This window comes from Coffea eugenioides, chromosome 9 (assembly GCF_003713205.1).
Source record: "Coffea eugenioides isolate CCC68of chromosome 9, Ceug_1.0, whole genome shotgun sequence".
Lineage (NCBI taxonomy): Eukaryota > Viridiplantae > Streptophyta > Magnoliopsida > Gentianales > Rubiaceae > Coffea > Coffea eugenioides.
This window is the reverse complement of record NC_040043.1, coordinates 18,944,114-19,010,853: the sequence shown is the minus strand read 5'-3', so window position 1 is coordinate 19,010,853 and position 66,740 is coordinate 18,944,114. Positions and strand designations below refer to the sequence as shown.

At 36.8% G+C, this 66,740-nt stretch overlaps 5 protein-coding genes across 5 annotated transcripts; 1 reads left to right on the top strand and 4 right to left on the bottom strand.

Moving 5' to 3' along the window:
- Positions 1–16,059: 16,059 nt before the first annotated feature.
- Positions 16,060–19,626, bottom strand: LOC113783481 (cytochrome c oxidase assembly protein COX15-like). The gene is made up of 7 exons (XM_027329631.1): positions 19,348–19,626; positions 18,442–18,740; positions 17,896–18,121; positions 17,565–17,810; positions 17,334–17,444; positions 16,545–16,676; positions 16,060–16,403 (listed from the first exon to the last, which is right to left on the bottom strand). Exons 1-7 carry the CDS (start codon positions 19,588–19,590, stop codon positions 16,230–16,232), a joined length of 1,431 nt encoding a protein of 476 aa, XP_027185432.1. The 5' UTR covers positions 19,591–19,626; the 3' UTR covers positions 16,060–16,229.
- Positions 19,627–20,395: 769 nt separating this feature from the next.
- Positions 20,396–24,027, bottom strand: LOC113783485 (cytochrome c oxidase assembly protein COX15-like). The gene is made up of 7 exons (XM_027329634.1): positions 23,742–24,027; positions 22,836–23,134; positions 22,290–22,515; positions 21,959–22,204; positions 21,728–21,838; positions 20,939–21,070; positions 20,396–20,797 (listed from the first exon to the last, which is right to left on the bottom strand). The coding sequence occupies exons 1-7, from the start codon at positions 23,982–23,984 to the stop codon at positions 20,624–20,626; spliced, it is 1,431 nt and encodes a 476-aa protein (XP_027185435.1). The 5' UTR covers positions 23,985–24,027; the 3' UTR covers positions 20,396–20,623.
- A 1,408-nt stretch (positions 24,028–25,435) lies between these two features.
- On the top strand, positions 25,436–27,767 carry LOC113782946 (protein trichome birefringence-like 36). The gene is made up of 5 exons (XM_027328928.1): positions 25,436–25,876; positions 26,076–26,247; positions 26,374–26,555; positions 26,660–26,818; positions 27,204–27,767. The coding sequence occupies exons 1-5, from the start codon at positions 25,536–25,538 to the stop codon at positions 27,499–27,501; spliced, it is 1,152 nt and encodes a 383-aa protein (XP_027184729.1). The 5' UTR covers positions 25,436–25,535; the 3' UTR covers positions 27,502–27,767.
- Positions 27,768–29,096: 1,329 nt separating this feature from the next.
- Positions 29,097–30,255, bottom strand: LOC113782947 (germin-like protein subfamily 3 member 2). Its single transcript, XM_027328930.1, has one exon. The coding sequence runs from the start codon at positions 29,908–29,910 to the stop codon at positions 29,278–29,280; it is 633 nt and encodes a 210-aa protein (XP_027184731.1). The 5' UTR covers positions 29,911–30,255; the 3' UTR covers positions 29,097–29,277.
- A 27,987-nt stretch (positions 30,256–58,242) lies between these two features.
- LOC113782344 lies at positions 58,243–59,019 on the bottom strand. The gene has a single exon (XM_027328236.1). It carries the CDS (start codon positions 59,017–59,019, stop codon positions 58,243–58,245), a length of 777 nt encoding a protein of 258 aa, XP_027184037.1.
- Positions 59,020–66,740: the final 7,721 nt, after the last annotated feature.

Sequence of the window (66,740 nt, the reverse complement as noted above, 5' to 3'; positions counted from 1 at the left end):
AACACTCACCTAGTTATTGTGCACTTCTCAATCACCAATGAAACCTAAAATTCAATAAGATCACATTACAATTCATCGAGCATGATTTAGATGAAATCAAGAAATACCCGACTACTTGCGAGTAAACGTATACAAGACTTTCAAAGTATAAAGAGGCATTTGGATCTATGGACAAGAATAACCCTAATGCGACCCAAACCAAAAGGGTTATAAAATTTGTAACGGAAACACTTAACTCAAAACAATTCAAACCAGGAAATAAGCTAAGGCAATATTCTTTCGGAATTGTTTGTATGACTCAATAGCATATATATATTCAAGTGGTCAATAAATGACCGAAGCCAATAAAAATCATGTGAAAAGGAGGACAAAATACTTTAACTTCCACACTTAAAACCTTGCTTAGAAACAATGCACTTATGGCCGATAAAACCCGAACTCATACCTCTATAGGTTGGAAAGGCTTAAGGAACATTTGAAGGTTGAAACAGAAGAGGTATCATGTTTTCAAAAGATAAAATGGTTACATTATTTGCTAAAGGACAATGTACGAGTTCAAATAGAAACTTAGCCTTCGAACCCTTATTCAAAGACCCGAAGACACTTCCAAGGAAATACGGTCAATTTGATACAAAATACATTTCCAAAACCCACTTTAACTTATTCAATTTACAAGAAAATAAACGGACGGCATGTCCCTTGTGTTTACCTATTTTCCAGAAAACAGTCCCAACATCTCATATAGAATAATCTCATGTCCAAAAGCCGTTCACTAGGCTTCAAGTCATATAAATACAAAAATCAAGCTAGAAACATTTCCGGATAAAAATAGTTTGTGACACCATTTTACGGTTTTGGCACCATTGGCGCTACAATTATCGGATTAGGGTGTAAGACCCACCATTTCGAAGCTAAGAACCAGGGTTACAACAATGTAGAAGGTCACTCAGTCCAAATCCCAACACAACTAAGTCCAATATGCCAAATAACAAACCAGAACCGTAATTGCAGGTTTACAAATTACACTATGCTGTAATCAGTACAACTCAGTCTAAACAGGTCCAAATGCAGAAATTCCAAAGGCATATGGTAGCTAGGACATCAATATACATTTCATCAGAAGACCTCAACAACCAAATCCAAAGAAATTCCAGTCAAAACAGCCAATTGCAAACGCAGTTCGGCCATCCTGAAGAACCCAGAACAGCAACAGTAAAATTGACATTTCTCACTCTACACTACTCCAAATGACCTTAAATTTTACAGGCACTTCAAACACATCAATACCTACAACTTTCATGTTTTAAGCCAAGGCCAATTCGGCCTCTAACCATATGATACAAAACCGGACAGAAAAGGGGATATGAAACCCTAACTTTTCACATTTCCTTCCAAATCCAAAATTGGTTGCAATTATCTATCATATACACCTACTAGAGTCATTACCCTACATTTCCAACCATCATAGATAGTCACAACATCATGATCACATTAAACCAGAAAAATCATAATTAAATATAAAACTTCACCATAAATCAACCCAATTCAAGATATAACTCACTAAATGACATATCCAACCCTTACAATTCACAATTTAACCATTATCAATGCAAGAGAGAACTTTCTTAATCATCTTACCTCACAACTCAAGAAGTCTAGCAATTCAAAGCTTCCCTTTCAAAATCACTCCACCCAAAAGCTTTAACCTTCCAAGAAGCTCACTTGTACGGAGTGGTTAAAAAATCTATCGGTGAAATTCCAAGATTGAAGCAAAAATCAAAGATGAAGATTGAAGAGTTTTTCTCTCTTTGCTCTCAAAGCTCACGGCTGAACAAGAAGAGGAAATGAAGATATTTTGGCCCAAAAAGATGATAAGAAGGAAGGAAAAACGCTGGTCAAACCAACTGTCCTGTCACAATCCGGCCGGTTTCTGGCCGGATTCCCGGCCGGATTCATGGCCGGATATGAGGCAGAGACGAATCAAAATTTTTTTAAAACTGCACCACAATCCGCCCAACAATCCGGCCTAGAAATGGCCGGATTTCCGGCCGGATTCGGTCCTTCAGCATTTGCAAAATTTTTCCTCTTTTCCAAGTTTGAATGCCACGCTCAATCGTAGTTCTAACACATACACATACATACATATCTCATACATAATTGCACCTAACAAAAAGGCCTTCCCGTTTTTGAAACGATTAGTGGACAAAACTTCAATTAAACGGGAAACGGGAATAAACCAAAACACTTAGAAAGTATGAAAGGTTTAGGGTTCTCACACTCTCCCCCCCTTAGGAAATTTCGTCCTCGAAATTTTTCTCACCTTCATTAGCGCCAGGCGATTCTGGAACTGGTCGGTTGTCTAACGCATATGCTTTGGCCAGTACACTTGTTCGATTTCCTCTTTCTTTCACCGGTTGTGATTTAGTTCCATCCAGTGACTGAGTACTACCCTCACGTGGATGCCTCCTTGGACAATTGCTCACTTGATGCTCACTGCTTCCACATATCAAACATTTCCGCCCTTTCCGCCAACAAGCATCCTCGGTGTGATTTGCCTTTCCACAGTAACCGCAAATCAAGTGAGAGGTCATCTTTGGACTATCTTGAAAAATCTCCTTAGATCCGATTTGGCTTCCTTTCGTAGACCTCTCATCTATCGCCCCTATTGTCCAGGGCGGATAGGATAACTGGCTCACCTTTTTCACTTTAGAAGGCGCCATCGTTTCACTAAACTCTTCCAATCCACTACCCGATGCACCCCTTTTTCGCGTTTGGGAGGCCTTTATTTGTGCCTTGGCACTCTCAATTCGTTGAGCCTTCTCAAGGGCCTCCGTAAACGTATTCACTTGCGCTGCAGCTAACGCCTCCTGGATGTCCAAGTTCAATCCCTGTATGAACCGTCTTACTCTTCTTGGTTCCGTGGCCACTAATTCGGAAGCAAACTTGGATAGTTTGGTGAATTTCGTTTCATATTCAGCCACACTTAATGTCCCCTGGCGTAGTCCAATAAATTCGTCCTCCCTCCTTTCTTGGACTAAAGGGGGAAGGTACTTCTCATTAAATTCTCTGGTAAAGTTCGCCCAGGTCCATATGGTCCGTTCCCTTTCCCATTTTGCTCTAATTACGGTCCACCATGATCGGGCCGGTCCTTCAAATTGAAACACTGCGAAGTTCACTTGCCTTTGCTCGGTGTAATTTAAGGCTGTGAATATATTCACCATGGCCTCTAGCCATTGTTCAGCGGTATCCGGATCAGGCCCTCCAGCGAATTTTGGAGGTGCAAACTTCTGAAACCTCTCCAGAGCCTTATCTTCGCCCATTTCAGGGTTCTGGGTTTGATTTACAGGCATTTGGCCTTGTTGGTCCACCAATCTTGTCAAAATGTTTGCCATTTGTTGAATTGCCTTCGCCATTTGGTCCCCGGCCTCAACTCTAGGTTCTTGTTCTTGTTCGGCGGACGTTTCCCTTTCTGCTCTAGGTTCTGGGGTCCGTTTAGTTCCACGGCCTCGACCACGTCTCTGACTACGTCTCCCGTCCATATTTTTCCTTCCCTCTCTTTTTTTTTTCAAAAGTAGTTTAATGAATAAATGCATAAATGCAATAAGGTGACTCAAAAGTAACCACATTGAAGCACCAAGTACACAAGTAAACATATATGCACATAGCACTCCACATATCAAGAAAATAGATGATCAATTACACAAGTACGTATCAAGTCAGGCAAATCTTCATATGCTCAAATACACCAATAAACGTCATGTAATAAGAATATATAAGCGAATCAAATGAGGAGATGATGTGTCGTCCCAGTCTTAGCTAAGGTAACCCCGTCCGGTCCCTCACGTCACTTACTATTCACACCAGATATCCCTTAACCTCTTGTACTCATTCCAGTCGAACAAAGCCTGTTCATGTTCCCAAAAATACAAATCTCACATACTTAACATCGCCTCAACTCTGGAGTACTTAGGCACAAGAATCCGAAATAAGACAATTCACCTCTCGGGCTGGCCAGTCCAAAGAGTAAACCATCTACAATCAAATTCCTCCCTGACGTACCTATCTATGGTCCTCCGATACCATAAGAAAATGTAAGGCCTAGACATTCACAATTCATAGCTTATGCTCAAACGAGCACTTAGTCCATTATACCTATGCACCACTCAGTCCAGGCTCACTCCGCGCAGAGACCACGCGAAGCAGCTCTAATACCACTGTGACAGTTCTCAGGCTCCATCACGGGGTACCTTTTCAGCTTGCACCCGCACACTGGGCATCCCTACGGAGAGTTTCGCTCGTGACTCTTCACAACGAGAGGCTCGGGGCTTTTCCAGACGAAGGACGTAAGGTCCCAACTGTCGGCATATGGCTCTGATACCAACTGTAACGGCCCCACTTCCCCCTAAGGCGAACCAAAGGGTTCTGCGGACCGCCTGCCCAGCTCTCGCCGGGACTCAGTCAGTCACTATAAGAAAAAAAACCATAAAACCCACAAAACAATCGAAATAACAATAAACCCAAACTTAAACGTAAACCTATATACATAGCCATCCCAAAAGCAATACAACTTATGTACAAAGGTTCTCCATTCTCCATACAACCAGCCCACCAAACATTAGGGCGAGAACCATAACAAAAGAATCAAAAGTACTAGATCGGCTAGTCTATACGTAGCTTCCGTCCTTGCACGTCTTCCCCTGCTAAGGAAAATAAAAAAAACTAAAGGAATGAGCTGGAAAGCTCAGTGAGGTTCCGTACACATAGGTAACAAGAGAATCAATGCATTCAATACATATAAACAACATTTCAAGATACAAGTACAAATAAAGCGATAAACATATTCATGAAAAGGATACGGGCTCACAAGGAGCCATTCGTTCATTCGTTCGTTCATTCATTCTCCTTTCGTTCCCCTACCTTCAATCATTTAAAATGCATTTTGTATAAGTAAAACCCCTCATTCATTCATTCGTTCATTCACTTCATTCACCCCGTCCCTGGCTTTTGGCCAGGCTCCACCAACCTACAAGGTAATACTCGAGTATACCGAAACGTTCACCCAAGTCCCTAATCGCCCGACCGAGTCCGCTTCTGGCTCGAGACGACCGGTAACAAGGGGCAATGGCCAGTTCAGCCCAAAAGGCTTACATTCATGCACAATTAACATTTCAATCGCTCAATCATTAAAATTTCACAATCATTGAGGCTAAGTGCGATAAAGTACACACTCGCCTCGAAAACTCATTTAGCAATCATTGAAAGCATTTAACATGTTATTAATCATTCAAACAAGCCATATAATCACGAAACGTAACAAACAAGGAACACTCACCTAGTTATTGTGCACTTCTCAATCACCAATGAAACCTAAAATTCAATAAGATCACATTACAATTCATCGAGCATGATTTAGATGAAATCAAGAAATACCCGACTACTTGCGAGTAAACGTATACAAGACTTTCAAAGTATAAAGAGGCATTTGGATCCGTGGACAAGAATAACCCTAATGCGACCCAAACCAAAAGGGTTATAAAATTTGTAACGGAAACACTTAACTCAAAACAATTCAAATTTTCCAGGAAATAAGCTAAGGCAATATTCTTTCGGAATTGTTTGTATGACTCAATAGCATATATATATTCAAGTGGTCAATAAATGACCGAAGCCAATAAAAATCATGTGAAAAGGAGGACAAAATACTTTAACTTCCACACTTAAAACCTTGCTTAGAAACAATGCACTTATGGCCGATAAAACCCGAACTCATACCTCTATAGGTTGGAAAGGCTTAAGGAACATTTGAAGGTTGAAACAGAAGAGGTATCATGTTTTCAAAAGATAAAATGGTTACATTATTTGCTAAAGGACAATGTATGAGTTCAAATAGAAACTTAGCCTTCGAACCCTTATTCAAAGACCCGAAGACACTTCCAAGGAAATACGGTCAATTTGATACAAAATACATTTCCAAAACCCACTTTAACTTATTCAATTTACAAGAAAATAAACGGACGGCATGTCCCTTGTGTTTACCTATTTTCCAGAAAACAGTCCCAACATCTCATATAGAATAATCTCATGTCCAAAAGCCGTTCACTAGGCTTCAAGTCATATAAATACAAAAATCAAGCTAGAAACATTTCCGGATAAAAACAGTTTGTGACACCATTTTGCGGTTTTGGCACCATTGGCGATACAATTATCGGATTAGGGTGTAAGACCCACCATTTCGAAGCTAAGAACCAGGGCTACAACAATGTAGAAGGTCACTCAGTCCAAATCCCAACACAACTAAGTCAAATATGCCAAATAACAAACCAGAACCGTAATTGCAGGTTTACAAATTACACTATGCTGTAATCAGTACAACTCAGTCTAAACAGGTCCAAATGCAGAAATTCCAAAGGCATATGGTAGCTAGGACATCAAGTTACATTTCATCAGAAGACCTCAACCACCAAATCCAAAGCAATTCCAGTCAAAACAGCCAATTACAAACGCAGTTCGGCCATCCTGAAGAACCCAGAACAGCAACAGTAAAATCGACATTTCTCACTCTACACTACTCCAAATGACCTTAAATTTTACAGGAACTTCAAACACATCAATACCTACAACTTTCATGTTTTAAGGCAAGGCCAATTCGGCCTCTAACCATATGATACAAAACCGGACAGAAAAGGGGATATGAAACCCTAACTTTTCACATTTCCTTCCAAATCCAAAATTGGTTGCAATTATCTATCATATACACCTACTAGAGTCATTACCCTACATTTCCAACCATCATAGATAGTCACAACATCATGATCACATTAAACCAGAAAAATCATAATTAAATATAAAACTTCACCATAAATCAACCCAATTCAAGATATAACTCACTAAATGACATATCCAACCCTTACAATTCACAATTTAACCATTATCAATGCAAGAGAGAACTTTCTTAATCATCTTACCTCACAACTCAAGAAGACTAGCAATTCAAAGCTTCCCTTTCAAATCACTCCACCCAAAAGCTTTAACCTTCCAAGAAGCTCACTTGTACGGAGTGGTTTCAAAATCTATCGGTGAAATTCCAAGATTGAAGCAAAAATCAAAGATGAAGATTGAAGAGTTTTTCTCTCTTTGCTCTCAAAGCTCACGGCTGAACTAGAAGAGGAAATGAAGATATTTTGGCCCAAAAAGATGATAAGAAGGAAGGAAAAACGCTGGTCAAACCAGCTGTCCTGTCACAATCCGGCCGGTTTCTGGCCAGATTCCCGGCCGGATTCATGGCCGGATATGAGGCAGAGACGAATCAATTTTTTTTTAAAACTGCACCACAATCCGGCCTAGAAATGGCCGGATTTCCGGCCGGATTCGGTCCTTCAGCATTTTCGTAAAATTTTTCCTCTTTTCCATGTTTGAATGCCATGCTCAAACGTAGTTCTAACACATACACATACATACATATCTCATACATAATTGCACATAACAAAAAGGCCTTCCCGTTTTGAAACGATTAGTGGACAAAACTTCAATTAAACGGGAAACGGGAATAAACCAAAACACTTAGAAAGTATGAAAGGTTTAGGGTTCTCACACACTCGTAGTGGACGAGGCCGTGGGCGGGGAATTAGGCAACCCACGTCAGACAGGAGCGCTGGGGTAATCTCATCCGGACCTAACCTTGACCTTTGGGTTGACCCCAACGTTCAAATAGCCGCTGCCATGCAGCAAATGACCAACTTACTGGCACAAGTAGTGCTGCAACAGGGTCAAAACCCCAATCCTAACCCTGAAAACCCTGGCAACCTCGTGGAGAGCGACGACAGGGCTCTTGAGAGATTTCAGAAGTTTGCCCCACGGAAGTTTATTGGGGGGCCCGATCCGGATGTCGCCGAAAGGTGGCTCGAGAAAATGATGGATATTTTTACTGCTTTGCACTACACCGAGGAAAGACAGGTGACCTTCACCGTCTTCCAGCTAGAAGAGGCGGCCCGTTCCTGGTGGAACTTCATTCGACAGAAGTGGGAACGGGAGCAGACACCCCGGACCTGGGTGAACTTCATGCGAGAGTTCAACGCTAAATTCTTCCCTCCTCTAGTCCAGGAACGGAAGGAAGATGAGTGTATCCGACTTCGCCAAGGGGTCCAGTCTGTAGCGGAATACGAGAGTCAGTTCACCCGCCTGTCCAAATTTGATCCTGAGCTGATCATGACCGAGCAGCGGCGAATAAGACGTTTTATCCAGGGTTTGAACGTAGAAATTCAGAAGGACCTCGCAGTGCCCCAAATTAATACTTTTAGCGAGGCCGTAGAGAAGGCGCAATGAGTAGAGAATGCTAGGTTGTAGGTGAAAAAATTTCAAGCCAAGAAAAAGGGCTTTCCTGGGAGTAGCTCTGAGCAAAAATGTACAAGTACGCCCCATAAGATTGGAAAGGGAAAATGGGGAGTACGACAACTGGGGATGTCGCGTGATGTCTTTTAGACAATTGTACACGTGCATATGTATATGTGGGTCTGTGTTGCAATAGCATTTGAGTATACAGCATAAAACTGAAATACCGCATTCACCTAATAAGAAAATATATATATATATATATATATATATATACATGCATATACTAATGGAAAAAAAGCTGCATAACTTGTTGGAACCACAAATCAAGGTGTTCACAGCTTTCAGTTATGAACTTAATTTAACTCATCGGTTTACAGCCCAATTTTCTCTATTACTACAATCAACATGGAGTTAAACTCCTATTAAATTATAAGGGTTCTAAGTTTAGATGGGTTGTATTTTTGCTAATTTGAGAGTCCCTGACTCAGTTCCACACCATTTTGACTCATACTTTCTAAGTTTACATATCTCTAACTAAAATGCGTGCACCATGATACCATCTTGTTTTACATTGAAAAGATGATTAGTTTAAAAGCATATGATCAAGTATGACTAATGATTGAGGAGAAACGTAAATGTAGAATGTGCTCTAGAATATTTTACCATGCTGCTGGAAGCAAGGGCGGAGACCCGATTGACCCAGGCATCGACGGCCGACTTCCAGCCGTCGATGAGCTTTTGGTCGGTGGAAGATGGGGCCCATTCCCAGAGGAGACGATGAGTTTTAACGGCAGAGACGACGTGAGAGAGGTCCGAAGGGTTTCTGAAGGCGTGTTTTTCGTCCGGGATGTATTCCCTGAGAAGTGACCGCAGTAGCTGAGGCTTTAATGCGACGTCGTACATGCCCTGAATGTGATTACTTGCCGCCATTGAAGAGAGACTAGAGAGTTGAGGGTATAACTGATAAACCCTTAAGGCTTTAGTTTGGGAGTTTATGAAGGAAGAGAAAAGAAAAGATAACTTAGGAAAGAAAGGAAAAGAAGGGAGAGGACGGCTAATTGCTCAGATTATTGTCGAAAAAAAAAAGTTGGAATAATATTATTCTGACAATGCAACGATACAAAACTATGCGTCTATGCCTATGGGCTGAAAGCCTGAAACCCAGTAGGCAAAAGATTTTTTTTTTATATATAAAGTCAGCCCGGCAGCTACTGGAAATTTTGGACAAAAGCTGCAGGCTGGCTTTTAAAAAAAAAAAAAAAAAAAAACAGCAGGTTGTCGGCTTTACTTAATTTTTTTTTTAATTACAAACTTTTGCTGGCCGTAGTTGGGAATCATCTGCTCCATTAGCCGAAAAAAGCTGGCAGGGGAATATCTTTTCTTTTTTTTTTTTCGAAACGATAGATGTCCTATAACCTAATCTAGTCTAGTCTAAGGGGAAGGGGAGGGGGTTCGATGTGAGTACAGACTCCATCGATGAAGGTCAATTAAGACTGCCACAATTGTGTGGCAAATTTGTGGAAGGCAGGGATTGAACCCCTGACCTCCAGCATCACCTTTAATGGTGATGACCACCGGACCAAATGGCCAGTGGCTGCAGGGGAATATCTTTTCGATCAATGGGATTCACTTGCTCCTTTCCTTTCCTTTCCTTTTCTTTTCTTTTCTTTTATTTTCTTTTAAGAATTCATGCATAATAAATAGGGGTGCAATCGAACAGAACTGCTCGCGAGCAACTCGGCCAAAAACTTGCCTCGAACTCGGGTTAACCAAATTCGAGTCGAGTTCGAGCGGTTCGATAAAACAAGCGAGTCGAGTTCGAGTATTCCAAATCAATGCTCAAGAGTTCGTCGAGCTTAATCGAACTTTTTAATTTTAATTATTTAATATATTATTATTATAAAGTTATTTTTATATCCAAAAGAGTTGTTGAATTTACGAAATGTTTAAAGTTGTATAAAAATTTTAAAAGGGCAATAATATTTTTTTGCTCAAAAATTATTAAGAAAATGAAATTTTGTAACTCGACTTCGATCGAGCTCGATAAGACTCGCGTTGACTCGAGCCTATGCGAGTCGAACTCGAGTTCTGCGAACAAACTTCGAGCTCGAGCTCCAATAATACTAGGGGTGGGCACGGGTTGTTTACCCGCCCCTAATATGATTTAGCTAACCCGACCCTAATATATCGGATCAATCATTTTACGATCCTAACCCGCTCATAATATCTTTGAGTACCCGTTATTTGGGTACCCTGAAATAGGGGTGGCAATTCGGGTCCAAATCAGGTTGGCGGGTCGGGTCTGATCCGACCAGTCAGAAAATCTGCTGACCCGAACCCGACCCGTCAACCTGTGACGGGTCAGGTATGCTGACCCGAACCCGAAAATTTCAGGTTGGCGGGTCGACCCGAAATGACCCAAAACTTAATTTTAATTTATTAATTTATCACTGTAATTTCTAATAAAATCAATTTCTCACAAAACTAATTACATAATCAAGTAATAAAATTTAAATAAATAATTCCAAACCAAATCTAAAATAAATTAAACACCATAAAAGTGTTTTATCCAAAACAAAATATAAAATAAATTAAAACAGTATAAAAGTAAAAAATAATATAATATATTATTTGTCCAAATATAATAATTTCAATTTCACACATTAAATAAATTCATTTAGGATTAAGTAATTAATGCCTTTGAAAAAAAAGAATAACTTAGTTTAGTTAGATAAAATTATTTTTAATTCGTAAACGGGTCATATCAGGTCATCACGGGTTGATCCGAAATCGACCTATTTTCTTTTCGGGTTCAACCCGATTCTGACCCGAATTCCCGAAACCTCAACCCAAACCTATTAATTTCGTGTTAGGTTCATGTCGTATTTTCAGGTCGTGTTGAAAATTGCCACCCCTACCCGGAAATAAGGGGCGGGTCATACGGTACCCACCCCCAAAAAAAACTCTTTTTCAATAAAAAATTTATTTTCACTTAATATCAACATGTTTTTCAATAAAAAAACATGCTATTCCAATTAATATTGGTAGAGATATTGTAATTAAAATCCATACATCACCATTCTCACACATTTCATCCAACAATCAAATCGATCTCATAAATTTAGTACATATTAGAATTATAATATCTAACGGACAAAACGAATTTCATAATAATTTTGAGTATATCACTATTCTCACACATTTCATCATTCTACAACACAACAAACATAAGGATAATAAGTATTTCGTAACTTTCCCAATTTCCTTAAGGATGTTATGGTACAAGACTGCATCCCAATAAGTCGATTGTGAAATAAAGTTCGGAAAAGAATTGAATAGAACTAATTATTTTTGGAAAAAATATAACCAAAATAACCTTAAAAAATCTTTTCCAACTTCTTTACATCTTTGGAATAGACCTTATGGTATTAAAGGTGATGAAAAAATAAAAATAAATTTCTTACACTAAATAAAAGAGACACATTTAAGAGACATAATTGTAATAAAATAAATCAAATAAATAAATAAATGAAAGACACAAATGTTTTAATTATCTAGCTAACAGAAAATTGAAATTCCAAACGCAAATCTTTGATTGAATTGATGCAAAATTTGTAAGAAAGATCGATGGAAGTAGAATAAAAATAAAAATGATGAAAGGGATGAACAACTTTTATAACAAAGTTTCACAAATTTTTTTTTTTTCATTTTGTTCATTTGGTTCATGTTTCACCCAGAACATTCGCTTTCTTTAAACAAGATGAGGAGAGGTTGATCATATAGGATTAGAATATGAGGCTGTGAGTCACTTCACTTGCACTTAGAATTAAAAATTACAAAGTTATGAAATGATCCCTAATTTTTTAATATTTATAAAATATACCTTGCGAGTCGGGTACCCGCGAGTTTTTATTTTTCTAATCCGTATCCGTACCCGATTTTTGCGGGTACCCGACCCTCGTCTGGCCCGCTAAGAAAAATCGGATCGGATATCCTATTTTTCGGATCGGGTTCATCGGATTTTCGGACCGATGGATTTTTTTGTCCACCTCTAAATAATACTACTCGCTCGAGCTCGAGCATCTTCCTTCTATGTCGAGCTCGACTCGATTCGATTACATCCCTAATAATAAATGCATATGCAAATTATAGATTAGACACAAAATTTTATCAACGATTTATTTTATCCAAACACATATTGAAAACCTTGGGTTAAATCGTTCGAGTCAATTAAGAGTCTGGCTAGTAGATCATTTTGGCACAAAATGGTAGACTCTATTACTTTTACGACCAGAAAATGTGACAAATAAATAATTTGATAATTTACACTAGGGGTGGCAATTCGGGTTCAAATCAGGTTGGCGGGTCGGGTTCGGGTCAACCCGTCAGAAAACTGTTGACCCGAACCCGACCCGTCAACCCGTGACGGGTCAGGTATGCTGACCCGAACCCGAAAATTTCAGGTTGACGGGTTGGCGGGTCGACCCGAAATGATCCGAAACTTAATTTTAATTTATTAATTTATCACTGTAATTTCTAATAAAATCAATTTCTCACAAAACTAATTACATAATCAAGTAATAAAATTTTAAATAAATAATTCCAAACCAAATCTAAAATAAATTAAACACCGTAAAAGTGTTTTATCCCAAACAAAATATAAAATAAATTAAAACAGTATAAAAGTAAAAAATAATATAATATATTATTTGTCCAATTATAATAATTTCAACTTCACACAAATTAAATAAATTCATTTAAGATTAAGTAATTAATGCCTTTGAAAAAAAGAATAACTTAGTTTAGTTAGATAAAATTATTTTTATGTTTATTAAATTATTTTTAATTCGTAAACGGGTCATATCGGGTCATATCAGGTCACCACGGGTTGACCCGAAATCGACCTGTTTTCTTTTCGGGTTCATCGGGTCCAACCCGATTCTGACCCGAATTCCCGAAACCTCAACCCAAATCCATTAATTTCGTGTTAGGTTCGTGTCGTGTTTTCAGGTCGTGTCGAAAATTGCCACCCCTAATTTACACAACAAAGATACATCAAATAAGTTGATCCTCATACGACAAGATCAGTCAAAGCAAAACTTGCATTTTCATTCAAGGCAGCTGCCCCTTGAAATCGAGATTAGTGAAATTACTGCAGTACAAATATATTTCACCATTTCGTGTTATCAAATATTCTTCTTTTTTATTTTTTGCCTTTTCATTTTTATATTGCACAATAATTTTATATTTATAAAATTGTAGTTTACATTAAAAATTACTTTTTATACTTAACTACCCACTATCATATTTATTTTTACCTTTATTCTTATAACAATCCACTACCAAATAATAATTTATTTGTATATTTTATTTAGGTAAATATCAATTTTCTATATATTTTATAAAAATATAAAACCAAGTCTTATACATAATAATTTCAACGATTATTTTTCAAATATTTGGAAAATGCATCTTCTTGTAAATTGAATGAGTTTTTTTTTTTTATCTAAAAACTTTTTTTAGGATTTAACATAAAATAAAAATAATTGATTTAGCAAATCTATCTGAACCTTTTTCTTACGTTTCAACTTTAAAAAAAAATTTAACCAAAAAGGCTACTGGGCGTAATCAGCCCGACAGCATAAGTTTTTAAATATAATACCCTGGTTCACCAGTATGCTGATTTATTATTCAAATTTCTTGCCGTGATGATTTCATTGCTCTTTACATCCATATCAAACATTATTTTAACGATTGGAGACAGCCTGCAGCTTTGTAGGCAAATTTCCATTGGCTGCCGGGCTTAAAAGGCAAATTTCCACTGGTAAGCCCGGCAACCGACAACCTGCATCATTTTTTTCAAAATTTCCGGTAGCTATCGAGCAAGTCAGCCCGACAACCAAACTTAAAAAAAAAAAAATTCTTTTGCCTACCGGGCTGACTTAGTTTTATACTACTATATTGTCAGAACAACATTGTTCCGACTTTTTTTTTTTCGGCAATAATCAGCTCAATTAGCCAAAAAAGATGCATATTTCGGTTGGGAGTTCAGTGAAAGAAAAGAAAAGAAAAGAAAAGAAATATCTTTCTCTTATTTAAGAGTTAGAGAGATATGGAAAGAAAAGATTTTATGAGAATATAACTTTACGTATTTGCCTTTTCAATTTTTAAATTAAAGTCCAAATATTAGCTTTCTTGTTCCAATAAATAGAATATTTGGGCAAGACAAATTTCTAAAATAATTGCATGTGCATTCCCACAAGATGAATAATAATAAGTTGAGTTCCCAAATGGTGTAAGACACATTTTTTTATACGTTTCATGATTATTAGCCCTATCTACAAAAGGCTCATCGTCTGTGATCAGGTGATCAGATTTGGGGGCTGATCCCATGGATGATAAAACTCCTAGAGGCATCAGTTTTTGTGAAGCTGTTTGGATTGTTGATCTACAACATGGAAACTGGAATCCATGAGAAATGGAAGTTCTTGCTGGATCATTTTACAATTTGAAGCTTACATAGGCAAATAAACATACAGATTGTATGCATTCAAATTTCATATTCATGTATCACCACTGGAGCTTACATGTACCATAACCATGCAAGATATAATCACAAATCAATAATATAAAAATCAAGAGTTCATTGACAAGAATTTTATGATAGAAAATGAACAAAAAATTTAGAATACAAACAATAACAATCTACACAAAAAAAATGCTTTTTCCATAATTCTCTAGAGAAGATTGAGCAAAGAAAGAAAAAAGAGATTGAGTTAAAGAAATACCTTTTGTTATTGAATTGTGGGTGAAGAACAAAAGAAAGCCAAGTGAACTCAACTAGTTGGAAGTATAAAAAGTATAGAACTCAGAAAGCATTGTATCGGTGCTTTTACAAATTAACTTTAGGATATATCGGAAATAATGAAGTTTTGTATCAACTTTTGAAGGACAAAATTGTCATATTAAAAATATCTTTTGGCGCCCAACAAGTTTTCATCCTTTTCTTCCCAATTTTAGGCGGAAAAATTTTCACCAATTAGAGGAAGTCCCATCTGTTTATTTCGTTTATCTTTCGTCCTTGTTAAAACTCCAAAAGGAATGAAATGGTAAGACTTTCTCTCAGGATACTTTCTTTTCTGTCATTTTCTCTCGATCCTAATGAAGCCTAAATTTGAATCAACGGACGTATAATTTGAGGGCTGCAATGGTCATTAGGGGTCTCCGGGCCGGATCCGAGAATGTTAAATCTATTTTACCACCCAATTCAATGTTCATTTCTAACTATTAAAAAAAATTTTAATTATTATTTTATAACCTCTAAGGTTTCATATCACTCCGTAAGAATTAATCCACACAATTGATGAGAACTTATAATTTTTTTCACCCGAAATTTTTTTATCTTACTTTGAAGACAAACTTGTAAATTTCATTGGATATAAAACTTCGAGCTATTTCTAATTCCTGGCTTATTACCGACTATGCTACATTTTGATGCCAAAAATAAACATTTACGTAAGATCAAATGAAAATCACTGCAAGCCCCCTACGAGTGGTCCGACTAGTTCCGTAACCTGGTAATTACCAGCAAGTCTCGTGATTGATCCCTATGTGTTACTTTGATGTGTATCCTTGGAACAAAGCCGAAAGGTTGGAATACTTCTAAGTGGAAAAAAAAATGAAAAACATTGCACGAAGGACCACAATGGTTCTAAAATAATAAGCATTCCCACTGATGACAGAAATTGCAGATGCAAGAGAGACACCATTTTGCACCAAATCTTTCTTCCATACAACAGCTACATTCAGAACTCTCATTTGCAATTTCTTTTTAAGTAATCTAAATATCGGATGCCGAAAATAATCCGCCATCTAATACACATTATCCTGATGATCATCTAGGTGACTGTTTTTACAACAGGAGGCAGAGTCTTCAGAAGTGACATTGAAGGCCGACGTACGGTGTGATTGAGCAGAAGCATCAGACTTAGAAGCGTTAGAGCTCCAGCTTGATGAGCTGTGCCAAGTGACACAGGTACGTATGACAGAAGAGTTGATACCCCCAAAGTGACCTGCCGATGGAGCAAAATTTATTTAACAGATAAATTTAAATCATTCATGCGCGTCTGACAAAGGCAATCAAGCCAAGGAATTGGCCAGACAATTGTGATAAAGCTCGCCAACGAGGATTGCTAGAACTTAGCAGGACACACCTGGAGAGCAGCCATGCCTACTATACTTCCAATCAAGGAGCGTATGGCCGGATGCAGGTCCAGTTTCCGAGTTGAGAACCATAAGCCACCAATTGCTGCTAAAGTCGTAGTGGCAAGTATACGATGATCTAGCTATTAAAGAAATCGAGTCTTGTCATTAGAAAATTTTGCATACCAGCACAAAATATGGATTCTAACAGAGATGAGATTTCATATTTGCATCTGGTCAGAGAACTAAAGTTAGTTGCTTTCCATCTTTCAAGAACATAAACATTAGAGAGCCAAGTTTGTCATACAGTGAATTGAGACAAATATCACACACAGTAAATGCTTATGCAGCCAGGCCATAAAACTTCAAGATTTTTAAACCTACATTCCCTGAAAGTTTTCTCATAGCATCTTGACCACAGTAAATCCGACTTTGTATCTTCCATCTACAGTCATTATCAATGTCAATGTACCAGGTTGAGTACTTGATTCACACTTCTATTTCTGTCCTGATGATCCCAAAGGAGAAGGTCAACATTATCTGAGAACCATCTCTTCAATGTGCTAAATTTTGCTAGAAGAAAAAGAAAAAGAAAATAAATGTAACATCAAATGTCCAACCTTTTCTCGTGTCAGTGTCCACATCATTTCATTTCATAAGTAGATTCCTACAATAAAACTATTGATAATAAACAAAGACAGCACACTTCCTAATGATAATAAATAAAGTTCACCAATTCATCTGGAATCCAATAATATTTCAGCAAATGTGAAGTCTGACTAGAAACTAAGAGAGGTTACCTGCACAGTTGATGTATTCTCAAAGAAGTTCCGCAGAAGAGGCTTCATATTGAAAATATCTTCTGGAACCCATGTATCACCCATCTTTGGGAAAGTGTTAAAGGCACGACCCTATTGATTTTAGGTGCAGCCACAAGTTAAAATGAATATATTTCTGACTCATAAAATACAGAGCTTGTCCTTTGATTATTGGCAAACATATCAAGTTTCAAAGAAGCAATAGGTACATACAGCATCATTTCCTGCAACAAATGCTCCTGAGACAGCAGTGATTCCGACAAGAATGCTCACAGGGAGGGCAAGTCGCTTAACTTTTGCAGCACCCTTAACCCAAGCTACTGACTCAGCAGGAGGTTCAGGCATAACAACTGAAAGAGCAGTCCAGAAGAGCCCACTGTAAATTACAAATGCTGAAGTAAGATGGGCCGCTAGGCGGTAAGGGCTGACTCTTGGTTCAGCATATTCCGATTCAGGGGCCTATAAAGGAAAAGAAATTAGACCTTTTTGAATAGATATGTGTCAGATATTAATCATTGCAAGTAGAAAACCCAGTTCTTGATACCTCTAAACCACTTTTAACCATCCACCAACCTATTAGTCCCTGCCCGGCACCAAGAGCAAATAACCCAGATAATCTAAGTCCAAGTTGTAGAGTAATATAACCCTTGCGAAGAAAGTAAGAGAATGGCAGAGCAAACATGATACCCAGTGCTCTTCCCCACATTCGATGTGCATACTCCATCCAATAAATGAACTTGAAATCATCAATACTCATCCCTTTGTTTACACTGCAACAAAACAAAACTAAGAAATGCAGCGAAAAGTGCTCCCAAGTGAACATGACTAACAAATATTGTGACTGACATAAAAATTACTATCATGTTTAATGATCAGTAGAGACCTAATCAACAAACAAAGAGCACAGAAAATTCATCAAGACACGAAATACCCTATGAGAATATCATATGCAGCAAATAAATAAATAAATATCAGCACAAAATGCACCAGGAGTTCCAAAAAGTTAATATTGTAAACATGACTGATTCTTGCGAAAGTAAAACAGCAAATAATTTGAACTACAATTGCATAAAATGCTACCTCAACTGACCGTTTATATTCAGGTGACTGTTTATATTTCTCAAATTCAACCAGCCAATCTTCATCTGTTAGAGGAGGAAGCCTCCCAGTGAATTTCCAGTCAGTCATTGAAAGCCCCGATCTGGTTAATCGTGTCATACCGCCAAGCACCACCATACTGAAGACCCAAGCAGCAGATCCAAAAAGCCATATCCCAACCAACTTTTGGGCACGAGGCCCAGCAGTTACAAGGAGCCTCAAACCATCCTTCTTTTCTGTAGACGCAGCTGCTGCAGTGGATAAATTCCTAAAGGATCGTCTGCAGAAACCCTGAAACCAGAAAGCTGGGTTAGCAACCATGATCATTAGAACAAAATGCTAATAAAGTCCATTGCCTTGTCCATGAAACGAAAGTACAAGATCAAACCTAATTATAGCATCTAAGTTAAGATCTTCTACCCATTAATCAAGCCAAATTTCCCAGTTTTCAAACTTACAATTGAGATTTTAACAGCATCCTATCCCAGAGGTATTAAAGACCAAAGCAACAAACAGATCAAGATATGGCTAAAACCTGCAGTATTTCCATGTTGCTTCCTATCAATATGACTAAGAATTGAAACAGTTCATATCAAATTTGAAGAAAAAATGCCATCTTCTTTTTTTCACAAAAAATCCACTGCTTCTAGTTGTCTATTAACAATCTTAACATTAAGCCGCCACCAAATTGAACAAAGGGATGATCTTTAATCAAAAGCTAAACATGCTAAACCCATTATACCAAAAAAATATTCGGAATAGACATTTCTGTTTGTCTATAAAATACCAAAAAAAAAAGGAAGGAAAAGAAAACGAAAAAGGGCAATAAACATTTATGTTGGTCTATAAGATACAAAAATAAGCTGATTACACTTGAGAAGAGGAACAAGAAATGAACCTTATGATTAGGATAATGACGACGAAATGCTTTGAATCCCAAGTTACTCAAGCTTCTGATAATGCTGGTTTGGCTTGCAGGAATAAGATTAGAAGAAAAAGAAGAGTAAGTTTTTGAGTGGATCAGCAAGGAGGGCTCATTGGAAATGCAAAGCCCTGATGTTGATAATCTTGAATTTGAGGAAATTTGATTAACTATGTTTTTAGTTTTTCTGAAAGCTGAGATAAGTCTGCTCTCCATCATGTTTTCTCCACCCTGTTAGATTATATTTCTTTTTCTCACTTCGTTCTGTTTAGAGGATTTGAATGTAATGGGGTTTTAGAGTTTGGTGTTTTGAGTTACAGAAAAGTCCCGAGGCGAGGGTTTAAGCCTTTATGGCTTTTATTGTACATGACCGCTCTCTGAACCGCGACCGGGGAATTTCGAGCAATAGACAAGGTCCAGAAGGGCAAAGCATGAAGCAGGCTTGCTGATTATGGAGTAGTGGGGAATTGGGCCGACGACAGAATAAACTCCGAGAACCCAAAAAAATAGTCCAAAAAGCAGAATTAGACCATGACGCGGGCTGCAATGGTCATTAGGGGTCTCCGGGTCGGATCCGAGAACATGGTGCCCGAGAATGTTAAATCTATTTTACCATCCAATTCAATGTTCATTTCTAACTATTAAAAAAAAAATTTAATTATTATTTTATAACCTCTAAGGTTTCATATCACTCCGTAAGAATTAATCCACACAATTGATGAGAACATATAATTTTTTTCACTCGAAATTTTTTTATCTTACTTTGAAGACAAACTTGTAAATTTCATTGGATATAAAACTTCGAACTATTTCTAATTCCTGGCTTATTACCAACTATGCTACATTTTGATGCCAAAAATAAACATTTACGTATGATCAAATGAAAATCACTGCAAGGCCCTTACGAGTGGTCTGACTAGTTCCGTAACCTAGTAATTACCAGTAAGTCTCGTGATTGATCCCTATGTGTTACTTTGATGCGTATCCTTGGAACAAAGCCGAAAGGTTGGAATACTCCTAAGTGGAAAAAAAATGAAAAACATTGCACGAAGGACCACAATGGTTCTAAAATAATGAGCATTCCCACTGATGACAGAAATTGCAGATGCAAGAGAGACACCATTTTGCACCAAATCTTTCTTCCATACAACAGCTACATTCAGAACTCTCATTTGCAGTTTCTTTTTAAGTAATCTAAATATCGGAAGCCGAAAATAATCCGCCGTCTAATACACATTATCCTGATGATCATCTAGGTGACTGTTTTTACAACAGGAGGCAGAGTCTTCAGAAGTGACATTGAAGGCCGACGTACGGTGTGATTGAGCAGAAGCATCAGACTTAGAAGCGTTAGAGCTCCAGCTTGATGAGCTGTGCCAAGTGACACAGGTACGTATGACAAAAGAGTTGATACCCCCAAAGTGACCTGTCGATGGAGCAAAATTTATTTAACAGATAAATTTAAATCATTCATGCGCGTCTGACAAAGGCAATCAAGCCAAGGAATTGGCCAGACAATTGTGATAAAGCTCGCCAACGAGGATTGCTAGAACTTAGCAGGACACACCTGGAGAGCAGCCATGCCTACTATACTTCCGATCAAGGAGCGTATGGCCGGATGCAGGTCCAGGTTCCGAGTTGAGAACCATAAGCCACCAATTGCTGCTAAAGTCGTAGTGGCAAGTAAACGATGATCTAGCTGTTAAAGAAATCGAGTCTTGTTATTAGAAAATATTGCATACCAACACAAAATATGGATTCTAACAGAGATGAGATTTCATATTTGCATCTGGTCAGAGAACTAAAGTTAGTTGCTTTCCATCTTTCAAGAACATAAACATTAGAGAGCCAAGTTTGTCATACAGTGAATTGAGACAAATATCACACACAGTAAATGCTTATGCAGCCAGGCCATAAAACTTCAAGATTTTTAAACCTACATTCCCTGAAAGTTTTCTCATAGCATCTTGACCACAGTAAATCCGACTTTGTATCTTCCATCTACAGTCATTATCAATGTCAATGTACCAGGTTGAGTACTTGATTCACACTTCTATTTCTGTCCTGATGATCCCAAAGGAGAAGGTCAACATTATCTGAGAACCATCTCTTCAATGTGCTAAATTTTGCTAGAAGAAAAAGAAAAAGAAAATAAATGTAACATCAAATGTCCAACCTTTTCTCGTGTCAGTGTCCACATCATTTCATTTCATAAGTAGATTCCTACAATAAAACTATTGATAATAAACAAAGACAGCACACTTCCTAATGATAATAAATAAAGTTCACCAATTCATCTGGAATCCAATAATATTTCAGCAAATGTGAAGTCTGACTAGAAACTAAGAGAGGTTACCTGCACAGTTGATGTATTCTCAAAGAAGTTCCGCAGAAGAGGCTTCATATTGAAAATATCTTCTGGAACCCATGTATCACCCATCTTTGGGAAAGTGTTAAAGGCACGACCCTATTGATTTTAGGTGCAGCCACAAGTTAAAATGAATATATTTCTGACTCATAAAATACAGAGCTTGTCCTTTGATTATTGGCAAACATATCAAGTTTCAAAGAAGCAATAGGTACATACAGCATCATTTCCTGCAACAAATGCTCCTGAGACAGCAGTGATTCCGACAAGAATGCTCACAGGGAGGGCAAGTCGCTTAACTTTTGCAGCACCCTTAACCCAAGCTACTGACTCAGCAGGAGGTTCAGGCATAACAACTGAAAGAGCAGTCCAGAAGAGCCCACTGTAAATTACAAATGCTGAAGTAAGATGGGCCGCTAGGCGGTAAGGGCTGACTCTTGGTTCAGCATATTCCGATTCAGGGGCCTATAAAGGAAAAGAAATTAGACCTTTTTGAATAGATATGTGTCAGATATTAATCATTGCAAGTAGAAAACCCAGTTCTTGATACCTCTAAACCACTTTTAACCATCCACCAACCTATTAGTCCCTGCCCGGCACCAAGAGCAAATAACCCAGATAATCTAAGTCCAAGTTGTAGAGTAATATAACCCTTGCGAAGAAAGTAAGAGAATGGCAGAGCAAACATGATACCCAGTGCTCTTCCCCACATTCGATGTGCATACTCCATCCAATAAATGAACTTGAAATCATCAATACTCATCCCTTTGTTTACACTGCAACAAAACAAAACTAAGAAATGCAGCGAAAAGTGCTCCCAAGTGAACATGACTAACAAATATTGTGACTGACATAAAAATTACTATCATGTTTAATGATCAGTAGAGACCTAATCAACAAACAAAGAGCACAGAAAATTCATCAAGACACGAAATACCCTATGAGAATATCATATGCAGCAAATAAATAAATAAATATCAGCACAAAATGCACCAGGAGTTCCAAAAAGTTAATATTGTAAACATGACTGATTCTTGCGAAAGTAAAACAGCAAATAATTTGAACTACAATTGCATAAAATGCTACCTCAACTGACCGTTTATATTCAGGTGACTGTTTATATTTCTCAAATTCAACCAGCCAATCTTCATCTGTTAGAGGAGGAAGCCTCCCAGTGAATTTCCAGTCAGTCATTGAAAGCCCCGATCTGGTTAATCGTGTCATACCGCCAAGCACCACCATACTGAAGACCCAAGCAGCAGATCCAAAAAGCCATATCCCAACCAACTTTTGGGCACGAGGCCCAGCAGTTACAAGGAGCCTCAAACCATCCTTCTTTTCTGTAGACGCAGCTGCTGCAGTGGATAAATTCCTAAAGGATCGTCTGCAGAAACCCTGAAACCAGAAAGCTGGGTTAGCAACCATGATCATTAGAACAAAATGCTAATAAAGTCCATTGCCTTGTCCATGAAACGAAAGTACAAGATCAAACCTAATTATAGCATCTAAGTTAAGATCTTCTACCCATTAATCAAGCCAAATTTCCCAGTTTTCAAACTTACAATTGAGATTTTAACAGCATCCTATCCCAGAGGTATTAAAGACCAAAGCAACAAACAGATCAAGATATGGCTAAAACCTGCAGTATTTCCATGTTGCTTCCTATCAATATGACTAAGAATTGAAACAGTTCATATCAAATTTGAAGAAAAAATGCCATCTTCTTTTTTTCACAAAAAATCCACTGCTTCTAGTTGTCTATTAACAATCTTAACATTAAGCCGCCACCAAATTGAACAAAGGGATGATCTTTAATCAAAAGCTAAACATGCTAAACCCATTATACCAAAAAAATATTCGGAATAGACATTTCTGTTTGTCTATAAAATACCAAAAAAAAAAGGAAGGAAAAGAAAACGAAAAAGGGCAATAAACATTTATGTTGGTCTATAAGATACAAAAATAAGCTGATTACACTTGAGAAGAGGAACAAGAAATGAACCTTATGATTAGGATAATGACGACGAAATGCTTTGAATCCCAAGTTACTCAAGCTTCTGATAATGCTGGTTTGGCTTGCAGGAATAAGATTAGAAGAAAAAGAAGAGTAAGTTTTTGAGTGGATCAGCAAGGAGGGCTCATTGGAAATGCAAAGCCCTGATGTTGATAATCTTGAATTTGAGGAAATTTGATTAACTATGTTTTTAGTTTTTCTGAAAGCTGAGATAAGTCTGCTCTCCATCATGTTTTCTCCACCCTGTTAGATTATATTTCTTTTTCTCACTTCGTTCTGTTTAGAGGATTTGAATGTAATGGGGTTTTAGAGTTTGGTGTTTTGAGTTACAGAAAAGTCCCGAGGCGAGGGTTTAAGCCTTTATGGCTTTTATTGTACATGACCGCTCTCTGAACCGCGACCGGGGAATTTCGAGCAATAGACAAGGTCCAGAAGGGCAAAGCATGAAGCAGGCTTGCTGATTATGGAGTAGTGGGGAATTGGGCCGACGACAGAATAAACTCCGAGAACCCAAAAAAATAGTCCAAAAAGCAGAATTAGACCATGACGCAGGTCCAGTGTGAGTCCTTTCGCTTTTGAGAAAAATTGTAACAAGGTCTGAACCCAAAAAAAAAAGGAAGAAAAAAAGCAACCGAGTAAAACAGTCTATTATTACTAGGTATCGGGTGCGTTTGATAAAATTGAAATTTAAAATTTAAATTATAAAATCTGAATTTATTAAATTATTGAATTGTTAAATATTAAATCTAATACATTTAAGTGTATATTACATTCAATGACAAGCAAATAATTTATCACTTAATTTTGGGAATAAGTTTTGCCTAAAAAATCCGTGCCAGTTAATTAATTCAAATGTTCAATTTTTGATTATTAACTTATTTGAATATGTTAAAATTTTAACCCATTAAATTTAATTACTGAATTGAATTATCAAACAGAACCTTAATTATTTTATTTTTTAAAGAAAAATGTTTGAATGGGTTCGATCAGATATCCCCACAAATCAATGCATGCTTTTCGAGATCATGGACCCTTATAAGCGTTTTGACAAATCGTACACTAGCAACCAACAAAGCGCTCACATCTGACATCACAATCTTAGTTGTTACCCTTAGAAGAAAATGCTTACAATCAATACTCGTTAGTCCTAACTCCTAATCTCATATACTCGTACCATCATAAGCATCCCCCTATCCTTACAATATAGCTCTAAACCTTGCCTCAAAGTGACATTAAAGATCAATCTATCAGGTAAATAAGTGGCCTTAAGAGCCTGAAATTACGGAGTTACGGTTGCCAACAGCAAGTTCAGTTTCAAACTTCCGATCAACAATCCCCTAGATGAAGAACTTTTATTTTGCTTTGTTTTGATTCTTCTTCCTGGAATTAGGTAGTGCGGAAGCAATGATGATTGAACCATGCATTACAAACTTTTGTACTGAGTTTTGTCATAGTAGAAGCGAAAGAACCAACGTGGCCAGCCCTTTAAATGATTTGTACCCAAGGGAAAAAGGCAAAGTTATAGTAGTACCATCTTTAATTACCACTACAGAGACTTCTATCTAATGAGTAAAAAGTACATTTGCATGGTCCATTGCTCCATATCCCAGCGCAAGTCAAGGCGAGATGGAACTAACAGTACTCACTTTAGTCTACCCTAATTAAATTTAAAGGCCTCCCACTTGCAAATTTACTTCACAACACTGGAGCTCAGCTGATAGGGTAGCTTCCCAGTTGCTCTCCAAGGCTTAAACTTAACAAGTTCAGTTCCACTGGTTGCAGATGGGAGCCAAGGCTAAGATCAGTTGGCCATTAATGTGGCTTTTGTTCTTGTGCTTTTTCCTACTGAATTTGTCTGATGGTGAATCTTCAAGGTATGAACAAGAGGAGCTGTCGTGGCTGGCCGACAATGACGACGAAATTAACATGATTCAAGGCAGGCATGCCTCGCTCAGGAGATGTGATTTAACCTCTGGAAAATGGGTTTATGATCAAACTTATCCGCTTTATGATCCAAGCACTTGCCCCTACCTTAGCACTGCAGTTAAATGTCAGAAGAACGGACGCCCTGATTCTGATTATGAAAAGTGGAGGTGGAAGCCAGACGGTTGTACGATTCCAAGGTACCTCAATTACCTTCAAATAAGCGCATCATTTTTCAGTGCATTATTATTCTCCTTTGGGGATTATCTATTCTGGGAAATCTTCTTCTTCTTCTTCTTCTTCTTTTTTTTTTTAAAAAAAAAGGACATAAAATGCATGATTGCATGCCGTGATATGAGTATGTATGTCTTTGCTCCATTGAGTGGTCCGGTGATGCAGGTTTGATGCATTGGAATTTCTGGGGAGAATGAGAAGGAAGAGAATAATGCTTGTAGGTGATTCCATAATGAGGAACCAATGGGAGTCTCTTGTCTGTTTAGTCCAATCTGTTATTCCAACTGCTCGAAAAATGGTCACTTATCATGGTCCTGCCATGGCATTCCAAGCGTTGGTAAGGAGAGAAATTTAGAAAGCTTCTATATGGTTAGATGAAAGCCTCTGTTTTTAACAGTGGAATGGGAATGGTACTCTCAAATATTGTAGGTGCATGATCGGTTTAATTGTTGAATTTTGACAGGATTATGAGACATCGATTGAGTTTTGTTGGGCTCCATTTCTCGTGGAACTGAAGAAGGAAACAGCAGGCAAAAGAATACTACATCTAGACTTGATAGAAGAGAATGCGAAGTACTGGAGAGGAGTTGATGTTCTTGTTTTTGATTCAGCCCATTGGTGGACTCATTCTGATCAATATAGTTCGTAAGACAGAATCTTCTTGTCCCACTTCTACAAGATTAATAAAATGTTTGCATTCATAGCATCATTCCTTTGTTGTTATATCCTATAAAGTAACTAAATTGCAGGTGGGACTTCCTCGCGGATGGAAACAATGCATATACGAATATGAACCCAATGGTTGCATATGAGAAAGGACTCACTACATGGGCTAAGTGGATAGACTTGAATCTTGATCCTCGCAGAAGTCGAGTCTTTTTCAGGAGCATGTCTCCGAGGCATAACAGGTAATCAACCAGAATTTCATCCTTTGTAAAATGTAACACTCCAACTCTCCAACATTATTAACTTCAATATTACTCTTTCTGTATAACCAGACTAGAGATTGAATGGGTTCCATGGTAAGTCGACAGTTTATGAACCTCAAAAAAAAAAAAAAATGACACAGATTTAGTGTTTTATTAGTTCCTGACTAGGTTTGACCAATGTAGTTGCCTTCTAAGCTTTTGGATTGTCTCAAACTGAACCTTGAATCAGTCCTTAATCAGGCATGCCAAATTCCGTACCAGTTTAACAATGCTAATATTGCAATCTCTAACAGAGCTTTCCACATGCTGATTTAGATTGAAGTATATATAGGTTATTAATCATCAGGGATTCATTTATTGGCAGGGACAACGGCTGGAAATGTTATAATCAGAAGGAACCTCTTCAATACTTCAGTCACCCTCATGTCCCTCCACAATTACCTGTATTAAGAGGGGTGCTACGAAGGATGAGATTTCCAGTATATCTGCAGGATATTACTACATTGTCAGCACTTAGAAGAGACGGCCATCCATCTGTTTATGGTAGATCCATAGGCCAAGAAGAGAAACAGCACGTCAAAGGGTATACCTCTGATTGTAGCCATTGGTGCCTCCCTGGAGTTCCTGATACCTGGAATGAAATGTTAAATGTTCTACTATGAACATAAAATCTGAAGCAATTTATGTTCTAGAACTATGTAAAGGTGGATTGCTCAGATTATTAGTGTCAGTTGTGGTGGTACTTCATCATTTCTCAGTATCATGCAGTTTCTCGAGCAATTCCTATGTTATATAAGTATCCTATATAGATTGGAGTGTCTGACATCAGAGTTGTGACTTTGTGGTAGAAAAGTATGCTTATTCATTGGTCAGTTCTTCGTTTTGGTGCAACATCCTTAATCATTTTAGTTAATTTGCATTGGTTGAATATGCCCGTTGGTAACTAGTAACATCAGAAATTATGCAAGTTCGTCTGAAAAGCGATCAACTCCTGCAACATTTTGTTCTTTTGCGCAATATTTCTGCATCAAATGTCAAGAGATGCTCCTAAAAGGTGTAAGATTTCTGCACCAGCTAAAGGATTAGTGATTTGTTATTAGTTTAATCATGATAGACTACAAATGTTCCAAACATGGTCCAAAATTCCCCTCAATTAGGGAAAGAGAATTGATCATGAAGCTTTACAGCTCACCCTTCCAACAAATCATGGTGCCTTCTGTCTCCCAAGCAATATCATATGCGCGCCAAGCTTGTTCTTCTTTGCTTTAGTGAAATGATGATCTCTTATGTTTTAGCTGCAACAAAGGAATTCCAGAAAAAGTACAAACTCAACCCTTTAACTGCCTATAAATCAACTTCTTCACTGCTTTCGCTCGTTTTTGAGTATCAGGTACTGTCAAATCAGTTTCTCTTGACCTTCATCCGTGCAATACTGCAGCTTGTACAAGTAATACTAATCTAGGGAAGAGGGGCAGGAACGGTTTCCTGGCAGTTCACGGCCAAGATTTGGCCAAAAAAAATTGTAAGGTCCAGATTTCATCTTGTACCTCATTTTTAACAACATGCGTGGGACTCACAAAATTTTATTCTAGAGTTACACATTATTGAAAGTAAATTACACCGTATGCAAATAGAGTTACGCCATGTATAAAATACACATAACCTTGACGTTCCTGACCCGGTCCCTAATCTAGTATCAAAATTGTCGTGAAGATATGTATAAACTATAACCACTAAACTCTGATATTCTGCAAGCTGCAAAGAAATTCGTGATCCTGTACCTTTGAACATGGGTCATCATTCATGTAGCGCTGGACTTCTTTGTGGCTCGTTTTTCCAGGAGAACGTGTTCTTTTGCTTTATCAAAGTGTTAGTTGAGGTAGTTGAAGGTTGAAATCTTTTTTGACTGAGGAGTTCTATATTCATCATCATATTTAATCTTTTTGGAGACATTGTCTCTTCTAGAATCATAGTTTATCACTTTATCTACACTTGAAGGATGTGGACTATATCAAATCTATGTCAGATTGGTCAAATGACAAATCCAGACTGGAATCAAATAGACAACATTGGATTCCAATTCAGAACCACATTAACATCATACTGCAATTACAGTACTATAGCATAGCCAAATAGGTATGTGTATATAGCTCTACCACAGTACAGATTCTAGACTTCTAGTTCTGTGAATTAGTAGAAAACAAGAACTCGTAAAGTATAGCCAACAATAGTGAATGAGATGTGTTGCTATAAGAAGTTTAACTGAAAACTCCTGATACATTATTATTTTCATTGATACCATACATTTGATGCCTATAATCCACACAAGTTGCAGCTCAAGTTTCTGCTAAAACTGATTTAAAGAATTGTAACCTGATACAACAAAAGCCAGGAGATTAAGATGGAGTAGGAGAGAGGCCTCCACTCTACTTCAGATGCTAGGATTCAAAGTGCTTCCTCAATTTAGCGAGCTCCTTGGAATTGAATCCAAAAGCCTTCAGCAAAAGCTCATCTTTAATTTCAGATCCAAAAATTGCAGCTGGAATTTTCACCAACCCTGGATTCTGACTGTCAAAACTTCCTAGTATCGTAGCTGCTGAATCTCCAACATTCATCTGAAAGTGTACAAGACCCCTTGGAAAGACCATCACCTCACCCTTCTCAAGCACTCTAGCAAAAACTCTGTTTTTTGTGTCAATAAACCCGGAATAAATCTTTCCCTCCAGCACAAATCCAACCTCAGTAGCTCTTGGATGATAGTGCGGGACATTAACCCCACCAGCAGCAAAATCAGCACGTACAAATGACATCCCCAGTGTGTTTAATCCAGGAAAAACAGTTGAGCTAACTGGAGTGGCTGCAAAACCAGTTTTCTTGAAATCGCCAGGGCTTTTTATGCCTGCATATACAAAATCTTCAACTGTGACCAATGTTGAGTTTTTGCAAGAAAGGGCATCGGATGAAAGATTTGTTCTTGGTACGCAAAAATCATAGACTGGATCAGGATCTGAAGATGAAACTGCATGAATACGGATGAGAATTACTAAGAAAGCTGTCACCTTGGAAACCATGGTTAGTGTCTTTATCAATGAAAGAAATGGGCGAAGACTGGACTTTTAAAGAGCTGGCGGCTCTGAAACAAATTATTGCTTATATACTGCCAAACAGCCCAGCAATCAACAATATTTGACCAAATGACTACACCAGAAGAATTGTGATTAGCACCAGATGTTACCACTTCCTTTTCAATTTAATTTTTCACCAACCTTTGACTTAAAATGAAATTATTCTTCAACCTAAAATGAATGACACTCGTTCTCTCTACCAACTTAGCTATCACAACATCACAAAGTAGTATGTGTTGACTTCACCAAAATATATAATATATTCACATTGCATTAAGCATTCTGCTTCATGGAGTAGCTTGCTTTGGGATGAAGATAAAGAGGAGTAGTTTCTCCTCTCTTCTTTTTGTTGTTCAGTAATTAAAGGTGGAGTAGTTAGCTCCCACATGACTGCATTCGAAAGTATGGTCATGCTAATATTTCATTCTTTTCAATACACTTGATTGCTTTAAATTGCTTGCCTTCGTGGACCAAATACATAAAGTGTAAGGATCCTGTGTAGAAAACAATAATGCAGGGAATTGAATTATTACCCAGTTTTATTCTTATATTCAGACTTCAAAGACAAGTGAAGATAATAATGTCATCCAACATCTAAAGCTTAAGGACCACTAGGCAAAGCCCAAATCATGATTCTTATTTCTTGGCCACCTACACATGAATAGAGAGCGCTGAATGGTCACTTTTACAATTTCCTGGGGTACCATCTTTTTACTTTGGGAGCTACTTTGAAACGAGCTTTTTTTTCTTGTGGGATGACATTGGCAAAAGATTCAGCAAACTTCAACATGCACCAATCAGTACTCACCCGATTCTTATTGGCAATAACATGCAAACGAAAAGCAATCTCTGCGAAGATCAATCATCTAAATTCAGTAAAATTTGCTTTAGACTTGTAAGTTCCTATAAGATGATGCAAAATTGTGGAGCTGAATGCAAAGTCAATCTTCATCAATACAAGTAGTGTGCTGCTCCATGTTTGAGAGTGGTGGATGAAGGCGAGTGGTCACCGAACCACGACTTTGAAGTGGGGCATTTGAAGGCGTGGAATTGTATGTTGTCAAAGCATTGTCCCTCCAACTTTTGACATCTTAAAGCGTAGGCTTTCTCATTGCGTTAAGTGCTCCTTCAAAATGGGGCATTTTAAGGGTGTGTTACCGAATACTCCTATTATAATACTCCTATCAAGCTTTAAAATAATTCGTTTTAAGTGTAAAAGTCTTAGGTTTGTTAGGATAGCCCAGTTTTTTCCCCCAAAAAAATATATAAAAATTGCTTGCATTATAAAAAATTGAACATTTTTCAATTAGTTTTTTTTATCTTTCATACCATATTTTTATTACATATATATCACAATACAAAAAGTGCAATATTGTTATTTCAATTTTTTTTTCAAATAATAATATTCTATACAAACAAATCCAAAAGTTTTTATTGGCTTTTCAAGTAAGGCATTTAATTCTCGTGGTTAAAATGTGTATTTCAAACCACTAGGACGAAGAGTAACATTCACAAGCAAAATGCAAAACAAAATAGTATGTTTCCTTTTCTCCTTCTAGTAAAACAAACAATCAAATTCAGTCAAACAATTCGTATTTATAAACTCTAACATTATGAAGAATAAATCTTATATACAATGATGATATGTACACTATCACCGTTAGATCGATGACATATATATAAAAGTTAAATTTCAAATTCAAAAATTTACATAGTTGTCATTTACACTGTCAATGTAAAAAAGATTAATCCTAATATATAAATTTCTTGCCAATCTTGCAATTGAAATATGAGGGACTAAAATAGGACTCTCTAGATACGTAAAGGACCTGTTTAGCAAATTGTCAATATAAGGGACTAATAAAGGAACGCACTCGTCAGCGCTAGCTGAGTCTTTACTCTTGAGCAGTTTGACCGGTTTAGTAGACACTTGTCAAAGTTCAGACGAACCCGAGTAGCCGCTGGTGAAGATGCTGGGGTTTAGTGCAGCTGTTGCCTCCAATGTTTTTAAACTCGGACCGGTCAGTGAACCGGAGAGGTGGCCGGTTCGCGGTTCGACCGGTTCAAAGGTTCACTGTTTTTTTTTTTTTTTTTTTTTTTTTTTTTTTTAGTGTTAAGTACTAAGCAGGTTTCATTCTACACTTGAACTTTACCAACATAACTTAATTTAAGTTATGATAATAATAAATTTTTAAAAGTTATACATAAAACATGGAATGATAAATATAATTAAAATATCATAATTCACCATAAGTTTTCATAAATTCATTATAAACATAAATAGATACAATCCAAATGTTCACCAATTATCACAAATAAAAACACAAAAAATAAATAAATTAAATATTGAAATTCTTTTACAACCCTTAAAAAAAATCATAAAAGAGTTCAAGTTAAGACAAATTATTTGAATAGCAAACTTTTATCAGTGGCATGATAAGCAACCACACCACCTTCACAATTTCATCAACTTAAGCTGAAAAAGTTAAAATTTTATTATAAAAATATAAATCTAATTGCTCAAACTAAAAAAAACTAAAAATTTTTGAAAAACAAATATACAGTTAAACACATAAAAAATTAATTGCTACTAAACATTACTAATTAACATGTTATATTAAATTCAATGATCCTATACCATTAATTATTTTAAATTCAATTATCAATAGCTTCAATTATGTGCCAACTACCATATTTTTGACCAACCCAATGTTATTATTTGTAATTCCTACCCAATTCCTACACGGATGTGCACTACTTTTGCAAAAATTTCATCCTTAATTAATTGAATAAAAATAAAACAAAAATGAGGGAAACATATGACAAGTGAGGGGAAAAAGAAGAAAATGCAAAAAATCAACTAAAGACAATAATATAGAAAAAAACCTTGAAAAGAAAAAAATTAAACTTACTAAAATGTTGGAAAACAAAAAAGTTGAAATTTTCAACTTGTTTACAATCTGCTAAAGATAATAACCTGATAATAATGGTGAAGACTTGAGAAAATCTTGTTGTGGATATTTGGGTTAAAAATGGTTAAGAAGAAAAAATTGAAAAAAAAATAAGAGAAGAACTTGATGTTTTAATATATGTTTTAGTCAAGTAGAATTCTCAACAAACTTAAGTACAGTCTAGCGGTAAGATTGTCATATTTAAACTTGGAGACCCAGGTTCGAATCTTAGCTACACCATTCTTGATATTTTGTTGAAAAATTTAAAAAACCGCCGGTTCACGGTTCTTAACGGTTCGCACGGTTCGTCCGGGTTTCAACGGTTCTCCATGAACTTCCGGCTTTAACATTAGACCGGACCGGTGACATGGCCGGTTCGCGGTCCAACCGGTCGAACCGGCCGGTCCGGTCCGGTTCTGAAAACATTGGTTGCCTCTCCTTCCCCTGTCTCGACTGACGCAGCCTATTTAGCCACGGTCCTCACCGTCCCTCGCGCTCCACGCGCCATCGCTGCTCTTCCTCTCTTCGTTCAAATAACAAATACCAGCTCTCCTTCCAACCTGGAGGTATTCAACACTAGCATTCAACAGTTCTCCGAATTCTATCCCTTTTTTTTTCCTGCTTTTGCTTTTTAGTCCATTAGCGGCATTGTTACTGTTGAAAACTATATTAATGCTCTGTGGTTGGCTGGTTGTAGTATCTGTCTTCGTCGACGACGTCGTTAAGGTCCAATAGTTGTTCTTCAGTTAAAGCCATGGCTGAAGCTGGAGCTCTTTCAGCACCCACGACACCCGCGCGTAGTACTTTTTTACCGCTCTCATGTGCTCAGCCTTTTTTCCGTATTCCCTCATGTTGAATAGAGCAATTACTTGATCTTTTCATGGTAATGGAGGCAAATACTTAAGAATTGAACATGGAAAGAAGAATTTGAGGATGGTTAATGAGTTTGAAATTGCTATTTACTAGGCCTGTTGCACTAACTATCAAGAATTATGTAAAAAGTTTTATTTTTGCAAGTGTTTATGTGACGCCGCCACTTCTCCCAAGGGCGAACCAAAGGGTATCCGCGGAACGCCTGCCCAACTCTCGTCAGGACTCGAGACAAATCGATTCAAGCTTAACAATATATAACAATTTATATTAGTCTAATAAGGAAAAGTCGTTTCCATAATCAAATATCCAAATCTTGCACCACAAGTTCAGAATACATCAATTACCCAATTCTTACATCAGGATCCAAAAGATACATCAATTTCTAAATATATACAACATCCAAAAGTTATCTAGACAAATACATCTAATATGCCAAATCAAAAGTGCATCAAGTTTCAAAATACAACAATTATAAGTCGACTAAACAATTATAACCAAGGTATTAATCAAAAGAGTAATCTAGTCGATTTTTCTCCAAAATCTTTCCATCCGGTCCTGTTAAGAAAAATAAATCTAACGGGGTGAGCGAATGCTCGTGAGGCCAAGAAACACACATGCAAGCACTATTCCAAATAACAACAACAAATACACAGTAAGTAAAGCTATAAAATTCGAATAATTTACATTTCCAGTAAGAAAAATAGACAGAAACAATTCAAGAATACTGTAACTCTCAGGAGCTAAATTCCACGTAGTCGAACCATGGTCTTGATCAAATTCCATGTTGACACTCCGTCAACCACAAAGTATCAAATCCTATAAATACACCACTTTTTTCGAATCCCGTCACTGTTACACCCCCTTACCAGGCCAGCTCATCAAAGTTTTGATAATACTCGAGTATATCATGGCAATACTGCGCTAGTAATGTCGAGCAAGATCTCTCAAATAGATCATACTCTACGAATATCTCATGGTTTGCTAAGCTTACCGACCAAGCCCATGCTGGCTCGATTTGCAAAGTAACCAACGAGTTTGGGCGTCCCTCGAATCCGAATACGAATATAAGTCAATGAGCAACGCTCAAATCGACGATTCCGACTTTCATATGGAATGGGTATATACGAAATTAAAATTATTCAGTAAAATATCTGTTGTGCAATAAGATTGAGAGTTGCCACACAATTAACAGAATATTTGATTACATGTTTCTTTTAATTTATTATAAAAACTAAGTAATAGACAAAGAGTAGTATAAGCATGAGTAAGAAGTGCTATACTGTATATAAGCGATTCTATGCATGTTAAATTTTTGAAACATGTTTTATTGTGTAAGTTTTATTGTAAGGTAATTTCTTAAATAATTTGTATATTGAGTTGTCCAAACCCAAAAAGATGTATATAGACACAAACAAGCACACATATATATACATGCACAAAAAAGAAACCAATATCAAATAATTTATTTGATATTTATAGATGAGATTAAGGAAAAAAAAAAGAGATTAAGTATGAAAAAAGAAACCTGAAAAAAAAATTGGCTAAAAAAAAAGAAAAAAGATGTATGAAGCAAAAGGCGTGAATCCTGGAATCTCAAAGACGTGCTTAGATGCCAAAAAAAAAAGAGCGCCAGTCTGAAATCTGAAAGAGGCGCGAGGCGGGTGGCTGAAATCTCTACAAAACGACGTCGTTTTGGTTGTTCACACACAAACAAAAGTCTCGCCGCTTCTCTCTTCCAACACTTAGACAAATTTCATTCTCAGTCTTTCCTTCCTATGGTGAACTAACCCTTCCTTCCCGTAGATTCGAAATGCCGCTCGCCACCGTTAGCCGCTGAAGTCCGCCGCAATCCACCACCATCAGCCGCTGAAGTTCGCCGCTACCCAGCAACTTGAGCTTTATTCTTCAGCCTTTCCTTCACCACTGACGATGACCCTTTCTCCCCTCCATTGACCCGCAACCGCGTCGAAATGTTGCTCACCACCGTTAACCGCTGAAGTCCGCCGCTATCCACCACCATCAGCCGCTGAAGTCCGAGCTATCCAGCACCATAATTTATTCTTCAGCATTTCCTTCACCACTGACGATAGCCCTTTCTCCCCTCTATTGACCCGCAACCGCGTCGAGCTCTTTAGCACCAGCTCAGGTGAAGGAAAATAGAGGAGGGCTTTGGCAGTAGAACAAAATAGAGGGAAAAGAACAAAACAAGAAAAAAAGAACAAAATAGAGGAGAAAAAAAGAGCGGCGCACAAGTGAGCAAGAAAAGCTGAGGGGGAAGCCTGAGAAAGGGCGGCTAGGTTTTAGAGGAGAAAAAGAGAAACAGAAGAGCAGAGAAGCGGCTAGGGTTCTTGGAAGGGAGGCCTTGAGCGTGAAAAGAAAAAAAATAGAGTGAAGGAAGAGTGGCGGCTGATGGGAAGATCAGGAGAGAAAGACGTGGCAACGGACAGAGGAGGAAGAACCAGGTCACCACCAGTCCGCGTCCGCTCTGCTGCTGTCTGCCATCGCCAACACCGCCCACAACCTCCTGGGCTGCTGCCGTTCTCTGTAACACTAGATGAAGGCTCTCGGACGAAGTCAGACCTAGTCATCTTCCAATTCCAACTCACCGTCTTCGGCTTCGTCATAATCGCCGTCGCCACCGCTCAAGTAAGAGCACTATAAGTCGCCCCTTTTTCTTTGAATTTCAGTTCCTTCCCAAGTCCTCTAAGCATGTCTGCCATGGCTTCGTTTATTGCAATTGCCCCGTTGATTGTTCAAATTTTAGCATGCGCATGTTATATCATGATTGAATTTGAAATCCCTTGTACTTCTGATGATTTTGGGGCCAACCGTGGCTTCATTTGAGCAAAGAATTGCTGGAATTTTTCATGTTCGTTTACTGTTTGTTGAAATGCCCAAGTGGTCTAACAGCAGGCTATAACAGGGCATTCGTTCAATGCTCATTGCTGCATTTTATCTTTCCCTATCCCTGTCTCAAGTTTACGCATTTGAGTCTGGTTGATGAACTTGTAAATCTGATTAGCATATCAGGACTGCCTCTGAGTTTCGTGATGTTTCTGCTACTTGGTTTTGTCTCATTGCCTGGTTTGATATTCAATCTGATAAGGAATCCGCAATTGAAAATGAAAATTGCAGCTAGTGTTGTCGAAACCTTCAGTTTGCCGAAATCTTCTTCCATTTCTTTTGCATGAAAGTCTCATAAAAAACTTGTATTCTCTTTAGTTTGATATTAGAAAAGTATTTTGTACTAAAGGTTGATGTGTCTATATCTAGGACATGGATAAAACTTGGATGAAGATTAGCAATAGGAAGGACAAGGCTTATGAACTCGGAGTAAAAAATTTCCTCAAGTTTGCATATTCTCAAAAAGTTGAAAATCAGAAAATCCCATGCCCATGTACACAATGCAATAATTTTTGTAACCAAACTAAAACAGTTGTGGAGGATCATTTATTGACTCAAGTCATTCGTAAAAGCTACACAAGATGGATACACCATGGGGAACAATTTCGACACCAAAATTGTGGGGATAGTACTGAACATGGGGATGGAGAGGAGGATAGTGATACTGAAGATTTAAATGACATGTTGCACGACATTGGGACAGCACAATGGGGGGACAAATTGTGAGCTATTGTGACTGGGGTGGAAGTAGTAGAGGCCTCAGGTATGCTTTTCTTAATTGCTTCTGCATTTCTTGCTCTTGTATTCAGAACTTTTGACTGTACAAATTTCTTTAATGACTTGACTTGATTACATGTACGATATGATTTTGTCGTTGATTCAACCACAGGAAAATAGCAGAATATACTCAAAAGGACAAAAATTTGATCTTTATACTTTTCAAATCCCAGTTACTAGCAATCACCTGAGAATCGGTAAATCTGTACATCACAAATTTATCTTCTTGACCGTGTGATAGCTCTTTAGTTTAGATTAGCCTATTCTGAGGAGAATGTTCCAATTATAGCTCCTCAATGTATTATCTTAAGTCAATTTTAGTGATTTTAGATTCTTACTTTTGCATTTCGTTTGTTGTTGAATGTTTATTTGATATGTATGGTCAATGTCATTGGTTATCTTATGATACAAAGTGATTTTCAAGTGTATAGATAGTACTGGATTTCTTTCACCAGAGCAATGGATAGATAACATATCTAAATGCATGTAGATTGACTGCTACCACAATGTTTTGTAGGTTACGAATTTCCATTACTGTGAGGACTATAGAAGTTAAAAGGGATAACATTGAATACTGAATACATGTGGTAGTCATTAGAAATCCTACTTGTGGCAATATCAGGAACTCTATGTTAAATTGTGTCCACTCATTTTTCTTGTTATGTAAGAGGACACTTTATATGACACATGCCCTAATTCAATCATACTCCAAAAATCTGTATATCTGGGCCAATTCCAACTTGACAGTGCAAGTTCCTATGCTACTATTTCTGTCGAATCTTTTAAATATGTATGAAAGGAATGGTTAAATTATAGTCTACTTGGCATTGTTGCTGCTTTTGAATGGCATTTTGACTGTCCAGGATGTGGTCTTATAATACAATTTGTTTAGCTTATATAAAAAGCGAGTTTTCCCTGCTTTAGATTAGTTATCTGCTAGTTTACAAGCACAGTTCCACCAAAAGAAAAGCAATTTTGATAAGAAAAATATCATTAATATAATCTTAATGATGAAGGACAATTCTCTTTAATCTAAATGGGAGAGAGTATGAAATAAAAAGTTGTAGATTCCTGTCGTCTTCTAGCACAATGAAATGACTAACCATGTCCGTAACACACCAGGGCTTTCATGGAATCTCATTTGCCAGCATTTAAAGAGATCAATCCCCAGCTGGAGGTGGTAACTGAGCTTAATCGTGGTCAGCATCCATATTTGAAGGGACTATACCGTAAGAACATTTTTACAATCTTGACAAACCAGTTCTCTGGAATTAATGTTTCATTCTTAGTCTATGCCTTGAATTTCACTTCGTTTCAATCTCTCTACTTTTTGTAATTTTAGCCCCTTAGACACAGATCAAAAGGATATATGGTTGCAAAGTTTAGTAATAGATTGAAATAACATGCATGTCTTTGTAAATGCACCTTCTGAGCTTTGTGTTCTGTTGATCTCATTGATTATGCCTATCCAGCTGCAAAACTAATGGATGCACCTGGACAGAGGTTGTCCTGTTACTCCTGTACCTTACTACCATGGAAACATTTTTGTATACTAATTTACCCTGAGCTGCTGATCATGACACTGGCAGTCAAAGCACATTGAGATGTAATAGATGGGATTGGTTTAGGTTCCTTTGTCCTGTCATCTCTCAAAATGCGTTATATTGCATCTACTGCTCCAAGTGGAAGTGTAATTTATCTACAAATATTTTTAGCATAGCTATTTCATCTCTTAATTGCTAAAGACAGTCAAAGTTATTATATGTGGCATATGTACACTTTGCTTTTTCTGCACTTCAATATGTCTTGAAGGTAAGAGCAGTTGCCTTCTACTTGAAACATAACTTTGTGGCTCTCAGGCGGGAGTATGCCTTTGTGGCTTCTTGAAACATAACTTTGCGGCTAGTTGAAATATTTTTCCTTTTAAATTAATTTGGCAAGTCTCATTGAGGCAACAGTTAGGTTTCGTGAGTTCCCCTTTTGAGATGGTTTTTCACTTTGGGATGTATTCCACTTTTTTCTTTGTCGAACTCATCTAAATTTTTCTGTATCAGAATTTTTTTTTTCACCTGTGATTGTGTGTGTGTGTGTGTGTTTTTTTTTCTTGATATACTGTGTGGTTCACGATCATCTAGGCTCTCAATGATTTTAGGATTTTATTGTTGTTATTGTTATTGTTATTGCATATATATTTGTGAACATGCAGATATTTATTGTGTTTGTATTGTTATTCTATATTTCACAGAATATACATTCATTGTCTTATTTGCTATAATTTCACTTTATTTTTGTGTTAAGCAATTTACTTAGATTGCTATAATTTCAAATTAGAGTGACATTAGTTTTTATAATATGGTGCCTATCTAGAAGTGTAGTTCCAGTTTTAACACCTGTGCTCATTGCTTCAATTTTGGTAACGTGTAGGTTCTAACACGATTCCCAAGAAGAAGAAGCCAGTCATTGCTGTGAAGATGGTTTTTGATTTGAAGACTACAAGGCCTATCGTGCTCATGTTTTGTTCTAGATGGGAATCGTGCTCATATTTTTGTATAGAACTTTACTACTCTCTATTGTGGATGGGAAATCACTAGTATTGTAACTGAATGGCTTATTTTGGATGGTGCATGGTTTATGACTCATTTGAGGCAACATTTATATATATATGTATTTGGGTTGATCTTCTATTGGAAATGAATGTTGGCTTTCTTTTCGTATGTTGGCTTTTTTTTTCTCATTGCTACTCAATGAACGTTTTGTGATTGTTGGCAGCTATGTTGCGTAATTAACATTAGATTATTGCTTTTTACAAAAAAAATAAATGACAATAAAAAAGTTGTCACTGCCAACAAGTTTCACTAGTGACACCAGAAAGTGGTCACTTTTTATGGATGGAAAACAATGACAACAAAAGTCGTCACTGAACGGAAGCATAATGTGACAACTCCAAGGGTTGATTATGACAAGAATTTAGCCAGCTTAGTGACAATAAAAGTCGTCACACAATGTACAACAATGAGTGACGACAAGAGTCATCACAAAAGCGAAATCGTTTGTGACGACTTTCAACAGTCGTCACATGGACCCCCTTTTGTGACATAGAACTAGTGACAGCTCTGTGACAGCAGTAAAAGTCGTCACTGATTTTTTTTGTGACGACTTCTGAATTTTTAGTGACGACTTTCGCCTGTCACAGAAACGCAATTTTCTTGTAGTGAATCAAAGTAATAACAAGTGCGGAAATACAATCTAGCAAAAGACAGATTTGACGTGTGGTTGCGGAAATAACACATCCGAGGCTACGCTTATCGGATTGAGGCACAACTTATACCGTTTCGAAGCTAAGACACAGGGATACAATGTTCATGAAGATCACTTAGTCCAGTTTCCAATGAAACCTAGTCAAATCCTCAATTTACAGAACCAAAATCTAACTAGTCGGCTATTTAACCGCTCTGCACTAGAATGGTCATATCTCAGGTTACCAAGGTCCGATTAAGGTGTTCTTAGAGGCATTTAAAAGCTAAGTCAGAATACTAAAACTTTCATGTTTTGGTAAAATGCTAAATCAGTACGTATCCTAGTGAATAAATGTGATAAACTGGATAAACTGACCAAACGAACTACTGGGAAAAACCTTAAAACAGTGAGGGTATTTTTGGTCTTTTCACGGGATACATTGCTCCGATTGAGCTGAAATTTTGTAGGCACCTATAAAATACCATTCTATACAACTTTCATGTTTTAATCCAAGCCTAATTTTGCCTCTAACTATGAGTATTAAAATCGGACAGAATGTAATCCTGAAATTCCAGAAATCTGGAATTTTTGAATTCTCAAGTCAATCCTTCCATTTTCTTGCTTCCAATTCTACCAAAGCCCCTTATCTACTCTTATATACAACATATACTAAATATAAAACAAGGTTAGGCAGAAATTAATCAAACCCTAGCTTGCATATCTCATCCAAGAATCATCACAACAACTTGCTTATCTTGTAATCAAGCTAAAACATGATCTAAATAACATCTTAAACCAAAATTTAAAGGAACAAGGATCGTGATCAGATTTTTATACCTCAAAGACAAGGCTTGGAAGAGTGATACTTCACCCCCTTTGAAATTTCTTAGTTCCTCTAGCTTCCCCACTCACCAACTAACACTTTAATCGGTCTAGTTTCCTTTCTTTCTCACTTGGTTGATCAAACTCAAGATGAAATGGTTGTTTTTCTTGTTTTTCTTGCTCTTCCTTTTCTCTCTCTCTCTCGGCTGTGATGGTGCAGAAATGAAGAGCTTTGTAGTTGGTTTTAGGGATAAATATGATGTAAATTCATTAGTCAACCAACCAAGGAAAGACTACCACTTGTTGCTTCAAGATTGGTTCTTAATTTTTTTCCTTTTCCTTGTTGTTTTTGGTCAAAAAATTCGGCCAGCTTGCTCAGATTTATAGCTGATGTTTGGGTCTAATATTAAAGAGATTAAGTATATAAAAAATGATGGTCAAGTGGTGCGTTCAATCGGTAGTGCACGGTACCCGTCGGTTCGCACCGTTTTTCTTAAAAACACATGTACTAGGGTTTTTACTTCCTATTCACCAACTCTATATCATTGCTCCTAATCACATATTATTTCGCACTTAAAAGTCACTTTTAATCACCAAATTTGATCCTTGCTCAGTACCGAAAATTCATCCGGCGAAAAATCGCGAAAACCCTAATTTTGCTCCAATCTTGAAACCAAAAGTGAAACCCTACTTTCTAGGTTTATTTACACTTATTGTGGAATAATTGGGTAGTAGGGCTTTAATATATAATAATTTCCAAATAAAAGGGTATTTTTGAGAAAAAAAATATGAGAAATTTGCGAGTCCTCACACTCACAAGTTCCTATAGCTAAATTTCACTTTATGCCAGAAATAAACATTTTCATGCATTTACTACAACATTCTTCCATTTTTCCATTGACAACAGGCTGTAACCTAATCAATCATCTCTCGGTTCCAACAGGTTCAGTCCAGCTTCAATTTTAATCTTAAATCAGAACTTTTCTTCAGTCGAAACTCATTTTCCCTTGCTAAAACTTAACTTGCAGCTTATATACTCCCTCCGTCCCACTTTGATAGTCCTGGTTCTTTTTTCACACAGTTTAATAAAAAGTAGTTAACTTTGTTGGAACAATCAATTTAGGTAGTTATTTTCCTAAAATACCCTCACATTAATTAGAGTACAACCTTATGGGAACTTGAATTGATGGTAAAAAAAGAATCAACTCTCATTAAATGGGGTAGGTTTATAGTAACAACAACTTACATTGAATAAGGGTATTTTAGGAAAATTAAAATATAACTACATTCTTCAATTGGAAAGTGGACTATAATTTGGGATAGACGAAAAAGGAAAACAGGACTATCAAAGTGGGACGGAGGGAGTATATTCATTTATACTCAGTAAATAAGGATTGATCACAGAAAATTTACCTCTTTCTTTCAAGTTTTACAAGTTGCAGACCGGGCACATTTCTTAGCTTCGGTTCCTCAAGGCCTGCACCAGCTCTCCTTCTTTCTTCTATCTACTTAACTCTCATTCGGTTGAGGCTGGTAGGTGAAGTATACTACCAAGATTTCGCTCCCTCTCTCTCACTTTTGGCTCACGGTTTTGAGGTTGCAAGCTGGAGAAGTGAAGCTAGCAAATGTCTAACTCTCTCTCCCTCACACTCTCTCGGTTGCAAGCTGAAACAGAAAGGAACCAGAAATATGTTCCTCTTATACTCACTTATTTCTCTGTTTAGAAGGCTTAAGAATTAGAAGAAGGAAATGCTATTCGGTGGTCAACTTTTCCAATTGGTACTACACAATACTAGGCTGTTCCACTCAGGCCAACTGTCCAAATATATTTGGCAACTGATTTCTCTTTGGTTTTTCTCAATCACCGCCCAAGTTTTGGTTAGCATTTGATTGCCTTACTTCCACTCGGTTCCTATTGTAAAATTGCTGATAACTTATTTTGCTTGGCTGCCTGGTTAATTCTTTAGGTTCCAAGGGTAACTTCGTCTTTTAACTTTAATTTATTTGCTTACTAAAGCTGTAGTTTTATTATTTTATACATTAACTCCTAACTTTATTTGTGTTTTCTTGGAAAATTTCTTACATTGATTTAGGGTATTTCCATATATTCAATTCATAAGAAATCAGTTAGACATATAATTTAATCAATTATATAGTATATGCAACACTTTTGATAATATATGAAGATAAAATAAAATAAAATATATATGCAATTTTCCGAGCTCTTACATAGACAAAGTGTTTTGCTGAAATTTTCTTTAATTCATCATGACCTAACCATCAAAAATATCGACACTTGAGGCTTATTTATAGCCTTTACAAGCTTCACAAAACCTAATGCAACTAGAACTTACTTAACTAACACTAACTCGACTAGAATTAGGAAACTAACTCGACTTAAGGCTCAACTATGGTCAACATGACCTAGCCTTTTAGTCAACCAAAACTAATGACTCAAGTTAACTCCAAATTAATACTAATTAACCAACTAACAATTGCTGGAAAATAATGACAAATGTCATACTTAAACAACTGATATTAAAGAACAAAAAATTTAAATGCACTAAACTTCAAGGAAGGGATGGCTGATTTTTGCTAATTTTCAATGAGTCTCTATGAATCGATCCTATTCATGACTTGAACATGAACCATGGATCCCATGTTCATATCATCTAGTTGTTTGATTGAGTAGTTGAAGTTGTTGCATTCGGCTAGCTTTATCTTAGATATGTGCCGAATTAGTTTCTTACTATTTTTAAGTCATTTTTGTGACTTTTTCTAGTTATCTTGGCAGTTATTAAGCTCGGCCAGCTTAAGGAAAGTCTAGGGGCTGAGATGGTCAAATTAGTTTCCTAGTTTGAGTTGGTTTCATGTCTTGTAAACTCTTTAAAAGAACTAAAATGTTTTTTCCAGTAAGGCAAGTCATTTATTCCAGAAAATTGAGAGCTTTTCTCTTGGCTTTTCGTGAGCTCCTTTTGAATACTTTAGAGGTTCTCTTGAGTGTTCAATTCTTGGCTTATCAATCAAGAATTGCACTTGATTGTGGTGCCAATCTATCAACCTTGGTTCGCTAACTCGTTAGGTCATAACTTGAGATAATATCAAGAAGTTCGCACCTCGGGAGTTAGATTGGATCATAGGTTCTCCGCTGCCAAACCTGAATATCACCATCATGATCCGGGCTTGTTGATCACGAGCTTCGCATGCAACGGAGATCGTATCAGAGACACAACTCACTTTGTATGAAGGGACGTTCCCAAGGAACAAGAAAGAGAAAGAACTCTCATAATTTTATTCATAATCACCTAACTTTGAAAAGTTGTATAAGGTTGGCTATTTATAGGTTTACATGACTTAAAATCCTAAACAAATTTGGAAACAATTAACTACTTTCCTAAAACCCTAATTTGGCTCAATTTTGGTCACATGACCTAGCCGTTATTTTTTCTAACTAACGACTTAACTTAGACTCCAAACTAACTCTACTTAATAACTAACATTGTTGGAAACTCAATTAAATAAATGATAACAAGACCTAATCATGACATGGGTTTCGATTTTCAATGATTTTTGAGCCTGATTGCACCATCAAGCATCATTAGATTGTGAAGACTTGTAAAAGGAATTTTCTTGGACTTGAAGGGGATTCGGATCTTCATGTTCTTATCATTCCCTTCCTTTTGAAAGACGAGTTGTCCTCAAATCAAGTGCTTGCTTACAAAGAAGTAACTCGAGGATGTCCTGATAAACGCAATCCAAGAAACATGCCACCAATTCAACTTGATCATGAACCAAACCATTGCACATGCTCCATTCACCAAAGAACAGCTTTGATGACTCTATCATTGAAATACTACCAACTGATACACCACCGAATTTCCTTGGCTCTGATGCCAACTGATATGAACTCGATTCCCCAACCTCCCGCTCTTGAAGAAATGCATTGCACAGGCAGCGGAAATCTGTCTTGATCAAGCTATGGACACAAATACGGACTCTAAACCAATCAAAGACAACTCAAGATTGTTTAAAAGGTAGAAAATCGTCACAATTCAACATGATCTTGAATTGATAAGTCAAATTTGAACAAAGAAGACACACAACTCACTTTGTATCAAAGGACGTTCCCAAGGAACAAGAAAGAGAAAGAACTCTGACAATTTTATTCATAATCACCTAACTTTGAAAAGTTGCATAAGGTTGGCTATTTATAACCTTACATGACTCAAAATCCTAAACAAATTTGGAAACAATTAACTACTTTCCTATAACCCTAATTCAGCTCAATTTTGGTCATATGACCTAGCTGTTATTCTTTCTAGCTAATGACTTAACTTAGACTCCAAACTAACTCTAATTAACAACTAATATCTGATGCAAACATGAAAAACTGGCTCCCTTCTCAATCTATGAAGCATTAGAGGCTGAAGCATTAGAAGCTAGTTTAGTTAGTTATTTCCCTAGTTAGTGTGTCGTTAGTTAAGTAGCCTTAGCAAAGGATTAAGTGTTGATTTATTTACTATTTTAATTAGTTTCATTATGTAATTAATTTTGGCTAGCTTAGTCCCTTTAAAGAAGCCGAATTAATGTTGGTTTATTAACCAATTAGGTGAGTCCAAATAGCGTTAGGGTTTGAGTCATTGTAAGGCTATAAATAGCCTAGTCTTTTCCAATGTTTGGGAGTTTTTGAGAGTTTAATAAAATTTTTCAGAATTTTGTCTTCTCTTGAGAGGCGAATTCATTAGCTTGTGAAAGCTAGTTTGAGAATCTTAGCATCGATCCTTTGATGCTCCTTGACTTATCAATCAAGCAACACACTTGATTGTGGCATCTTCCACCTTCATTTTCACTCTTGAGCAGTCCAAGGTTGGATTCGAATCCATTCAAAGCAAACGTCCCTCTTATAAAGATCTGGGCTTCCACGCGTCAATTCTTGATCTTTTTTGGATGATCAAGGAATCACATCAACATCGTTGGAAACTCAATTAAATAAATGATAATAAGAAATAATCACGAGACAGCGGATCTTCAATGATTCTTGAGCCTGATTGCATCATCAACCATCATTAGAACGTGAAGACTTGTAAAACGAATTTCCTTGGACTTGAAGGGGATCCGGATCTTCATGTTCTCATTGGTGACTTTAGCAATTGTAAGTAGATAAGAAGAGCACTAGTAGTATTTGATATTTTTGGACATTATTTAATTTCATAGGTTAGTAGAAACTGAAACTTTGTGATGCAATTTGATGTTAAATCTGAGTATATGGTATGAAATAGTTCCTTTAAACATTGTGTTCGCTTTGGTGAAGTCAGCTTTTATATTTGTCTAGCCAATTAGGTAGGGCTTGACAAAAGTGTCAGATTTATAGATTTTTCTATTCAAGTTTTACACTATTGAGAGTCTTAGAATGATAGTCCTTTAGAAGTCTGTCCCTTCATAAATAAAGGAAAAGAAAATTTTTTATTGTTTTCCTCTTTTAGAGATTCCTCTCTTATTTCACCAGTTCTAATGTTATGCGAAGAATAAATAAACAAAAATTTTAGAAGCAAATTCAGAAAGAAAAGGGAATTGGGGCCAAACATAATATTTTCTAATGTCATGGGAAGAATAGATAAACAAAAATTTTAGAAGCAAATTCAGAAAGAAAAGGGAATTGGGGCCAAACCATAATATTTGAACCCTCCAAAGGAAAACTAGGACAATTTTTTTTAACAAATTTTTTTAATTGAAATGAGACTTTATTAAAACTGAGATAAAATCTGAGTACAAAACACGGAGGAGGGCCGCCACCTTACCTCCGGAACGAAAAGCGAAAGTTACAAAAATTCTGCATATCTAGAGCCAGTAACCCTCTAGTACGGCCCGGTAGTTGAGCTACAATAGAGTACACCTCAAAGAAGCCACGCGCGTTGGCATAAGATGCGAAGGAGTCCGCCACAGAGTTCCCCTCCTTATAACTGTGAGAGAACCGATAACCCTTAGGGGCAATCCCTCAAATAGCTCGAACGATAGGTCGAATGACAGCGGGAACACCCCAGGCCCCCCGTAAGCAATAGATCAAGACAAGGCAGTCAGACTCAACAATTAAGTGTGAGATCCCCCTCTGGCGCCCCAGCCAAAGACCCAGTAGAAGAGCGCGCGCCTCCACTTGCAAGGCATTGACAGGACCAAAAGAATCAGCAAACGCCAGAATAAACCTACTGCAGGAGTCGCTAATCACCCCGCCGCCGCACCTCGCACGAGATGTGTGTCGCGCTCCATTTTTAATGAAAACTAACGTGTCTATAGAAAATGGAGTTTTGATTAATTTTTTATTGTAAAAAATGAGTTCGTTAATTAGAAAATGAATAAAGAAATGAATTTGGAATTAATTTCGATTGAAAAATAATTTTTGATTTTTAGAAAAATGAATAAAGAAAATGGGACTTAAAGTGCGACGATTTTGACCCAAAAATAATAGTTTAAAAAGGGTTTTTAATAAAAATTAGGAGTCGCCACTTGGTATGGAGTTAAGGTGTACCAAGTCACCTAAAATGAATTTCAAACAAAAAAAGTAGAGAAAACCCTTTTTAAACAACTCCAAGTCTTCGAAAATCAGAGAAAAGGGGTTGGGAGTCACATTTGAAGAAAGGGAAAGCAAGGATAAAATCCAAAGCACCCTTTCAATCTAGCCAAAGCTAGTTGCGTGATTTAGTCAAAAATTTTCTTATTTTAACCTAAGAATTTATCATATTTGGATATCACTATATGGATGCAAAACCTAAACTTAGGAGGATATCGGGGGGTCGGAATATCTCTTCAAAACTAAATTGGCGCTATGGGGACTGTTATATGGAATCTTGTAGTAGTGAGACTCTTGATTCCGGTATACTCGAGTATTACCAAATTTCTACTGTTTGGAGTTCGGGCCCGGTAGGGGTATGTTGGGTGGAAGGAATGGAAGTAAAGTGGAGCCTACGGTTGGTTACTTGTAAACATTGACGGAGGGTCAATGAAGTCCGATCAAATATACAAGCGAGTAAAGGGGCTCTTGAGAGCCGTCCGTATCCTTTTACCAATTTTATTAATGTGTGATCTTGGTTTACTTCTTTATTGAATGAATTGGGGTGAAAAGTCTTATGCTTATATGAACTTGGTTGCTTGGGTGATAGTATCTCACTGGGCGTAAGCTCACTCTATTCCTTTTGTTTTCCTTACAAGAATTTGAATACTTTTGGAAAGTCCATGAATGTTGGTTGCCGAGTTCAGCTTATGTGAATGTAATTTTGAATAGCTGCTTTTGAGCAAACTCTAAGCGCATTTTGATCCAACCAAAAATGTTGAGTTGTAATTTGCAAACCGTACTTGTATAAACTTGTTGGACAACTTGGGTATGCCCTTTTGGTATGTAAGTGCTAAATTTCAAGATGTATATGTGTGATTGATGCTTGGTTGGATTTTGACGTGTCGGTTACTATTCATGGCCGACTCTGTTTTCGTTTTTTTTTTATTTTGTAATTTTGACCTGACTAAGTGCGCTTGTATGTTCCGAAACGTGCTAGATCGCTTTTCACTGTCCCGTTAGTCCTGGCGAGAGTTGGGCAGGCAGTCCGCTAATCCCTTTGGTTCGCCTTAGGGGAAGGTGGGGCTGTCACACGGATGGTCTCTAAGGGTCTAGCGTTGGACTAGCGAATGTCTATAAGTTCTCACTAGTATTGGACTAGTGAGAAATTGGAGGAAAGTGTCTCGACTAGCGTTGGACTAGCGAGAAATCGGAACAATGAGTCACAACTAGCGTTGGACTAGTGTGGTGACGTCATGCATATATTACAATATAATAAATCATATAAAAATATAATAAAGCCAATAAACAAATAAAACACATAGCACATAAACATGATATCTAGATGCAAGACCCTAAGAAAACGAGTAACATGTAACACACAAGCATGCAAAACACATAAAGCAAATAAAACCCTAACTATTACATTGGGGGGTCCTAACTACAATATAAAGGGGAATTTAAATAAATAAAATAGATACCTAACTATTACAATTTTGGTATTTGAATGCCTTTCCAATAATCAAAATTTAAATTAACAAAAATTAACAAAAATTAAAACAAATAAAATGACTAAATAAATAAATAAACGAAAATAAAAGAAAACATTAAAAAATCATGCAATTATACACATAAAATCACATAGGATCAAAAAATAAAGGATAGATTATACCTCCCTTGAATTGGTGATCTAAGAAAATGGCAATTTTCTTATTTACCCTGCAAAACAAAGTAAAAAAGTCAAGGCATCACTTTAATTAACAAATAATCATAAAAATGGAAATAAGCATGAAATCAATCAATTGAAACATTCAAATGGAATATAAGTCATAATTAAAGAGAAAAAGCAACTTCTATTTAAGAAATCAAATCTGCCAGGAACTTAATTGCAAAAAATAAGAAAGTTTTGGGGTTAAATTATAATTGTCACAAAGATCCAGGGTCAAAATTAAATAAAAATAAAATTCAGGGACCTATTTGTAATTAAATTAGGGACCCAATTGAAAGAAATTAAAAGTTTTTAGGACTAAACGGCCTAGAAAATTGGACAGCATTTCCCCTAAATTTGCTTACTTTTCCAGCCATCATGGCTTCATTTTTCCTCAAATCAGCCCCAATGTCATACGCAATATAAATTCATCACAACAGCCGTTCAATAGGCTCAAAGTCATTCAAGTACAAAATTTAACTAGGAAAATGACCGGAAATGAAAGTTAAGCCCTAAAACCCAAAAACAGTTTTGATGTCATTTAGTGTATTGGACACAACCGGCACTACGATTATCGGATGGAGGTACAATATGCACCGTTTCAAAGCTAACAGAAAGGGCTACAATGTTGAAGAAGGCCACTCAATCTAGTTTGTAGTGAAACTAAGTCAAAATTGCAATGTACCAACCCAGAACCACATAAACAGGTTAGCAAACCGCATTCTGGTTAAACTACCATAATTCAGGCTACCAAAGTCCAATTCACTTGATTCCAAAGCCATGTGAAAGCTAAGATACTAGGATATATTTATTAAGAAGACATCAACAACCAAATCAGTAGTATTCCCGGTCAAACTAACCAATTACAGAAGCGGATTCTCAGTCTCGGGTAACTACAGGGCAGCAGGGGTAATTTGGTCTTTTCACAGGTTACGTTGCTCCGATTGATGTGAAATCTTGTAGGATACTATAAAACATCATTATATACAACTTTCATGTTTTAAGCCAAGGCTAATTCGGCCTCTAACTATGGGAAATAGTACCAGGCAAAAAGGGGGTAATTGAAACCCTAAGTCCGAAATTTCCTTCCAAAGCGGAAATTTTCCGTAATTAGCCACAAATTACGCACCATAGCTTCATTCTAGATCATTTCCCACCATCATCCAAGGCCAATCAATATTAAATATATAAAAACAGAAAAATCATGAATAAATAGAAAAATTCAACAATTGCAACCAAAATCATGAAATAGCCCACAATTTCACCTCTTAAACTACCACAAACCATCAATTAAACATCATTAGGTAGAAAAGAGAGGTTTCTTAGTTACTCACCTTATCAACTCAAGAAAAGAGACCACTTAGCACTTTAGCCTTCCAAACCACTTCACTAATCACCTTACATGCACTAAACTAAGAGGTTTTATGGAAGAAATTCAAGATTAAACGGTTAGTTTGTGAGATTGGGCAAGATTGGAGCAAGAGACTTGGGAGCTTTTCTTTCTTTTTCTCAAGCAAGAGGTTCGGCCAAGGAGTGGGAAATGTGATGAAATTTTGGGTCAAATTTGATTAAATTGGTAAAGTAGAAAAGGTAGTCAAAGGCAAGACTAAACCTCCAAGTGACACTTGTCACTATCATTAATGCATGGCTATCCTTTTGTCTCTCCAACTCTCATCCATTTGGTATCCTCTGATTACCTCTTAACACCTGTTAAAATAAACCCAGTATCCAACACTTAACCTAACTGGCCGAATTTTTCCGAACTTTCCGCACTAGCGGGTCCCACGTCCGATATACACTCTTAATTTCTCAAAAACTAACTGATACTAGAAAAATTAATTAAAAACAATATTTACTAATAAAAATTCTGTTTTAAAATTTTTCGAATAAAGAAAATGTGGAAAAACGTGCAATTCAAAGAAAATAAAACCTAGAAATTAAGAAAATTACGGGTCCTCACAAGTGATCACAGAAGACTTGGCTTATTATCTTCGGACGTCCAAGTGTGAGTTCTTCATGCGTCCGAAGTTACTCAATGGTTGTCGGCCGTCCAATATGGTCCTTTTGTGCGTCCGACAGCTATTTCAGCAATTTGTCAATCTTTGTTCCTGTTTTGGCTTCAAGTCTTTGACCTTGTTTTTGTTCCAATTCCTGAAACAATCTCTTCAAAGAATTTTAGTAACATCCAATTGTTTTGTAATTATCAAAAGTTATGGACTGAAATATACACGGATCAAACTATATGAAACAAACAAGGAAACATCAGATCAAAAATGGAAAGAAGAAAAAAAAGCACATTCCGGCGGGTTTGAAGTTTCCGGCTTGTCAAGCCGCCGGAATTTGGAAATTTTCCTGCCAACTTGGCCGGAGTTTCACCGGAATCGCGTTTCTCAACCTTTTAACCCCGGATTTTTACATAAGCATGAATCTTACATCATTTTTAACTTAAACAAACATAAAAGACGATCCAAACATGACATAATCACGAGGAAACGCGAGATCTAAGTCCTTTGAACACAAATTCTCATGAACACCTTCGAATTCCTTGCATGAAAGTGGAATCAAGTTAGGAGGGGTCAGAAATATACCTAATGAAGCCTTTAGGTCTGGATTTGAGCGAGAAAAATGCGGATGGAGCGAGTTGATGAAGTTCCAAGCACGTTTGCAGCAGAACCAAGGTTGATTTTCTTCCAACTTCGGCGTCAAATTTGATGGCTTTAAAGTTGTTTTCTCCCGAGACTTTCAATAGTAAAGTTCTTTGCCTACCTCTATAGAGTGTGCAGAAAAAAGAATCAAGGAAAAAAAAGCTAAAACGAAAGAGAAAATGGCATCCAAAGATGACTGCTTGCTCAACCCGGTCTCGATTTTTTCCAGCAATTTTTTCTTTCCTTTTTCCCTCCCTTTTCTCTCCTTTCTTTCTGTTTTTTCTTTCTTCCGCCGCCCCCTTACTCTCTCTCTTCTATTTTGGCTTCTTTTCTATCCATTTTGTATGAACCCACAAGCCCAAAACCCTCACCTCAAAGGTGAGGATGAAGGATGGGTTTTTTCCAAAATTTAGAGCCATTACATGGCATTTTTTTAGAAAGATCTTGATATGGATTAAGGGCATGAGGTGGCAAATGGTTGGGGAAAAGGAAAAAAACAAAATGGATTTGGAGGCCAAGAATGGCCTCTGCAATTTTTGTCCTTGATCCTCCATGGCTTCTGGTACGAAGCCATGGAGGCTGGCTGGCGCGCGTGCAATCTTCAAAGTTTTTTTTTTTTTTTTACAAAACTGATTTTGGTTCTTTTCTTTTCTTTCTTTTCTCTTCGTGATTTTCCTACGAAAAATGATTTTTTCTTAAACAAAGAATCAAAGGATAAAATAATAATAAGAATAAAGATAGAGACAAATAAGATAAAATAAAATAAAAAATAATAATAATAAAAACACAAATTTTGAAAAATTTTGGTGTCTACAATGTCGCATAGCCATCCGTATTTAACTTACAATACCCATCCCTCAAACACACCCAACGCACCAATGTCGATGTTAGTGGCCTCCGCACCACGGATATAGAGTCAAGGAGCTCCGTCCATGGAAGTGACCATCGCGACATGGCTGGGAAATGCACCTGGACCAGCAACCGCATCTCATGAATGACCTATCCTCGAACCTATCCAGCCGAGATACTCCGACCCTCAAAGGTGGCCGTGTTCCTGGCCCGCCATAGAAACCATACAATAAGTAAGGGCAGCGTTCTATAGAGCCATCGCAGTGCCCTTCCTTTGACCGGGGTAAACCACCATCTAAAGCACCGTGACCTAACATTAACTGTGATACCCCAACTTTTAGGATACTATTGTTGTTTAGTCTCAAGAGGATATTACGATTTCTTTAGTTTATTTTTATTTTAAGACATTGTTTTGTTTTAAAGACTAGAAACCCTAAATTCTAATAAAAAAAACCCTAGTTACTTGTGACTAATCAGTTTTCTTAAATCTCTCATGTTTTAATCGAAACCCTAATTTTAATCTATGGAATTGTAAAATCCCTCATATTTTCTTAAAATTCCTTTTTATTTGGCATTTATTCCCTTATAATAGCTATACTACTCATTTACATCCCCAATGTTTAGAATAAAGAATAGAATTAAGAGTTTTCCCTTTTGCATTCATCGTTAGGGTAAACTAATATTTTTACGCCTTTTCGTAGTGTGATTATTCGGTACGGAGTGTGTATCACATTTGGTGATCAAGAGTGAGTTTTAGATGATATTAAGTGTGTGATTAGAAGTGATAATAATAAGTTAGTAAATTATAAATTAAAACCCTAGTAGACGCGATTTAAGAAAAATCGACTCGAACCGACGGGTATTGTTTGCTACCGATTGGCTATCGATTAAACCCACCATTTGACCACCATTTTTATCAAGTTAATCTCATTGTTATTGGAGCTTAAATTTCAGCTCTAAAGCTGATCAAGGGGTTGAAATATTTGACCTTAAAAACCCAAGGAAAAGAAAAAAACATTGAGATGTGATCTTGTGTGGACAAGTGGAGACCATCCAAGAACCTTTGACCCAAACTATGACTAAGCCTTAAAACCATCTTGGAGCTTCATTCTTCTTCATTTTTTTCAGCTTGTGGCCGAAACCTTGAGAGAGAAAATACAAGGAAAGGAAACTCCATTATCATCTTGTAGCTTAGTGTTTGTGAGTGAAAAACAAGATTCTAAACCGATTAAATCTTTCTTTGAGCACTTGGAAAGCTTGGTGTGCAAAAGGTTTACAAGGAGAGGTGGTGGATAACTCGTCCAAGCATCTTTGAGAGGTATATTGGCTGTCCATCACATTTATTTCCCTTAATCTTGTTTAAGTTGAGTAGTAACTTGTAATCTTGCTTGTGATGCCCAATTCAAGTGATTTTGATGATTGAGGTGATGAATTTTGAGTTAGGGTTGTGAATGGTTCACTTATAATTCTTGTGTTTGGATGGTATATGGTGTATATAATCTTGTATAGGAGGTTGTAGTAGTGATTTAAGCTAGAAAGGTGAAGTTATACCTTGAACTCCTTAAATTCCAGAAATGAAACTCTTCACTGCCCTGTTCTGTCTGGTTCTGTTTGACCGTGAGGGAGGCCGAATTAGGCTTAGCACAAAACATGAAAGTTGAAGAGAATGATGTTTTATAGCTGCCTGTAAATTTCAGCTCAATCCGAGCACTGTAGCACGTGAAAAGACAAAAATACACCTGCCTGCCATAGGTAGAGTTGTGGACAGTGTTGACATTTTACCAATCTGACTGCATCTGTTCACCCTGATCCGTACTGAATTAGAATTTGGCCAAAACATAGAAGTTTTAGTGCTATGCCTTAGCTTTCCAACGCCTCTGAAAACGTCTCGATCGGACTTCGGTAGCCAAAGTTATTGTCTTTTAAACATAGTGCAGTTAACTAGCCTGATTGTGAGATTCTGGTTCTGTAATTTGAAATTTTGACCTGAATACACTATGAACTGAACTGAGTGGTCTTCATCAAAGTTGTAACCCTTTATCTTAGCTTCGAAATGGTATAAATTTCACCCCAATCTGATAAGCGTAACTTTGGTTGTGACCGTTACGCTAAGAGACGTTGAACCTGTCTTTTTACGTTTTGCTTTAACCCTTATTTCCGGTCATTTCTGTAGCATGGTTTTGTAATTGTATGACGTTGAGCCTATTGAACGCCTATTGAAATGAGATTGTTTTGTGTGTGATTTTGGGACTGATTGAGGAAAAGAATGAAGCCATAAATGGCTGAAAAATAGGTAAACACAAGGGGCATGCCGCCCAAATTTTCACTAGAGGAATAAACTAGCCTTTGGAGTTCTAGTTCTGTATTTTGCAAATTTGACCTGGATCCACTGAAAACTGGATCGAGTTGTTTTCATGGAAGTTGTAACGTTTTGTCTTAGCCTTGAGACGCTACCTAGTACACCTTGATTCGATAACCACAGCTTTGGTTATGGTCAAAACCGTGTAACCTATTTTTATACCTTTTTCATTTCCGCGCACGCGCGCATACATTTCTTTTCCCGTTTTGCCGCTTTGATCGTTTTAGTCCTTATTTCCATTTATGATGGTCGATTCACTGATAGTTGAGTATAATCTTCTGTCACAGGCAGTGACGAACAGGACGGAGTCGATGGACCCATATAAAGTGCCTTGATTTGCGTGCTCACTATTTTGAGTGAGTAATTGGGTTGTTATTGATGTGAAATTGTCAAAGTGCTTTGTATATGTTAAATGGGTACTTAGGCGAGGGTGTACTTTATCTCACTCGACCTAAGCCCATCATTTGTTTTGATTTCATATGTGAGAATACATGGTTTATGTTGAGTATCACCCTTTTATTGTGTGCTGATGAGGGTGATTACATGACTTGAGTTGAACCCCTTTTGCTGTGTGCTGTTGGAGTAAGTACTTTGTTATGTACTTTGTTGAGAGATATCATCTATTAAGAGATTGGATATCTCAGGGTTTGGTTCCAACCCGATTCCAAGGGTCGACGAACTATTCGAGTCAGGCGGGGCTTGGTCGAAATTAGTTCCATGCTAACCTTGGAATTTCGTTCTTTGTTAAAGTTTTGATTAAAGCTAAGTGATTTTGTTTCGCTCGAGCTGCTGTGTGCTGTTGAATGGCCAGCGGGGGGTTGATAAGATGAACGGGGAAAGTAAGCGGAGTCTACGGATCATGAGTACTTTGGTTGACGGAGTGTCAACAGGCGTTCAAGCTCGGGGAATTGAGCTGGCTTTGGAGCCACCCGTATCCTACCATTGTGAAGTTTCCTTTCTGTTATTGATGTGAAATATCCTGATTTACTTGTTTATTTGCATGTGAGTTTACATTTTACCCCTGATTACCCACTAAGCATATAGCTTATCCCATTCTATTTGTTTTCCTTAGCAGGGGGCCGACGCGGGGATCGCTCGGGAAGGTGTTTAGACTTTTGGCTATAGAATAGTTGAATTTGTACTTGTTATAAGTTGACTAGTAAGATATATATAGTTGTCGTGGTGGTTGTAGTTATCAGCTTTTCTAGGGTTTACTTTCTGGTACTCGTGGTATGTATGACTTGATGTACTAGTTTATGCAACTTTTGAAGCTGTAATAGAGTAAATAGAACTTTCTTTTAGCGTGAAATCTATGTTCTCATTTTAAGTATTGAGTCCTGGCGCGAGTTAGGCAGGCGTCCCGTCAATACCCTCGGGTTCGCCCTTGGAAGAAGTGGTGGCGTCACATTAACCACAGGGGATGAAGAGATGCCGAGCGACCGTTCAAAAAAACTCCAAAGTGCATTTGCCAAGTCTCCAAATAAACTAGGACAATTTAAGTAACTTAAGAGACATTCTATTGTACACTACAATACATGCATTGTAGTCTCATAATAGGTATGCGCTCTATAATAATGTCCACCTGTAAGGTTTGCATCGGTTGAGAGAGAATGATACATGCATGCTATGCACCACAAGGAGAGTGGGGAATTGTTCCTTCCTCCAACTTTTACAAAGTATCCTGGGAGTTGGGTAATATTTCATGTAAACTTCAATAATTATCCCCTTGAAATAAAAAGAATAGAGGGACAAATATATAATGCACATCCACTTTGGTTTAATCGATAGCCTAAAGTTCCATACATTCAATATAATACTAGTAAAAGTCAAATATAATCTATAGGAAATAAGAACTGATTAACCTACCATGATTAGCTTTGTAATTAATTTGATCAAACTTCTAGGAAGAAATCAATAAACAATTAAAAAAGGGGGATGTGTTCTAACGTTCTAACTCATTGACTTTGGTCTAAACTACCGAGAGTCCATAACATGACAGATTTACAATAACTCAAACTCAAATCAAACACTTCTTTGTTCTAAAATAGAAAAGAGATTCATGAAGTGAAGCGTGAACAAAATTTTGAGAAAAAAAAATGAACAAATTTTCTATCTAACTCGCTCTCCTGCAAATAAAAAAGTTAGTAGAACAACTTGCCATATCTTCATATGTTAACGTGATCTTTTTTGTGACTTGATTAGTACAATTGTTCTTATTTTTACAGCATTTATATAATTTTATTTTATGCCTTAAAATTTTAATAGTTCATTTAATAATGAAGAAGTTGAACTGCTTATTTAATTTAATTTTTCTTCAGTGCATGACGTTTGTCTTTAATTTGAAATGTTTTGCTTATTTGTTATTTATTTTAATATCCAATTTGTTTAAGAAAAATTTAGTGCACAAACCCTGTCTCATAACCCAAGCTGTTAGGTCTGCCGCGGTGCACAACAGAAAAAGGAAAACGTAATTTATAGACCAGCTAACAGACAAAAAGACCATGCCGTTTGACAGAAAATAAAAGGACTAAAAGACATTACTGTAGATGCTAACAGGCACAAAAGTAGGCGGATTCGGTGTGCACCCTATGAACTGTAGCTTCATTTGTCTAAACTTCATGGAAAAGACTAGTTTGGCGGTCCCTTGTAGCTTGAAGCCTAATTTGCCTGTTAAATCTTTTGATAAATTCCTCAACTCTTTGGTTCAATTCTTCATCAGACAAGGTTGAGAACTCGTTCTGATCTTCTATCTTTTTTTCAAGATTGCTGTCGTAATCATATCTCTCAGATTGTGACCTCTGGATTCTTTTCTCATCATTTGCAGCCAAGATTAGCTTGTCAGATTTCGTTCTGATGCATTTCATCTCCTTCTTTTCTTCCACAGCTTCAATGTTTTCAATTTTTGGTACAATAACTTGATCTTGTTTCGAACTGTGAGAATATTCCTTGATGTTTTTAACGTCATGATCTTTGCGTGTGATGACGAGTAATTTCTTTTCCTCACAGGGTTCACTGTTTTGAGTAACAATTACGTCTTTAATCGTTTCCTGTGGCTTCTCATGATCCAGAGCTGCCTCCCATTGCTGACGAATTTTTTCCTCCACCAACTTTACGTTATGGAATTTGAAAAGAGGGGGAATCCTCACATGAGTACTCTTTACATACTCTTCAAAATAATCATTATTCCCTGTCGAAGAAAAAGCTCCAAAATCCGCTGCAATAATCAAAATGATAGTATTGGATATGAAGAACCAGAATTTTGTTGTGTTCATGAGAGCCAAAGGAGAAAGTCCGAAAATGTAAAATATGGAAATATAGATGAAAGTGAACAGAAGAAAGGCCCAAAAGGATATTCCGCTTGTCTTTTCAGGGTATCTTTTCGACATGCTTGGCTTGTGAATTAAATTTTCTGTTATATTTTGTCCAAGCATGGCAATCTGATGAGGTTGATCTTTCTAGGAAAGGGTGCTTTGGATAGGCAGAGTATAAGAGATAGGCTTAGAGTTTTCAGATAGGTGGGAGTTAAGAGTTTTCAGAAGGTGGTTGGTGTGATATGAAAAAATAGCGTACTTATATACAAGGTTCGCACCCCATATGAACTAGGGAGTTTCTAACCTAATCAAAGTTGGCTAAATAATTGAGTGAGTCCACTTAATTACTCATAAGGTCCTGATGATATAGATAATTTCTTGCATTGTGCTTTATTTTGGAAATATGGAAAATGACTACTTACTATTTTTCATGGTCCAGTGACTTTATTCCGAGATTGTTAGTTGACTTCCTTGATGAGCTGTAGAAATTTGACAAATAACGAAATTTTATAGGGTAGGACTCGTACGATATTTTGGATTTGGTGAGAGTATTGGATTCTTGATCACAGATAATTTTGTCTTTCGATTACGTTTATATGATGAAATGGTATATCCCACTGAAAAAAAGAATCCCACATGTGAGGGTGGAATGAAATCATGAGGCAAGTGCTAAGTAAAGGTTAATTGCAAAATATCCCGCTAATTTTCTTTGGGTTGCAAAGTATATCCTAAACTATTAAATTCAGTACCATATACCTTTAAGCTATTAGCTTTTCGCAATGAAATCCAATCAATTTGCCACGAGGAATAATAAGTCTAACGTCATTATTGTCCTTGATATAGTTAAGTGACCAAAACGTGCTTCTTTATGTACAATTAGCTAATATAGACATATTGCAGGTTTCTTTCTCATATGCACATTGAGAGACACATAATATAGACGCGCATGTACAAATAGACAGAGGGAGAGAGATTTTGAGTTTACATTAGAGAAGGAAAGAAATAGTTGATTTGCATATGAATCAATTGTAAAAGAAGAAGACGAGGAGCACATTGATCACTTAGATTGATATCTGAATGAGAATTTCTCTTTTTTTAATTCTTTTTTCATTTTTATTAAAAGTTTGCAAAAAATTTATGCCATCAGTTACTTAATAATGTCAAAATCCTGTTACACCCACTATACCATTTTATGCACCTACACAAATGTCCGTCTCTTTTAACCATGCAAATAGGTAAAATGGTCAAATTGATTACTTTTTAAGAGCTTAATAGGTGAATTAAAGAAAAAGGTATAGCGGGCAAATTGAGACTTTGGAAAGGTTAACTGCAGGAGTACTCTACGGTTAGCTCTGGCAAGTCTTTTCCTTGTCAATGTAGAGTTATTAATAAGGTAATCGTTAGATCTTTCATTCAACTGTCAAGCTCCCTTCCTTCCACTTTCATCTTATAAGGTTTAAACATGGATGGAAGTAGAGTAACATAGGGAGGAGCATTTGCCACCATCCCCACCACTCTCTCCAGGGTGAAAATTTTAGAATATTGAGTTTTCCTCCTTTAAAATATTATAAATTTTCAAAATTACTCTTTTTAATTTAAGCTTTCCTCCTTTCTTCCCTCATAAAAATTAAAATTATTTTGCATTATATACTTAAATTAAGTTTACATTTACTAAAGCCCCCCTTACTCAAAATAAATTTTCTAGTTCCATTTATGGGTTTGGATCCTTCCACAATAGAAAAAAATTTTAAAAAGGAAAAAAGGGATGAGACTATCAGAAAATAACAGATTGCTAGGTTTTTTTGCGGCCCCAAAGTTAAAGTTAAATCCTAGGTGCTCAAACCTATGTGTCCCCCACTACCACATACCCAGTTGTCTGCAATTTGATCCTCATTTAAAATGCTTGCGTGTTGTAAGACATGGCATGCAATGTATTTTTCTTTTTCTGGTGCAATCATGCAGATTGCAACTCATGTTGTGAATAGACATAAGTCAAAATAATGGAGGTGCACAGTTGTTCTTTCATTTTTGAAAATTTTAAAGAAATAATAATTCCATTAATTAAAGCTCTATGACATAAAAAATGAGTAACAAATGGATTGATTTTTTTATCTAAAAGATCACTACTCTGCCACTTATTGCACTACAAACAAAAAGTGAATAAATTTTATTTCTTGAACAACTTTTTACATTCGCGGCTTTGGTTGCTCTACATCTTCTCACTTTTTGCGATTTGATATATGTAGAGTTAAAGAAAAATAGTTGAAAAGATAAAATAAAAATTGATTGAAAAAATGTTTATAATGTAATAAATGTTTTTTTTTTTTGACAAAACTTGTATCAACTATCAAGTCCCATTTATATGCGGACCTGGATCCATTTAGGTGAATTAGTCCCAAGTATGTTTTCAATGGCACAGTACCCTACCCCATAAAAAGCCAATTCATAGAGCATGATTAAATCATCATTGCCAATCTTCCCATCAAGTGTGCTTGTCAAGATTACACATCAAAGTATCCATCGTTAATAGGATTTATATATTGTGTTCCTCAAAAGTCTGCCCAACCATCCTGATCTTATGCATATAATTGTGGTCTGGACCCCTCTAATGACAGCTGCCCTAATTTTTTAAAGGGTGATCTTACAAATGTACGCATACAATATGAGTTCCTTGGATTTGGGACCCATAGGCCCTGAAAACTTGATAATTTAGCGCCTAAATGATTGGGATCTGAAAGTTCTTGATTTTGTCCAAGTCTGGATTTGATTAAAATGTGGAGTATGTGGTCGATGAAAATATGCTTTTCAATTTTACAAGTTTTAGCACTTAGTATTTCGTAGCAAAGTTCCATTATCATCCATACTCGATAGGATGGTCTAAATTATTGTCCAACTAATTATATGGAAGGTTGTAAATTTTCCTCAAACTGTCCAAATGTATTTATTCTCAAAGGGTTCGTACAAAATTAAAATTCTTTTGACGTGTTTCAAATGAAAAGTATACTTTTCTCTTTTGGTAGAGGATACTGTAAAATCAAGTTCAAAAGGTCAAAGAACCTAAATCATGACTCTAAGTTGGTACAATCCCATGCTGGTATCATGTGACATTTCAATATCCAATAGCATAATGATAGATCTTTGTTCTGACCTTAAAGATTACAACTGATTATGGTCTATGATTATAATCTGATGCTATTTCCATGGTCAAATTAAGTTCCTAAATATAATAACTTTCTTTAGTTGTGGGTGTAAAACGTTGATTGGTTTCAAATGATGCATAAATTGGGTGGTAGATGGCGATTGCTTATTGCTTAGATGTTCCGTCTTTACGCATTTGATTTAACTAAGAGACAACTAAGAAATGATACATCTTGTTAATCATTGACCTACTCTATTATCATGATTAAGAAAGTTCCAGAAAGGAGCAAATCTAAATAAGTATCTATGTCATGGTTTAGTGGTTTGATGTCGGGGACATAGCCGCAATCATGCGTACACTTTCTACAAGTATACTCTGATGATATAGGTTCGTTAGGAAGGCATTTTTTTTTTGATATTTATATAAAATTTTACTGTAATTTACTGTAGAATCAGTAAAAAATTTTGCATATTTGAGAATTTGAAGAAAAACAAATTTTTTTCTTTTTTCTTTTCCTTTTCTTTTTTCCTTTACTCTTCCTCTCTCCCACTCCCCTTCTTCTTCCCTCTCCACTGCCACCACCTCACTCCTTGACCAGCGCTAGAACCTCTCTCCTACCTCTGTTTCTTTCTTTCTTTCCTCCCTCTCTCTCTCTTCTCCTCCCTCCCTCCCTCTTCTTTCTCTCCCTCCCCTTCCTCCTACCCCCTTCCCCTGCCACCCTTTCCCTCCTCCTCAGAACCCTCCCCCTCCATCTCCCTTGTTGGTCGCTCGAGGAGAGAGGAGGAGAGAAACAGAGGGCAGAAAGTGTTATGGGTGGCTTCAACCCACATCGTTTTTTTGTACAAAGAAGTCTTTCCCCTAATTGGTTATAAATAGAATAGGCCTGTGATGAGATTAAATGCACTAAACTAGGAGAGTTTTAGTGGGTTATTCGGGTTTTTGGGTCATTAAACCTTTTTGTTGGTAAAATTATTTTGGCCTTTGTTGTGTTATAGTTTTAGGTGTTTTTGGGCGTAGGAACACTTTTCTAAGGTTTTTGTACTCTCTTCTTCATAGTCAAATTCTTCTCCTCCTCCGCTAATGGACTTAGGTCAATTTGATTGAACGATGTAAATTCCTGTGGTCCTATTTCATTCATTTTACTTTGTTATTTGTCTTTTGAAATTGTCAAGAGGTTTTTCAGACAAACTAGACCAAACAAACTAGTATCAGAGTTCCTTCGGAGGCTTTGGGTTATGTGACAACAATGACAATAATAAAAATTGTTGTTGAAAAATTCAATAGGAATGGCAACTTTGGGATGTAGTAGCTCAAGATAGAGGCCATTTTAGTTCAAGACAAAGCTGATTTAGTGATAGATGCAAATTTTGCTAGATACAGGGAATTGAAAAAAAATCAGAGAATGTGATAGATGCAAATTTTGCTGAGATAGACAAGAAAACTAGGTCCAATATGATCTTAAATCACTCTGACGAAGTTTTACAGGAGGCAGCCACTCAGACTTCGACTAAGGCCACACTAGATAAGTTTAAAGCTTTATATATGAAGAAGACAATGGATTATTAGTTTTATTTAAAGCAAAGTTGTATATGTTTCAGATGATTGAAGGTACATCTATACTCTCACATCTTGATAAATTTGATTCCATTATTATAAATTTGCCGAATATAGATTTGAAAATTAATGATGAGGATCAGGCTCTGTTACTTTTGTGTTCTTTTCCTAAGTCCCTTAAATATTTCGTGATGCTATTATTCATGGAAAAGAAAAAATTAGTATCAAAAAATTAAATTTGCATTAAAACCCAAGGATCAAATAGACAGGGATATCACCGGGGAAATTAATGGAGGTCAAGTGGAAGGCCTGGTTGCTCGGGGGTAGAACTGATAAAAGAGAATTTGGAAGTATTAGGTCTAAATCTAGATCTAAATCATGATATAGAAATTTGGAGTGCGATTATTGTCACAAAATGAGGCACATTATGTCTAATTGCTTTAAATTGAAAATAAATTAAGGCAAAAGGGGAAACCTGGTGCTGATAAGAGTGATGGAAATATTTTCTTTATGATTGATGATAGAACAAGGTTTAAAAATGAATGGATTTTAGATTTGGTGTATTCTTATCACATGTGTGCCAATTGGAATTTGTTTTCCACTTATGAACCTTGTAACGGTGGAATTGTTTTGATGGGCAATAATGCATTTTGTGATATTGTTGGTAAGGATATAGTCTGAATTAAAATGCATGATGGTATTGTAAGGACCCTCGCTAATGTTAGACATGTTCCTGATTTGAAAAATAATCTAATATCTTTGGGCACCTTGGAGACTCTTGGGGTGCAAATACACTGCTGAAAATGGCATTATGAAGGTTTCTAAAGGTGTTCTTGTTGTTATGAGAACTTGTAGATCTGGTAGTTTGTATGTTTTACAGGGATCTGCTGTCACAAGTTTGGTTGCAGTTTCATCATCATCTTTATTTTGATTCTGATATCACCAAATTATAGCATATGCATTTATATGAGTGAGAAAGGTTTGGGCATACTAAGAAAAAGCGAACTTCTTTGTGGTCGGAATACCACCATTGGAATTCGATGAACACTATATCTTTGGGGAGCAAAAAAATGTCAGCTTTAGTTCATCAGCAATTCATAAGATAGAAAGTACTCTTGATTACATTCATTCAAATCTATGAGGTCCAACTCGTGTTCCATCTAAGGGTGATGTCAGGTATATGTTAACTTCCATTGATGCTTATTTAAGGAAAATTTGGGTATATTTTCTGATATGAACGTCGTTGAAGACAAAATTCACATTAACAAGCCCCAGGTCTTTGGTGACCCTTCTAATCTCTATGGCTGTGAATGTCGATGCGATCTTGACCCACAACCAAACAAACTAATGAACCCAAGGAACGGTAGTAGGCACCACAATCAAGTGCGATTCTTGATTGATAGTAGAACGAACACCAAGAAGATTCTAAGTGTTCAAGGGAAGCTCATAGAGCCAAAAGAGGGCTTCTCTCAAGAATATTTTCTGAAAATATATCGCATGTTATTGATGAAGAAAGAAACATCATTTGTAATGTGTCTTGACACAAACAATCCTAATGAAACTTGGACAATTAAGACATAATAAGCTGGACCTTATACATGGCCCATAAACCCTACCTAAGGGATGGATCCAAGATTTAAAAGCTAGTCCATGAATTAACTTAATCCAACCCAAATAATGACTAAACTAATGATTAAACTAATGAAACTAAAATTGGAAATATAAGCTCTTAAGTTGGAAATTTCAGTCCTTAACAAATGACTTGAGCAGCCCTTTTAGTGACAAAATAGCTCCACACTTTGAGACTTCGTGTTTATATCAATCCCCTCCTCTTGAAAGTGATTCGTTCTCAAATCATCGGTGCATTTATAGGATAGAAATGTTGGAAATAGATGAGTTGCTACGAGCCAAGTTGCATGCCATTTGGACAACATCTTGATGTTCACAAACAAAGACACCTTCCAAGTCATGAACCATCTCGTATAATGCTTGTTAAAGTTCCATTTTGCACTTCTAAGCTCTCGAATCAGTCATCCTTCCTAGTTTGTCAAATCTGGACCTACACAGAAAATCACACAATAAGTGTTTGTAGGTATAAAATCACTCAAAATCTTACCATGCGCATCCACTAGATAAGGATCTGCATAGCAATGCTCAAATAGACTAGCAAATTCCCAAATCTAGTTGTGTAAAATTGTAAAATTCATCACAGGTTGTTGTTCGTTTGGCACATCTTTCACAGGTGGAGCTAGAGAGAAATGGATAGCTTTAATTCCTACAAATGAAATAGCAAAATCAGTTTTTAAAGAACCAGAAAATTGACAACAAAAAGAAGGGAACATCATTAATTAAATAATAAGGAAGTATAGAACAAGGTTCCAGTGTAGTTACTCCCTTGGAAACGTCATTAGGTATGAGACCCCGAAATTTTACTTGTCTTTATAGCTCTTATTTGAACTTACTTGCCTTAGATTCTTGGTTGAATGTGAGCCAAGGGAGTGAATTTTGTTAAGAAAAGTTTCATAATCTCAAGTTGTTAGAAAATCTTGAAATTTTCGCAGGAGGCTCTGCGCAGATTTGGGAAATTGGCTATAACTTCGTGTAGGAAAGTTGGAATTGAGTTCCGTTTGTTGCGTTTGAAACTAGACTCATAGGGCTTCCTACAGTGGAAAATTTAGAGTTTGATTCAATCTCTATAAATTCCAGAAAATTGGCAAATTTGACTGAAAATTCTGCCCTGCACAAGTAAACATAGGAATGTTGTAGTAGCTTATGGCTCAATTTGAACTAACTTATGAGCTGAATTTCTTTGAGGTGTCTTCTAAAGATTATTAGTGTTTTAAGTCTAGTTTTTAACAGGCCAAGTTGTATGAATGTTTGACATTTATAACTCAAGTTATGATTTTTCTAAAGGAATGGCATAAGTTAGGGTTTTTTTGTGCATACTAGGGTTTTTGGTGTGTTTTTGGTGCATTTTGGTAGAGTGATCACTTGGTGAGGTGTGTGTATTAAATTTGGTGGATAATAACAAGTATTAAGTAAGATAAAGCTTGTGATTAGAAGTGCTAATAATAAGTTAGTGAATCACAAGTTAAAACACAAG

Excerpts from the sequence above, each read along its gene's own strand:
- LOC113783481 (XM_027329631.1), bottom strand. The coding sequence starts at position 19,590 with ATGATGGAGAGCAGACTTATCTCAGCTTTCAGAAAAACTAAAAACATA. Across the intron at positions 17,811-17,895 it reads TGGTTAAAAGTGGTTTAGAG|GCCCCTGAATCGGAATATGC; the intron begins GTATCAAGAACT and ends TTTCCTTTATAG. Across the intron at positions 16,404-16,544 it reads TAGGCATGGCTGCTCTCCAG|GTCACTTTGGGGGTATCAAC; the intron begins GTGTGTCCTGCT and ends CTCCATCGGCAG.
- LOC113783485 (XM_027329634.1), bottom strand. The coding sequence starts at position 23,984 with ATGATGGAGAGCAGACTTATCTCAGCTTTCAGAAAAACTAAAAACATA. Across the intron at positions 23,135-23,741 it reads GTCATTATCCTAATCATAAG|GGTTTCTGCAGACGATCCTT; the intron begins GTTCATTTCTTG and ends TTCTGGTTTCAG. Across the intron at positions 21,071-21,727 it reads AGAATACATCAACTGTGCAG|CTAGATCATCGTTTACTTGC; the intron begins GTAACCTCTCTT and ends TTTCTTTAACAG.
- LOC113782946 (XM_027328928.1), top strand. The coding sequence starts at position 25,536 with ATGGGAGCCAAGGCTAAGATCAGTTGGCCATTAATGTGGCTTTTGTTC. Across the intron at positions 26,248-26,373 it reads CCATGGCATTCCAAGCGTTG|GATTATGAGACATCGATTGA; the intron begins GTAAGGAGAGAA and ends GAATTTTGACAG. Across the intron at positions 26,556-26,659 it reads CATTCTGATCAATATAGTTC|GTGGGACTTCCTCGCGGATG; the intron begins GTAAGACAGAAT and ends ACTAAATTGCAG.
- LOC113782947 (XM_027328930.1), bottom strand. The coding sequence starts at position 29,910 with ATGGTTTCCAAGGTGACAGCTTTCTTAGTAATTCTCATCCGTATTCAT.
- LOC113782344 (XM_027328236.1), bottom strand. The coding sequence starts at position 59,019 with ATGTCGAAAAGATACCCTGAAAAGACAAGCGGAATATCCTTTTGGGCC.